Source organism: Colias eurytheme, chromosome 15 (genome assembly GCF_061535395.1).
Source record: "Colias eurytheme isolate Ceu_HAF_F1 chromosome 15, ilColEury1 Martin Lab GWU primary, whole genome shotgun sequence".
NCBI lineage: Eukaryota > Metazoa > Arthropoda > Insecta > Lepidoptera > Pieridae > Colias > Colias eurytheme.
Genome location: NC_142994.1, coordinates 10,798,539 through 10,858,712, shown reverse-complemented (window position 1 = coordinate 10,858,712; position 60,174 = coordinate 10,798,539). Strand labels below are relative to the sequence as shown.

The following is a 60,174-nucleotide window of genomic DNA, read 5'->3' as shown; positions in this document are numbered from 1 at the left end:
ATAGATAATTAACACCCAGACATAGAGGAAACATTCATCACACAATATTAATATTTGCCCTGGGTGGGAATCGAACCCACGACCTCCGGGTTGGAAGGCACCCTGCCTTACTACCAACTAAGCCAACCGGTCAGTCAAATTATATATTATATTCCCTATAAGACGATAATTAAATAAATATACCTACAGTAATAACATAATTATACTTACTTTACTTACTTAAATTAAATATCCGAATCCGTGGCTTCGACTGGTAAAAGCAAGGGTTAAAGCAAATTTCCAAGAGCATAAATTAATATTCTGTTTTATGTTTTAATTTCAGAAAACTGAATGATGCTTTCAGTTGTCACTGTGCTAAAGGTAATTTATTGTGCTCAAAAACAGGAACATAATATTCGTTGTCGTTTATAGACTTATTATTTTTATAACTGCTTTTTATATTCTTCTACCACAATATTTTTTGATAGGTTTGAAGTCTAATTTTTAAAACATTCATTCAATTTTATCTACCAAATCTTTTTCTAGGGTATGCATTTAGTACCTAAGTGTTATTATTTATATTCCACTTTCGTTTGGAAATAGTTGAATAATGCGATATTATTAAACAATACCGGAGCAAGATTCTCTCCAGGGCATTTCCTGGAGAGAATCTTGCTCCGGTATTGTTTAATTCAAGACCAAACTCTCCTTGAAATCAAGGAGAGTTTGGTCTTGAAGATTAATCCAGGACTACTAGCTCAAGGTGCGGTCTGGTCTAGAATTTCTGAAATAGTTTTAATTAAACACAAGTTGGTAAAAGTACTGTTTCCTTGGAAATCGATTGCATGCACTCAACCATTTCGTTAAGATTTCTTAATATAATGTATGTGTGTGTGTGTGTGTGAAGTCCCGTGTCCCGAAATGGGGCTTAATGCATACATCTGTTTCATTGATCGATTTTCTTTAGGGACAAGTAGGTCAGATAAGTCTTCTTAAGTTCTTAAGGTCGGTAAGATCAGTCTTGTGTGTCTTACCATACAGACATATTTTTTAAAGAAGTGTATAATATCGTTCTCTTGATAAACATTATACAATATGCAACAAGAAATATTTTTCGTCATTAAGTTAGTAATTGGGAAATAAAGGAATAGCAATTTTTACACAGAAGAGTTGTAATAATTCTGCGAAAAAATTGTTTTAATTTTTTCTACTTCTATAGTCGATAATAAATCATATTACTATCTGCTTTCATTTTAATCTATCATCCTAATAGTTTCCAATAAATTCGATAGCACTATGCTATCGAGACAAAATACGTAGAATTTCACACAAAGCAGAGACTAGCGTGAAAACGCTTTTTCTACGAATGAAGAAATTAAAATTTAATGCCCTTCCATGAAATCTCGTTCAATTACTTACTCAATAATTTATGTTTTATAGTTTATACTCTCAGAAAGTTAGATAGTCTCGAGAGATGAATCGGATTTGATTAACACTTCGACCATCGGAACATCTTGAAGGTGAAAGGAATTGTTTTATGAAGGACTAGTTACCCTGTTTTCAGAAGGACTAGTTACCCTTGTGTGCGTGCACACGTGTCAGAAGTGAAACTTCTTTGACAAGATTCAAAGATACCAAAATCGTCGCCTTACTCCATGACGTGACGGTATTGCCATGACGTGATTTTACTCTCAACGCGTCTAAAGAAGTTTCACTTTTCTGTTCATGCGTAGCAGCAGTATTGTTCGTAGCGTGTCGTTATATTACAGTTTAGAACCTTACTCAATAAATGGACTATCCAATTCATTCATAATTTTTAATCCGAACCAATAGGACAAGAGAATAAGCTCTTTCTAACAAACAATGTATCAAATTCTATACCGCACATTTTTTATTTTCAATGTGTACCACATTTCACCCAAATTTTACACCGATCAACCTTCATCAAAATCGCAAAACAAAAAATCTGAGAAGCCCTTAATGTTTGACAATGCTATATCTATAAATTCACTAAATACAGACATTGTCACGTGTAAGCAGATCACGCGAAGTCTAAATTAGATTAAGCATTGACCAAGGAATCCCTTCAGTTTGCTAGTGGCCTGTGTTGAGTGAACATACCAACGATGATTGATGGTAAGGCTTCTGATACTTCCTTGTTATATTTAGAATGCGTTTAAAATAAGTCACAGTGATAATTATTAATTGGATTAACGATAACATGAGCTATATATTCATAACAAGAAAGGGTTTCTCCGCTTGCTGATCTCCCTCCCTAGTAGATACTATTACGGTTTACATCAAACGAGCAAATGCTAATTCGAAGCCAACTATGTCAGATGATTTTAGTGAAAACAGGCGTAGAGCATTCTTTCGTTGTTCTTAGTGCGTTCGAAAATACTGAACAACACTGAATACGAGTTTTCGTTTATACTAAAACATCATGAAATAATGCTCTTGCTATAAAGAGCTAGAGCTCTAGTTCTATGTTTTAAGGTCTATATGCACCATTAGACGTAGATTTTCATTCCCCATTTGTTATTTTAACTAGCGGATAAGGTAAAAAAGAAACTGTAAAGCATATTTTAAATGTCACTTGACATTTCATTTTAAAGTAATTTAATTATATCCTTAATTGATTGAATCGAAATGTAAAGGTTTGAGGCAGCTGGTGAAATCCGAAAGATACACGTTTACTTTACCTTTGGAATTTCATCAACACAATTATTGTAATTATAGGTCATAGAATTTGGAACAAAGATTAATTTGTAACATACGCTTACAGAAGCAAATATAAACGAGCTTATCTGTTCTTATGAGAGAATAATGAAGTAGTCATTAATTACTATCTATTGTCCAGTGATGATGTTAAACATTAAAAAATGTTACAAGTAGGCAAGAGATCATAGCCAAAACTATAAATAACAAGACCACGTCGTGATTCGTAACCCAAAACTCTAATCTATTCAAACAGGTAATAGATTTCGCGTTTCAGAAATCCAATCCATTCCAAAACGGTATATTTCCGAATGCTTAAACGGTGCTTGTGTTCAAGATGTTTAATTATATAATCTTCATCTGTCTTGGAAGTGACAGGGATATCCGATTTACCAACGCGTCGAGTTTCATTTTAGAGCTATCATTGATATCAAAATTATTCAAATCAAAATATGTAACACAAAAATACATATTCAACGGTTAAAAATTCAGGATTATAACTTCCATTTCCTAAAAACAAAAACGAAATACATTTTCAGAAATTACATTTTTATAATAAAATTTCATTTAATTTGATTTATACAGTAAAAATCCTTTGTAAAAAAACCTCTGAGGTAAATATTTCACTACCCATGAATATTTCCTGTTTGCTGTAAGAGCACTTATCCAAATTATTTGCAATGTAGGTATCTTATAAATAAATAACATTTTAAAGTAATTTACCTACTTTATCTAATATCTAATATAGCTAATATATATTATAAAGGCGACAGTTTGTAAGGATGTATGGATGTATGGATGTTTGTTACTCTTTCACGTAAAAACTACTGAACCGATTACAATGAAATTTAGCACACATATAGAGGGTAACTTGGATTAACACATAGGATAGGTTTTATCCCGGAAATCCTACGGGAACGGGAACTATGCGGGTTTTCCTTTGAAAACGCGGGTGAAGCCGCGGGCGGAAATCTAGTATATTATAAAGGCGAAAGTTTGTAAGGATGTATGGATGTATGGATGTTTGTTACTCTTTCACGTAAAAACTACTGAACCGATTACAATGAAATTTAGCACACATATAGAGGGTAAGTTGGATTAACACATGGGATAGTTTTTATCCCGGAAATCCCACGGGAACGGGAACTATGCGGGTTTTCCTTTGCAAACGCGGGCGGAAATCTAGTTGAAAATAAAGTGAAATTCCTATATATCACTGAAGGGAACTTAACCGACAAAAAATTTCGACTTAGTAATATAACTACGATTGTAATGAAATCCTATATTTTTGTCAACCTCTAGCTGGTTTACTAAATTTTACGTATTTACTGATGAAATGAAATTTATAAAATTATTTTTTAAACAAAAATTACCTTACCCTTAAAACCTTATTTCTGAAACTGACATTGAATCATATCACGTCTAGTGCGTCTATTACTCAAATGTAGGCACACAGGATAAATCAAATTAACGTGAAGTTATGTAAAAAAAACATTATAATATACCGAATATCAAGTAAAATAGATCTCTAATTTGACAAATCTTCAACGAAGGGTACAATGTGTGTATTTGTGAAATATGTATTATTAATAGTAATTAATATATTTTATATTGTTATAGCACTGATATATAACTAAGTATGTATTACTTATTCATATTCTTATTATTTATTTTATGCCATCGCGTTCTCGTTCAACATTCCGTGCCAACAGGGTTGCCTGGAAGAGATTGCTTTTAAGCAATAAGGCCGCCTTTTTGTATGTATACAGTGCCTTTATGTTTCTTTTTTTAATTATTGTATTTTGTTTTTCCATGCTTGGTGTATATGTACAATAAAGTATCAAATAAATAAATAAATAAGTATCAAATACAATATACATGTAAATAGTTAGGGGATAATTTGTTGAGCTAATAACGGGTGATTTTTTAAGAGGTTAGGATTTGATTTTCAAAAAAAACACAAAAAATTTGAAAAATTCGTTGTAATCTATAATGGAATCGATAGAACGATCAATATAATTTAATGTTTGAAGATGATTTCATGCAAATGCTGGCCGTGGCTCCGGTTTAGATGGCCCATTCGCAAGGCCCAATTTCGGCACACTCTCTACAACATATCGGCCGGTATATCACGAATAAATGCTTCAATATTGGCTCCCAGTGCGTTAATCGTTGCTGGTTTATCCCTGTAGGCATAAGAAATAGTCCAAAGGCGTTAGATCACACGATCTAGGTGGCCAATCGACGGGCCCAAAACATGAGATAAACTGTTCGCCGAAGACGGCTCTCAATTGGGCTATTGTTTCGCGTGCCGTGTGTCATGTGGCACCGTCTTTTTGAAACCACATGTGAGGCATGTCCAATTCTTCCATTTTGGGCAAAAAAAAATCGCCAATCGAAGAAGTGCATCGCGCACTTCTTAACCGACTTCACACTCTCTTAACCGAGCATGCATTTTGATAGTAAAATTCAATAATTTGCAAGCGTTGTTCGTTCGTAAGTCGATTCATGCTTAAATTATAGACCAAACTGAACAAGTTTGATAAAGACACAAGACACGATTCACGCGTGATCTATCAAAAACAGTATTGCCAAAAAGAAACCAGCAAAAAAATCACCCTATAGTTTATATTATGTCTGTCACCGGTCACGTATAGTGAAATGTTTCTTAAAATTGTAATATATTTTTCATAAAATAGGAAATTATCTCATTTATATTAATATTCTATTTCGATATTATTACATGAATGAATCGTTTCTGAAATTGTAATAATCGTTGTATTCAATTCATAAAAATACAATAAAATATGAGTGATTCGTTAGTAACATGGTTTTACTGAAAATTTCATAGACACATAATTGTATCAATTCGTTGTTACCATAATAAAAGATTATGAAGGAATTACCAAAATTTTATCCGCACTAAAAATATTTCTATTGGAACGCCGTTCGGAGAATTAAATCTTATGAAAATATTAGGTACCAATTTATAATCAATCTTCAGTCAAATTAATGGAAGCTCATTGATATCATTTTGTCTTAAATCCCAAAAGGAAAAATTCGTGAACCCTTTCAAATTTTATTTCACTGTTTAATAAAAAAAATATCTCAATCTCTATTGAAAGACATTGAACTTCAGATTAACCGATATTATACGTTACGTTTATTTACTTATTTTAATAGTGTTTAAAATTCTAAAACCTTTTAAGGGCCGATTTTTCAATCCATGGTTAAAACTTATTCGCCGAATAAAGTATTACACGATAATAGACGGGCAAAGAATACATTTTTGAAATGGTAGTTTAATACGTTATTCGACGAATAAGTATTTAACCAAGGATGGAAAAATCAGCCCTAAATGAACTCTTAGAAACAAGAGGTGTTATGCTGATGCTTTTGAATATAATATAGCCTTATTAAGATAATGTACATTATGAAGAAAGGCCAAACTAAACGTTAGAGTAAGGTTGTTTGAAACATGAACCATAATATCTAATTAGTACTGTGCTAGTTTGAATTTACGGTAACGGTATAAATTTAGTGTTTAATATAATTTACGAACATCTTCAATTAATAAAGAGTCTGTTTACTGTATCTCACAACCAATACTTTTTATTAGAAGTACTGTTTTTCAGGAGCCTGTCTTCTTATTAAAAGTCTACATAACATTTTATAAAGTAAATCAAATTTGCATAGTAATTTTCTGTACAAAAAGTAATGATATCCCATCAAAACCACAAATGTAAAAATGGGAGCCAAGCTCAATCGCTGACCCAACTGACATTATATAATTGTTTAAGATTTAATACTAACAGTGCATTTTCATTAAGGACAGGAGGAAGAAAAATAACAATTTTTGTGATTGATAAAACATCTACACATGAATAATTAAAAATATCATGTAAACATTAAAACCTGAGCGTATTATAGTTTCTCAATAGGGGATTAGTAGAGCTGATTATTATTATAACAAGTAAACTAACATACATTACAACTGGGTTTTCCCATACTTTATTTCTTTTTATTATATTTAAAACTAGCTGCACTCCGCGGTTTCACCCGCGTGGCTCCGCTCCTGTTAGTCTGAGCGTGATGATATATAACTTATGATATATTCCTCGATGAATAGGCTATCTAACACCGAAAGAATTTTTCAAATCGGACCATTAGTTCCTGAGATTAGCGCGTTCAAACAAACAAACTCTTTAGCTTTATAATATTAGTATAGATGACGTGGCTTTAAATCTACTTCCAGCATCAGAACCCGGCGCGGCGAAGACCGGCGCGTACAAATACGAAGATGGTACCAAGTATGTGGGTGACTGGAACTCCAAGGGCCAGAAGCATGGAATGGGCCACCTCATCCTGCCTGATGGGACGAGGTATGACGGGTCTTTGATGAGCGGCCTCTGCTCTGGCCTTGGAGTTATGACGTTCCCTGATGGTGCCAAGTGAGTTCCTATTTGTGGTTTAAATAGTGCCAGTAAGTAAAAGTATGTTTTTTTTGTGTCCTAAATAATAATAGTTAGTGGTAATTAGGGCATGCAGAACCGGATCCGGTTCCAAGTTTTTGAAACCCGGTTCCAAATCGAGCTCAGAACCGGGTAGAACCGGGTTACCCGGTTCTTTTATAATACTTCGGAAAAAATACGAAATTAATCAAAAGTAACTGTAAAAGTTCCTGATAGGCCTTTATTTTACGCGGCTTGTGTCTTATTTTATTAAATTAATAAAGAAACAAAATTTCAATACTTCTCTTTATTTATCAGTCTTATAAAAGTACCTTGGCCCTTAGTCAAACGTCAGTATCGCCGAGGAATAGAAATTGCTAACGCTAATTATTGACATAAGCTCATGATATTTTGGTAATGGTTCGGTCACACTACCAACGACGATGACGACCACGACCAAAATTCAAATCTTGCCAAAATTTATTCAAAATAAAATATTTAAATCTCCCGTCATTACGGTACTCGGAAAAATTTTTTTTTTTGCGATTTTCGCCGAGACGGTAAGTTTATCATACAATCACCTGGAACCAAAATTGTACATCATAAAATTATCTATAAAAAAGGTTAAATACATTTTTTTCTAGGAGCTACCGTTTCTACGAAAAACCTATTTTTTTATCCATTGATCTCGAAAAAATTTTTTTAATTGTGTTTTGCACAATTTATTTAATTTCGACTGGATGAAAATTTTGTTCGTGGTCGTCGTCGTCGTTGGTAGTGTGACCGAATCCTTAGGCAAAACATCATACGCTTATGTCAATTTGTATCGATAGCGTATTCTATTCCTTAGCGTTTTGACGGTTGTCTCGGCGCTCTTGTTATCATAATATCACATAAAAACATGAAAAGTACCCAGCTGTAGGTTTTGAGTCCCATGCGATGCGAATGTCGAAATTTTCGAAAATTTTCAGCATTTACGGCTGTATCTTTTGATGCGTTGGCTTGTGAGTTCGACTTTTTCACATAAAAGGGACCGAAGACTTGAGTATTCGATATAAATTTCAGCTTGATACCAAAAACAAAAACATGACTGGACCATTAAATATGAATCAGTTAAATTAACAGCTTTTCAAATTCACGAGAAATCTAATAAAAATATTTCTGTAGCCTAATTTTTGTCATTTTCGAAGCCTAATTTTTTTTGGTAATACATACAACTAAGGTTAGACAACCAATCGGAGCCACGTTTGAGGCGTGGCACGAACATTCGCGATGCACGTGAGTCTGACGTTGCCAGATACAATAAATTTGTTAAAATGATGCAGCAAAATATAAATAATACTTTATATTTTAATATTTTGGTTGGAACCGGGAGAACCGGGTTTCATACTATTCAGACCCGGTTCTCAAGATCATCAAAAAACCCGGGTTTACCCGGGTTTTTCGGAACCGGGTAAACCCGGGTGCATGCCCTAGTGGTAATATAGTATGTTTGGGTGTGATTTGATAATATGCAAATTAGTATGTACGCGTAATGGTTCATGGTTGCAATAGGAAAGTTTTTAAACCGATTCATCAGAAGTAAGTTACATAAATTCTTGTGACAAAGACTGTTTTCCTATTTTATTGATCGTAATTAAATTTCATTAAATTATTATGGAAAATCTATTTAATATTTTCACCATAGTTATGATAATAAATACTCACCAAATAAGTTTTAAAAATACACCCACTGTATTGTTATAAATATGTTTTATCAAATAATAGAATCTTGACAAAAATATTATTTGTCTACTAACTGAGATGACGTGCAGAATACAATACAGCGAGAAAGTTATCCTTTAAATTGTATGATATACAACATACAAGAGAATTTTCCCGGCTCTACCCAGATCTTTAATAGAAATAAAAGATTACGTCAGCGAAGAAAAATGCTTTTAGCTTTTTCTATTGATGTGAGTTATCAAATACTATTTCCTTGTGTTTGGTTTTATTATACATTTAGAAATAAAACTTATAAACGGATTTTAAACGCGATTTATTCATTGTTTGACCAAACATATCGTTTTACGGCGAAATTTCTATCAGTGAAGTTGTTTTTCAGTTAAGTTCAAGACATAAATAAAAAATATGGCAGTGAGAGTTGATTGATATTAAAAAAAAATAATAAACAACATTATCTAACAATTACTATTGTCTAGACTCATATGTATATGTGACTCATACTAATAATGTAATGTTACCTTGTCTCACCAGATGGGATGAAGATACGACTGGCCTGATTAACTAGCTTTTGGCCTAGACAGTCCAAACTACATTACTTGTAACTTGTTTGTGGATATTTGAAATGTTTTCTAGTAAATTCTAGACCTGATAAATAAAAATGTCTATTTTGTTTTGTATTTCGTTTTCATTGTGAAATAATATACGTAAATTGGTCGTGAGACGTATTCTTTCGCAACTTTATATAGGTAGTTGTAGAAATTGTGACTAGAATAGAAATAAGAAGTTCTTATTTTTACCTTTTTATCCTTTATTTTAGCCTTTTCAAAGAGAAAATTTGTTGGCTGTTATGTTATGTGATCAAGATGATCCAACATAGTCTTTTTGGCATAAACCCTTATGTAAAATAGAAAGAGTAGATTAGATTATTGCATCACTAAAACAAAAGAGGTAGGTTTTAAATTAAGCCCCTAATAAAATTCGATTATTTTGCATCTTTTAAGCTAAAAATTACCTGTAATTATAGAGCAAGCAAGATAAACAGATTCTAAATAATTAGAAACATGGCCATTATGCCCTTTGGAACATTAATTACAAAATACCTGGACGAATAATTAAATCAGATATTTAGGTTTAGACTCTTAGCAACAATTTACAGCAAATTGCTACCTATGGGATAAGCGTGGAAAATTGTAGAACATTTTTTTTATGATAAATGTAAATGATGTATTAGTATCTCCACAATTGCGTAATTATTTCAAATAGAGATTTAGAATAATTAATTTAAGAATAACTAGCTTTCCGCCCGCGGCTTCGCCCGCATTCCGCATTCAAAGATAAACCCGCATAGTTCCCGTTCCCGTGGGATTTCCAGGATAAAACCTATCCTATGTGTTAATCCAAGTTACCCTCTATATGTGTGCTAAAATTCATTGTAATCGGTTGAGTAGTTTTTGCGTGAAAGAGTAACAAACATCCATACAAACTTTCACATATTTTATAATATTAATAGGAATTATTAGGAATTAAATTAATATTATTATAATTGTTTAATTATGGAAGATTTGTTTTAAAATATTTATCGAAAAATATTTTTTCTCATATTACTCTTGTTAAAGAAGATTACTTCCTTCCTTTTTAAACTTGTTGTTTTATAACCAATTTCAGATGAAGCAATCAATCATAATTTGTATGTTATAAAATATTTTTTTAAAAATTAATTATGAATCTGGTACTTGGAGCTTGCAGTAATATGTGTGTTGTATCGTATGTATTGTATGCAGTTTGTAGTGTGCATTAGCGAAGTATAGCTTTTTCCGTAGTCAGTATACAGCAGCTATAAATTCATGATATATTTTTTAATAAGCATATTAAAAGGCAGTTCATAATATTTATAAGGTGTTTAATAAGGTATCGGCAAAGCACATTAAAGGGTAATAAATAATATTCGGGTCGTCAAGCACGGCCGCCTTTTGATTTGAGTAAACGTCGCAATAATTCACGGCTCATTGGTGATTTTTACGTTAAAATGCCACCTTGAAAGTCTTTGCGTTTTATTTGGTATTTAAATACTGCCTGATTAAGAGTATCTATACTAATATTATAAATCTGAAATGTTTGTTAGTTTATGTGAAAAATTGTTTCAGCGTTAGACAGCCAATTTATCGGGGAAAGCTGTTATCTATTATTATAGCTATATTATATTATACCATTAAGATAAGACCAACAGGAGCGGGGCAATGCGTGTAAAACTGTGGGGCACAGCTAGTGTTATATTTTATTATATTTATGTAAAAAAACTTAATATTATTAATTTAAATTAATTTTTTTGTTGTACAAAAAATGTTAAGTGTAAATTTAGGATAAAGCATGACAAAAATATTTCATTTGTAACGAGTTTTTAAATCTTTCCATAATCCATTAGTTTGTTTAGTACTTAGCGCCAAAAAATACATTATTCAATCGTTTGCCTGTTTCACATTGATAAATAACTTCCAGACGGTTGGATTTCGAAGAAAAACTCCAATCTTCACACAGCATTTTATGAAATTTACTCCAACTTATCTGTAGCAATATTGGCGGGAAGCATGAGTAATATTATGCTTAAATATTAAATATTTTTCTCACTCAATTTAGCTTAGCAAAATTGTGTTTCCAATTTTGTGCTAATAAATTTGATCAGGCGCAGATATTTTATGTTGAATATTGCGATTATTTACTATGGCAATACGATTTATTCTCTTCGAAAGTTTGATTCAGTATAATCAGAATTAAAATAGGTACTTAGTTAGATGCATCCCTTTGAATATTTTCATAAAAACTTAAAATAACACCTAAAGATTGATTATGAAGTGTCGAGCACTTACCATTTTCTGAAAACCATTTGACGTTATTAAAATTTCAGTTAGAAGCACGTCATTTAACTTTAGGCTTCATGTTTAAGCTAAGTAGAGATGACACGTGAACATAGATGAATATTTAAATCTTAGGTACCTACCAATTATCCATTATGGTTTTCTAAATCACTGAGCATTTATATTCAATTAATAATACGTTAGTATTTTCTTATTTGAATTTTATGTTAATATCATATCTAAATGCAGACATTAAAGTTGATCTAATGAATAAATAAAATATGCGTTTAAATTCAGTTAAAACTCTTTGATTTCTCGAAAGTATCATGATAGTAAGTATTACATGAATTGCAGTATAAATAAGACGAATAAATAGCATCAATTGTATACTTACATAATATTATTATATACAAATGATCCTTCAAGAAACTATATCAATAGAGTGATAAAAGACTACATGTATTTCTCGTGCTCAGTACAAATAGCACTTTATTCCAAGGTATTCCACTTTATTCCATGTGAATGTAAGGTTCTTATTCTAGGTATGAAGGAGAATTCATGCAAGGCTGGTTCCACGGCCACGGAGTGTTCTGGAGAGCTGATGGTATGAAGTTCGAGGGGGAATTTCGTGGTGGACGTGTTTGGGGACTTGGTAATTGTGATTTTTATCTGTAGCTGTAAAGGTTTTTTAGATTATAAGACAAATATATTTATTTATATAAACATTAACACCAACATACATCCATTATAATTAATGCCTATAAACAGACATACACAAATTAATAATTAACATAATATTATTATACAGGTGCAATAATCACGTATAGGCTAACACCACTTGCCTATAAAACAAAATTCCTTTGGCAAAAAAATAAAAATTCAAACTCCAATCAAACTGTTGTTATTCGAAAGAGCTTATTCGCCGCTTATGAGTAAAATATGTAAAGACTTCAAGCATGCACATATTATCCACAGATACGAATTGTGACTACTTTATTTCTTTAATGCAACTTATGAAAGTATCACCAAATAAAAAATATACCCTATTTAAATAAGCGATTTTAAGAACATAATTTGCGACAATCATATAATGCGTATAACCATTACTTAAATCTTAGAGCATTAAAACAATAATATAATATAACTAGCGGTCCGCCCCGGCTTCGCTCGTGGTACATATGAAAAATAGATGTTGGCCGATTCTCAGACTTACCCGATATGCACAGAAAAATTCATGAGAATCGGTCCACCCGTTTCGGAGGAGTATGCAGACTAACATTGTGACACGAGAATTTTATATATAAGATAAGATAATATTAATATATGCAATTAACTTTCGACATTCATGCTTCTAAAAGCTACCAAATAACAATAACTCAAAATACATGTACTGGATAATATTACCGGGATATCTAACCCTGGAATTCCAGTGGGATAGTACATTTTTATCTCGCGTGAAACTGCAATTTTGTTTAAAAGTTTCTCTTTGAACAATGATTTCAATAGCGTCTAGTTCGGGACAAGAGATTTTAAATAAAATTGATGATGTTTTAGCAATATAAACAGTATATACGGAAAAAGTAGTACCTAAATAGTATTTATAACATCTTATATGTAAAAATATATTGCAACTAAAGAGTACATTGTTTGAATTTCTAAATAACAGCCACATTAAAAAATTCTTTAAAGCTATTTTAACCTGAAACTTGAAGAAGATTAATTAACTTTTTAACATTCCGCAACAACCCTTAAAAACTGAAAAAGAAATGTAGGTAATGAAAAATAACGTGTGAAATATTATGATTCGATGTTGAATAAAATTGAATTTAAAATTACCTGAAGCCCGTGGCTTTACTCGCATGATAATAATATTCTGGTAGAGAGAGGTAGAGGTAGAGTAAGTAACCTTTTTGGGTGTTCCAGTCCATCTTTTTACTAAATTTCATGGAGAAAGGATCTATCCTCAAAGGAAAACATACATATGTTTTCCTTACTCTTTTTTATTCAAGTTTATTATATTAGTCGGTCAGAATTATCGGTAATAATTCAATAAACTAAAACTCTACATATTACAACTTTGATATAATATTACCTATTTAATATCTACGAGTTAGCTTCTGATAGTTTCTATTCCAAAATACATATTTAACTATTTTCAACATCCGAATTGATATAACTTTCCCTTGCAACTTTGAGTCGGTTCATTCAATGAAACTAGAGGTTTATATAAGTACTAGCTTTCCGCCCGCGACTTCGCCCGCGCAGTAAAAGGACCCGCTTAGCCCTTTACCCGTGGGATTTCCGGGGTAAAACCTCTAATACTGTTTCCCTTCTCAGGTATTCAACTATCTTAAGATCAAATTTTATGCAAATCGGTTCAGTGTTTCGAGGCGTGAAGAAAGGACAGATAGACGGACAGAGTAATTAAAGTTAATACGACGAATAACTACTTCGTTAATGAAGTATGTCGCGAAAATAATAATATTATACCTACCTATAAATGCATCCAAAAATCTTAAATTTTAAAAACAATTCCTCAAAATTAAAATATTTTAAAGTCCAATGTTACGACCTTAATTATTACGAAATAAAAATATCTTTAAGAAACGTGAACCGGGACAATCTCACTTTCTTGAAAAATATTTCCGTGAAAATTAAATCTAAAGAGAGACGAATAATAAGTTAAATTTTTAACCGCCTAAAATTTATATTAATATTATAAACAGAAAAAGAGACTTTAGACCTTTATATCGATTTAATTCAGTAACTCTTTGCCCTACTTTAAAAATAAACTATATGATAGCGATCTACACCTTTAATATTATGTTAAGTACATAATATTATGGTACATTTAATTTTTTATATCGCGGGTTAATCCGGGTGAAGCCAGGATAAGAGCCTAGTAAATAGTGTCGAATACATAATATATTATAATTCTTAGACTAAGGTTGTATCTTAGGGGGAAGTATGAGCCGTAATAGTCTGCTTATAAATATACGAAAAAAGATTCAAGTTTTGTGTATTTACATAATATGTTAATAATAGAAAAACTCAACTACTTAACCGAATTTTAAAGTTATTTCACCACTAGAAAGCTACTCTTGAGTGGCATACGCTAAATATTTCTTGGTTTTTCTTTGTTCAACACAGGGCCGAGGCAAAAAACTAGTAAAATAATAACCAATAGATTTTAAAGTTAATCGAAATTTTTTGAAACTTAACTATTATAGAAAGTACTTATAGCGTGTGTTACTTTTGTTTTTCTCTTTCTACTAGGTTATGGGGAATTTTTCTTTTTCAAATTAAATAAATAATAAATAATTGAATTAATTTTATACAGTCATATAAATGATCTTTCTTTCTTTCTTTCAAATATTTCTTTCTAATTTCAGACCAACATTTTGCGTGTTTTTTGAAGAGCTAAGTTTAGACAAGGAATATGGATCAAATACATTTAATTCAAATACAAATTTGTCTAGTGAATCTTGTATTGACATAAAATCGACACCAGAATCAATCTAGAATATTGATATTTAGGTTATCAATAGACTTGTTGTTAGTATAGGGCTTCTCAGGTCACTGAAGGTTTAATGGGATTACATGAAGTAAAAACATTTAACCTGTATAACCTTGATAGAATATTCTTTGAGTGAATAGTATTGGTTTCTATCAATTTCTATGAAAACACAAAAAGGCAAAAATATACTTGATGATTAAAGACCAAAAAGATTAATTGCGCGAAAATATATCTAGCTTTAAAGCGCGTCACACACGGTGAAGATACTAGACCCCTGTAGAACCGCCATCCTGTTACAAATGACGCGAAATTTTGTGGGTCATTTGTAACAGGATGGCGGTTCTACAGGGGTCTTAGTACGCAATGACAAAAAGAAAAATGATGGTCCGAACGCTGATACCGGATGCGTTAAGATACTGTAATATAAAATATAACAGTATCTTAAGGTAAAATATTATAGTATCTTCACCGTGTGTGACGCGCTTAAACGTGTTGTGTTTACAGTAAAATATCTAAATCTCGTAATTCGTGTTATGGCTCTACTAAAAACACTCTAGGACGCGTTGTGGCAATAAAGAAAGACCATGATGCATTCTGAACATTAATTTATTTCCAACTAGCTTTCCGCCCGCGGCTTCGCATCCGTAGTCAAATAAAATCTCGCATAAATCCCATTCTCGTAGTATTTCCGGGATAAAACCTATCCTATGTCCTATCCTATCTCAGGTCTCCATTTATCTCTGTACCAAATTTCATCCAAATCGGTCAGGGGTTGAGGCGTGAAAAATATAGACAGACAGAAAGAGTTACTTTCTCGTTTAAATAATTAAGTTGAGATAACATGATAGAAATAATGATGTTACCATGGTAACATCTCCAGTAGTTAGTAGGTACTCATTAAAGAAAATGAGTTAATATGTTATTATGATTATAGCTTCATAAATAAAGATATTATCTGGTCTACACATACTATGAGCAATAATTTCGTTGAAATTGGGTTACGTATTTAAATAATTGGTCTATGGACTTTCTAACAACCGTATTATGCAATAATAAACTATATGAAAACAAAAAAAAGTACGTACATGTTATTTTTTAGCTAGAGTGTTTAGGTGTATCTCCGAAAAAAAGATGACAAATATGATTATGATCGTATATTGGAACTAGGCACTATACAAGAGTTCAACAAGTAATCCTCCTTAATTGGCAAATGCGAATGATGAGATGTGAAATTCTTCGGCATAACTAATTGTTTATTAATTATTTTCAAATCTTCCTTATTTTTTCTAGGTCTCGTCACATTCTGCGACGGCAGCAATGGTTTCCCAAGAAACGAGGGCTTCTTCCAAGACTGCAAGATGATCAGACGCAAGCGATGTCCAGAAGTTGTACAGCGCGCGCAAAAAGTTGCTTATATGGCCCGAGCCCAGTGCCAGCAAGTTTAATACCTTATGTTATTGGAATAGAGCTTATTTTTAAACAACACTCTATTATTTCTAAGATCTGAACTTGTCTTAAAGATGTTCAGGCGCAAGAGATGGCCTGAAGTTTTGTAACGACATCAAAAAGTGGCTTATATAGCCCGAGCTCAGTGCCAGCAAGTTTAATACCTTATGTTATTGGAATAGAGATTATTTTTAAATATCACTGTGTTATTTCTAAGATCTGAGATTGTCTTGGGGGCAATGGAGGAGGATAGGTACAATTGGATTTTCCTTTAAAAGCAAAACAATAGGTAAATCTTTTTACTAAAGAAATGTATGTTCAAGGGTACGTTATTGTTATTCAAATCTGTGATCCCAAATGTTATATTTCATATAAAAACACGCAGATCTACTATTATCTTTATACTAAAATAAAAAAATGTTTACTTAAAAACTGCGCCAATTCATCACAGAATAAGTTAAGATAATGTGTAATCTAAGTTTAATTAAAAAACTATTAAATGGTTTTTGTCGTAAATATTTATTACACCCTTTTTATAATATCTTTTAAGACGTGGAAATTAAACCCGCATACTCTGGCACAATAGAAATTCTCTTTTTTACAGACAAAGAAGTTGTAAACAGTATGCTTATTTCTTATTTTACTTTCAGTGAATTTAAAATTTAAACTTAACTACCTGACCCGGAAAACTTTGTTCTGCTGTACTCTTAACATTTATTCCTATTGTAATTTGTATGAAAAATAGATGTTGTTCGACCCTCAGACCGATCCGATAAGCACTCAAAGTTTCATCAAAATCGGTCCAGCCATTTCGAAAGAGCTTGGTAACAAATACTGCGCCATGACACACTTTTGTATCAGATATAGATAATATTATGTCCTTACATCCTTAACAGTTCACTTTGAAATTTACAATAAGGTATTTTTATTTGAAGCTCACTGTTTTGGAGAATGGCAAACTCCCATAGGACTTTGGGCCTGATCGTTACACTGATGATTTATGTGGGGTTAAATAGATAAAAATATACAGATTCTATATATATAACAATTAAAGATCTGTTCTATGGGATAGAAGAGATATTGAGCATGTAACGTCACTAAAATTGAGGTTAGGTTTGCTCGAGTTCAATGAATAGCTTTGTTTCTTTCTAAGTAGAGGTAAGTTTATATTCTATAATATACATTATTTAGATAAAGAGTGTAACAGAAGAACAGTTAGGTAATAGAGATATTGGATCGAACTTTTATTCTTTTAGATTACCTACCAAAACATCGTAGGTACTTATATATAAAATAAAACACGTTTTTTCATAAATCGTTTATTCATCATTATCATCATAAACAATTAACACATCATCCAGAAACTGTGCTGGCGGCATTAAATCTGGTTGATACCTTGCCCAGCTAAGGTACCATATTATGCACATAACGTGACAGCAGCAACCTACAGTTCTTCTTCCTACTAAACAATTACAATAATAAACTGTTATTGCTTCCCTTCCTATGAGAGCCCTCACCCAGCAAGTATGACATAGATATGTTGCTCTATTTCCAATCTGTAAAGAAATACTTTGTTAGAACACCTTTTATTTTTACTTTGAGATTTAAAAAGAAGATTATTGGCAACTTTTTACTTAAAATATTATCAAAACACTCAATAACTTAAATGACGAGGTAATATCCACTCTAATATCACTGGCCACTGCTCTCATTCTTTGATCGCGTTGAGAATCAGTTCTTAGTAAATGAAACCGTGTGCGCAATACAGAACGTCCACAATAAATGCATACACGTTGATGACCAAGAGTTACAGTGTCTTCTTCATGATTTTCAATCCTCAAAGAATCATTTGCAAGTTTCCAGCATGCATCACATATGTGATCAGAGTGAGTGATCTACAAATAAAGAATTAATATTACAATTGGACAAAAGAAAGTGAATAGTGTGAGTTCGATCCAACTTGAGAGATAGGATAGTTTAAACATGTAGGTACCACGGGCGAAGCCGGGGTGGACCGCTAGTATATATGTATATAAAACAATGTGTGTTTACGTTTTTGTTTGATTTCAATAGCTAGTACTAAATACCTTAGACAATACTAATCCACTAACCGTTAGAGGAGCAGCACACCCTTGTATAATTGATATTATTGCGTTATCTTGTAACAAATGCATACGTATAGCATTGTTACGATTAGCATTAATACCACAGTTGATGCAGTTCATATTAATTGTAAATGAAAAATCGGATGCAAAGTCGGTGTCCAGGTAGGGTAGCAGTAGTGAGTCGTAAAGGCAGGTAATCAAAGTCCGGTGTGCAAGCGTTGGTTGGTAGTAATAACAGAGATCGTCAGTGTCCGTAATACGTAGCGAAAGTCGATAAAGATGAAGAAAATAAGTTAACCACGAAACGAAAAACCTCAATCAAATGTCAAAAGTCAAACGACAAACATGACATTGTAATTAAAATTGAAGCGGCCAGCTACATTTCAGAAATATTCTTACAAGGTGCGGCCGCCATGAGTAAAAATGTGTAGAATTACCTAAATAAATAGCGTGCTAAAAAGTTAAAAATAAAATATGTATCGCAGTTAACTTATATTTCTGATATATAAAGCATTTGAATTTTATATAAAACTAAAAATGAAAATAAATATTCATTCGTTTTAATCGATATATCGACTATTTTACTCCTGACAGCACTGACAATCTCTGCTTGATAAGACCGGTAGTCATAGAAATCTAAATAACAATGCCGAGTGAACACATTATCTTTTTTTTCAAACATTTGTTTTCCCATAGAATCAGAAGTCAATATTTTACCAAGAATTATTAAAAATAACATAATGAATTTTAAATATATTATGATTTCTGTAAGGCCCTAATTTTGTTAGGCCCAGTTTCGCCATTCTCCTTTAATCGTAGGATTAACTTCAAATGAATTAAGTTTAACTTATTAGCAGCTCTATAATTTCTAAAACTAAATTGTGTAATAATTTCTCAATACCTAAATGAAAAGCAGCAATACACACACTAAGATAATAAAACCAATATTAAACTCAACAACTATTTATTACATACATTACAATGGTATGATTGTACTGAGAGAGCTCTTACAACTACATTATCGACTATTTGAATAAATTACGTAGATAAATATAATTAAACGTTAGTTATTCTTTAATTTCCTAGCTGCAATAGTTTCTTCGTCGTCGAGGCACTGTCCGTATCTGACTTCCATACATTTGCTTCCCTGGAAGAAGAAAGAAAATACAGTTAGTAAAAATGAGTTTTGTTTTATGGAGTTAGATAGAGGTAGGTTTCCGTTCTCCCGAATATTAATACTGATTTCAAAATCAATTTTTTAATTGTTTTGTTTTATGTGAATAATACATATTTGCATGTTTTCGCGTAAATACAACAACCCGACAATAATGTATCTCTGATTTTAGTTATTTTAACAACAAAATTGAGTTTTTCAACAATTTTATGCCACTGCCCATAAAACACATACATTCCTAACGCACCCGCCTAAAAACCGCCATTTTAAAACAGTTTTCAAAACGATTTGAAAGTACCAAAGCTATCTAACACGTACCATTTAACAATCAAACGCTTACATAAAACTTGCGTAAGAGTGAAAGTGAAGCGTTGCATCATAGTTTTCACACTGTTCATCTGTAGAGAGATTTCTTCTGACATTCATTTTCAATACTTTTTTTTTGGTTATTTATTCGGCACACTTTTAAAGGTTAAGTGGGTGAGTTTTTGTTTTTGGTGACTGCTTTTACATGGTTGTGAAATTATTTTATGTTTATTTGAGTAATCGCTTGTTTAGTACTTGGAGAAGTAATTGAATAAAGAATGTCTCTATAAAATTATGTCAATAGACTAGACTATGCATGATGAAAATGTGAATGAATTAATCGTAATTTTGCATTGATTGTTATTTACATTGATCTAATTATTATTACATTTTAATAAGCGGATGAGTTTATTCTATAATATTAATAATTTAATGTAATATGAGAAGTGTATAGTTAATTTGTAGAACAAATTCTTTTTACGATGAACAACGGCTTGTGTACTTAGTTCAGAAATGTATTAAAGATAAAAATGAAGAACATTCAATAATTACGTACTTAAATAAAATGGTTATTGTTTCTATAATGATAGCAATAAATAATGTTAACACAATCTACATTTAACACACATTATAATATACGATATTATATTATACAAATCACGATTTTACAATATCACATACCTTAGCCATATACGCCTTCATGTAGAAGTTTCCAAAGAGGACAATGAAGGAGATCATGTAGATGATCAGGACGTAGTGCATCCAGAGGGGGAACTCGCAGCCGGTCCTGATGCCGTTGATGCCCAGGATCAGGGCACAGGTGAACTGGATCTGAAAGGTTGTAACCTTAGTTAGAATAAGAATCGATGGTGAAATCTTTTGAGACTGCTTCGTATTTATATTTGGTAAAAGCAATGCTTTAGACTTCGTAGAGTTTGGTTGATTTAAGATTTTAAACATTATTTTTAACAAAATATATTACCGCCTTCAAATTAATAGGACTTAACCAAATTTAAAAATCACCACCAGCAGGGTGGAGGTATTAGCTTTGTAATATAAAAGTTTTCTCAAATCAAAGCCAGTCTGAAGTTAAATAAATATATACAGTCGAATGGAAAACCTTCTCCTTTTAGCGGTAAAAAAAGGTATTTTTATCCTATATCTAAATCTACCTAAGCATTGTTGATACTGCACTTGCCCATGTACATGAAATATTGCTTATATTTCATGTGCATTGGCACAAGTGCTTTCCGTATTCCATAACTCATAAACCAATGGAACACTTCCATTAGAACCTGAGAGTTAGATATCATATTAAATGAAGACAGCTTAATGTTCTCAGCGAAGTATAGGACATAGTAATTCAAAAATCCACTAAAGTCTTCTGATTTCTCGTCAGTACCTAATGAAATGCTTAAATATCTAATAACACTTTTTTACGTTTTTAATTTGAGACATGTATAGTCCGATAAAACGTAACAAACGTTAAAAATGCATGCCTTTATAATCAGAATTGCATACAAAATGAATCGGAAAGCTTCTCTTTCCCCTTTGCGATATTTTGCTAATTGGACTCGATTCAACTGTACATTCTGGCTGACTTAATTACCATTGTCCGTTACTGCTAATTTATTCTGTTACTTGTGAATCTTTAAGAATACCTACTACGAGTTTATAATACAACAATTAAAATGAATCTCATGAATTATTATGTATACTTACATTAAATTGTTATGGTATAAGTACATCATACATATTTTAAACAACTAAAATATTTAAATCAAATGCATATTCTCTATTTGTTATGTAGATAAATAAATAACTAAGTATTTTCATAACTCATAATTATTTATTTACTATTCATATATTATTGTTGTAGATTTAAAATGAAAGAGATCCTATTTGGTAATTTTAAATTTATTATTTTATCATTGAATCCTATTAACACGTCCCGATACTCTATAGGTAAGTTTAATAATAAAACTGAGGGACACTAAGGCGGCTCTAGAAAGAGTCGTACATCCGTATACAAGCACTATAATCTTCTTATACAGTAGAACCTCGATAAGTTAAAGTCCAAGGGAAACACAAAATATTTTAAGTTATAGAGGTTTTAAGTTATCAAGGGTCTATCCATTTTTCACTGCTTCTATAGCTTTTAATTTATCAGCGTAGGTGAGGGTTATTAGTTTTCTTTTTGGACTAATATTAAGCCAGTTTTATCACACAGTAAGTAAAGTGATGTTTCCAGGACAACGATCAAAAACTTATGATGCAAGTAAGTCGTTGTCATAAAGCTAACCGCCGCAAAGCTTTGACGAATTTCGATAAAGCAAACAATAGGTAATGTAGGGTAATGTATTGTTTACGTTAACAATACATAGTAAACACGTGCAAGCAATAAATACCGAAACCTTTTGTTTTGACACTCTTTCAAAATGACTCATTGACAAAAAAAATTATGTAATAGAGGTTGTGGAAACATTTTTTTAAGTTATTGAGGGCCAATACAGAGATTATTTATTTAAGTTATAGAGGTTGCGTATTTTAAGTTAAAGAGGTTTTGGGCTCTGATGGGAAGGGAACATATTATTTTGTGAAGTTACAGAGGTTTTTATGTTATCGAGGTTTAAGTTATCGAGGTTCAACTGTATATATAAAAATGAATCGCAAAATGTGTTGGTAAGCGCATAACTCGAGAACGGCTGAACCGATTTCGATAATTCTTTTTTTATTATATTCCTTGAAGTACGAGGATGGTTCTTATGTAGAGCAAACGTAAACATGTACCATGGGCGAAGCCGGGGCGGACCGCTAGTTAATTATAAAGATAATTCCATTGATCTTTTGTTATAATTACAAACAAATATACTCACCAATTGCAAGATTGTCAAGTACTTCTTCCACCACAAGTACTGGCTGACTGTCGGGCCGAAGACGGATAGTCCATAGTAAGTATACATGAGCACGTGTATACCGCTGTTTACCATCGCTGGTAGGAATGCTGAAAACAAATGAATATATTAGTAATTAAAAGTGAAGTCCCGTGTCCCCTAGTGGGGTAAGAGGCAGATGAATTACGCATACATCTGTTTGACTGATCGATTTTTCTTTAGGGGCAAGTAGGTGATCAGCCTTCTGTGTCCTGCCAGACCGAGACATTTTTCTTTCTTCGTCTCCACCAGGAATCAAAGACGCGACCCCTCGGTTCTAGGCTCACGTGTCAACCACTGTACCAAGGAGGCGGTAGGATATAAGAGTAAACAAAATATAAAAACAAGTAGAAGAAAAATGTACTTATAAATAAAAATAAATTATAAAAAAAGATTCACTGAAGACTGCAAAAGTATTTCAAAGCCAACAAAACAAAATAAAACTAATATTATTGCTGAATTTCTTTTTATTATCTTTATTTCTATTTCATGCAAGGATATTTGTATCAATCTTGCATAATCAGAAAATGGAATAAACATTATTTGATATATCCAATAAAAGCACACGAGAATGTGCATGACATTGCAAAAGCCAAACAGAATAAACCCAGCACTTTGTTGATCAAAAGCCAAGACGCGGAGGTAAATACTAAATAGGTATACGTCTCAGATCAAACATTATAAAGGCTACAAGACGTATATGTAAGAGAATTTACTTAGCGTTTGTACCACGGGGATATATACGTAAATATAAGGTTTCCCGCGTTCCCGGTGGGATATGGGCCAGATGCATTTCACGTCTGTTACACTGATCGATTTTCTTTAGATTCTAAAGTTTAGGAGATCGACTTTTGTGAGACATCTTGAATTTTTAGATTTATGCGGTTAGAATAAAGGTCAAAAATAAAAATGTTGTGTGGTTTTATGAAACCACGGTAAAAGTGAAACTTTCCGAACACTGCTTTATACGTACTTGCCAACCGACCGTCACGCGACATGCGCTACACAGACCAAAAAGTTTGAGACGATGTAATAAAAGTTTCACTTTAATAAAACAGTTACAATGCCATAAGTTTTTGGTGCTACCGTAATAATTCGCCTTAGTATATTTGATTAGTCGCTACTGAGAGTCCTGATAGAAACTAGGAATCTAAAAGCTTCTGTTGAATAGAATGGTCACAGAAAATAAACCCACGTACTCGTAATGTAAGTCATTCAATGCTACGAGTGTAATATGCAACTGACACTAACAAAGCGAATCTCAAGCGGATTTCATAGCAACGACGATAAAGTGGTCGCAGAAAAATGTGAAAATCAGAAAGTGAATTTAATAATTGTTTAAATGTTAATAAAAGTTAGGATGCAACTTTTTGTATGTTTAAAATTTTAGACGTATACTAGCGGTCCTCCCCGGCTTCGCCCGTGGTACATATGAAAAATAGATGTTGGCCGATTCTCAGACTTACCCGATATGCACAGAAAATTACATGAGAATCGGTCCACCCGTTTCGGAGGAGTATGCAGACTAACATTGTGACACGAGAATTTTATATATAAGATAAGATATTGTCGTAATTTTTAGCTTTACATAAACTTCCTAGCAATTAAGAGGAATGTAAAAATCAAAATGAAATGATAGGATACGTAGGTTGTATAATGTATATGTATACGCCTATGTAGAGATGATAAGAAAAAAATAATATTTATTATTTATTTGTCAATAGATAATATTGGATTAAAATGCTTACAATTTCTTATGAAGGTTAAAAAAATCAGTTTTTTTTTCATAGTATACTTACTTGATCCACTAGGCACCCATTTGATTCCGATCCACCAGAAAGAGAACATAGTGGAGTGATGATATACGTGCAAGAAGGTCAGCTGCTCATCTTTCTTCCGTAGAATGAAGAAGAATGTGTCGCAGAATTCTAGAAGCTTCGAGAAGTAATACCACCACACTGCGTCCGCTATCTGTAAAGAGTTTGGAGTTATAGTATTCTGCTTATATATTTTGTTCCTACAATTTTAAGAAAAAAAATGATTAGACACTTTGATGATGCTTTTTTATCGTGTAACATTTAAGGGAAAATAAATTGTAATTTGCATGACGCTTATAATATTTATATCCATTAAAAAATGATATTGATTTGACAACAAGTTTCCAAGTAAGTCAAAGTTTTTAATTCAAACTGAATTAATTTTGTCTACATTCTTTTTTTGTTAAAATTTTCTTTATACAGTTTCAAATAAATATTATAAGAGACGGATTAAACATACAATCTCAATAATTTAACAAGTTTAAATAATTATATACCTTGACGTATTAAATGGAAAAGTTTAATTAAACAAAATGGTTAACAAGCTAACAATGTCTTAACAATAGCTTAACAAAACTAAATTAAGTTAATAATTAAAAGTTTTACGTCTAGTAAATGCAATTAGGGGATTCTTTATACGGTTGCTGTGTTATTAGTTCTAAACTCAATTAATTTATTGTAATTAGTTTATTAAATTATGCTGTAACTTTTTTTAGTTAATTGTTATACGCTAGCTCGAGTAATTTTTTCTTGTTGTTTAAGGTGTTTTTCGGACAAAATTTCATCTTATATCAAAATAAAAGAAGTTTAACATGAATTTTCTTTGTCATAGTTCTGTGAAAGTAACTTCAAAAACAAATTAGCAGTTACGAAGATCAGTCTCAACGTTGTCTCAACAAATAGACTAATTATTTTTACAACAAGCATTTATAATAGATCAAGAGCCCACGACGGCCAGACTTTCCTTTCTTTCGGAAAGTTGAAAGTTTCTCTGTATATGTCTCCTATACAGATAAGAACGACCAGCGACTATCAAGTTTGGGTTGTGGTTACTTTGGCAGGAAACAGGTAGTGAAGGTGTATAAAATAGTACCTAACTTTCATTATAGTTTAAAAGCTAAATTTTATATATGTTACTTGGGGACCTATAAAAAGACATTACCTTAAGAGCCAGACAGTTTTCATGGTTCTTACATCTAGCCAGACACATTTAAAAAATAACTAACATATCATCAAATTCACATAACTACCTAAAAACGTAACAAATATGAAATAACCCACTAAAACATTAGTTAACTATAATTATTAAAAAAATAAAAGTATAATATATAAGTAATAAAGTTATTACTTATCTTTTACGGGGGTTTATGTTGATGAAATTTCACGTATCTCGATGACACAATAAAAAAGTCATCGGGATACGTGAAATTCCATCACATAAGTCTAAGTAAAAGATAAGTAATAACTTTATTACTTATATATTATACTTTTATTTTTTTAATAATTATAGTTAACTAATGTTTTTAGTGGGTTATTTCATATTTGTTACGCTTTTAGGTAGTTATGTGAATTTGATGATATGTTAGTTATTTTTTAAATGTGTCTGGCTAGATGTAAGAACCATGAAAACTGTCTGGCTCTTAAGGTAATGTCTTTTTATAGGTCCCCAAGTAACATATATAAAATTTAGCTTTTAAACTATAATGAAAGTTAGGTACTATTTTATACACCTTCACTACCTGTTTCCTGCCAAAGTAACCACAACCCAAACTTGATAGTCGCTGGTCGTTCTTATCTGTATAGGAGACATATACAGAGAAACTTTCAACTTTCCGAAAGAAAGGAAAGTCTGGCCGTCGTGGGCTCTTATATTATAATAATTTACGTGTTTTATAGCATTTAGAAAATAATATTCTGATATTCAACACACCATTTTATTCATTTCTGTGGTGTTTGATGTAAACGGTACTTTGATGTCTGGAAGCCTAGGCAGCCTTAAACATTCCTTTGCTCTTCATTGCTATAGATTTTAGGTTAACATAATATTGAATAACCTTCTTACCATTTTCCAAAATATTATTTAGTTTCTCAAATGTATAATACTCGTGTAAAATCAAATACAAGAAAATACTAAAATTATTATTTACAATAAACGAAAAACGACAAAATTTAGAAGCAAATTGTATTTTGTAAATTGAAATATTAGATCGATTATTTATACAAAATTGTCATATTACGACCAAAGTCTGTAGTCAGAATCTTACGTAATATTACCAGTATAGGAAATGAGATTCAACACTGCAATGGTAACATGCTCACAATTTGCAGTATCATGCATGATAATGTTTCTGAACTTTATGGATCCGCTAGAATTGTCGTGTACATAAATTAGAGAATTTCAGTGTGATTTCAATTGGTTCTATGAAATATTTAATGGTACTACTCTCATAATTATTTTTATTACTTACAGGAAATATTTTATTTACATAAAATAATGCTTGTACTTGCAAAACTTAGATTAAACAGATAACAAAAATCATCACAGTTGCTCTTGATCTAGATATCTACATTCACCAATCTATACATAATATATTATAAAGCTGAAGAAAAAGCTTTATTTGTTTGTTTGCTTGAAAGCGCTAATCTCAGGAGCTACTGGTCCGATTTGATAAATTCTTTCAGTGTTAGGTAGCCCATTTATTTGCGGTAGGCTATACTTACTTTCTAATATCACGCTTAGATCAATAGGATCGTAGCAATGCGGGAAAACCACGGGGCTCAGCTTTAATACACGTAATGTATAATATTAAATACCTCAAAATGAAAACTTACTTGCAACTCATCCGGGTCATACTTCTGCCTACACGGTTCGCATATATAGCTATATCGCAACCGAAACGACGCCGTTAACAACCGTACAGCTATATACGCGTTCAGTGCAGCCATTGCCAAGTTATACGGCACTAACAGCCAGGTTAGTTTGAACGGCCGTCTGTTCTTCATGAGCTTAGGCCCGATCCACACTATGAAGAGGTAGAGGAGGGTGTACACGAATGTGGGTAGTGGTGAGTCGACTAGAGGCCAGCCTTCTGTTCGTTTGTCTGGAACAAGGAATTTATTTATTAAGCTATTGCAGCATAGCTTCTATCGCGAGCCTTGAGCGCGGGGACCGAATCCAGAAATTCCGTAACGAAAAAACCTCACGCTCCCCACTCCGACGGGCGCGGAGGTGTGGCTTGAAGGCATAGCATGCAATAGCTTTACCGCGGCAGTCCCCGAGTGCCACACGTCTTTTTTTATTTGCACGGTATTACAAACAGATAAAGACCAATAAATATTGCACGATTGGGATAAAGGAAGGAGTGACGATACGATATGTATTTTTTTTAGTTAATCCGATAGCTAACAATTATTGTTATAAAGACAATATGTATTTTCATTTTTCACTGCTGTAAGAATTTCCGCTTGGATAGGATAACCTAATAATAAGTGAAGAATTTAAAAACTTACAATAAGTCTTCCCAGTGTAAACCTAATATTTATTACAATTATCATTTTTTGAACGAACTTCTACATAAGATCTACAGCCATAGCAACCATCTGCACAAACGGAGAAAAATGGAAAAATATGCATTTCACCCGAATGGAAAATAGACTCACTATCTTATATTATTCTTAAAAAAAAACTTAAATCTATTTCAGTGACAAATTTCGTTCTCATTCAATAATATCCATCTTGATAAATTATCGCATTTACGTAGTAGATTAAAAAAAAAGATCTTTATCTAAGTAAATTGTAATTTAACACTAATAAAGTGTTAATAATATGCACTGATGAATCGATAAAAGCCTATAAAAGCATATCTTCTTATATATAAAAATGAATCGCAAAATGTGTTGGTAAGCGCATAACTCGAGAACGGCTGAACCGATTTCGATAATTCTTTTTTTATTATATTCCTTGAAGTACGAGGATGGTTCTTATGTAGAGTAAACGTAAACATGTACCACGGGCGAAGCCGGGGCGGACCGCTAGTTGCTTATATACCTAACGTTTATCTAACTACACAGGTTAAATAAAAAACTTTCGTTTTTTAAACTAGCTTTTTGTAGGTTAAGTGCGAAGGAATACATTAGACTACTCGTTATTCTCAATAATGAATAAAAATGCAGTTATTCAAATTATATGAATCTAAATAGTAACAGATGCAGGTATTATGCAATCATTTATTTAAATTACACTAATTATAAATTATTTATAATGAAATTTAAGAAAAAGCTCGTTTGTTCTGTTTAAATGAAATTAGTTAACCAGAGTGAATTTAGAAAGAAATTCTAGCAATAATTCATTTAAGTTTAAGCAGTTCTTATTGTGGAAAACTAAAGACTCTATTTGTGAAAGAAACTTTTCACTATTTCCTTACGAGATCCATCGCGATAAAAAAACTACAAATATTGAGTTATAATGAAATTGATTATTTATTATAACTAATTATGTACCTACCTATAAATTACGACTATTACGTAATAGAAATTAATAGAAGCTTCCATAATTTGTTTTGTAGTTAACTCTAGAACGTATTTTGAATCTATATTGAACTTGAAAACAAGTTCAACCATTTCAGGATGTTTATTTGCAAATAAATAAGTAGAGGTAACTTGTGCATCGAGTTATATTTATCGTCACACGTGTTCACGTGGATTTTGCTACGTAATCTTAAAAGTTTAATATTATTGGATAACTTCTAATGTCCCATACGTAAAGCGAATCGATTAGTTTGCTATTTGAAGTTGAACGTGGTCTGTATGATACGTACGTTAAATATTTCTTTTGATAAAGATTCTCCATAACTATGGGAGTAGGAAAAAGTTAAAAGAATGAATGATGAAGATTTTGGAAACAATAATGTGCCAAAATGCCGAGTGTATTTTTGGGAGATTGACTGAATTTTGATAGATAGACATAGATGAATAGAAGTCAAATTAAATACATGATATTCCAGAGACATTTTTTTCGTTATCATAAAGTTCCTTCATATGATATTAAGAACCATTTTAATACCCAAACTTCAGTTATAACTGAGTTTTTGTCGCTCAGTAGAAAATTTAGAGACTGTTCTCTAGCTGTAGCTTTTGTCACAAAAACTTTTTCAAATATTTGCTCCGCCCGTATGCGACGTATTTACGAAATAGCTTCGAGAAATACTTTCCTGAATTCCTTGTTCACTTCGCAATTGTATTACCTACATTCTAAGCCTTTTAGATTTTTATATATGGGACATACAAGACAATGTATCTACTATTGAACTTTTATTTCGTTTTTAACCCACTTCAAAAAAAGGAGGAGGTACAGATTATTGTTCTCTATATTTTGTTCGAGCTATATTTTAGGCAATAGATGTCTAGTTTTTATCTAATTTAACAATTATTTTGCTGTTAGAGGTCAATAAAAAGGCATGGAAAATAAATCAACAGTTCTAATATTCTATTCAATTAGCTCAGCTATATTATTGCTTGCTAGCTGAACTTAAAAACGACATAACCGTTTAAAAATCTTTCTCCAATACAAAGTTTTAAAATTTTATCTCGAGTAAATCCTGGAGGATGGAGTCAGGACGAGTAGTCAGTTATTTATACATAGATAGAAAATTTAGCAAGGGAAGTTTAAGATGAAAAATAAAATATCTACGTAAATTTATAAGTTATAACTTTTAACATAATATAAATTTAAAAAGTAATCTTACCTGATAATGATAAAGTCCATAAATAATAGTCGTATGTGTCTTTTAAAACACTCTGCGTTGAATTAACTAACGTCGCCATTTCTAGCTTTTACGATACCTGGAAAATACAAAAATAATTACATGAAATAAGCATATATACATGGGACAAGGGTAAGAAATAACATGAGATAAATTCTCATATTGATACATAATAATTTATGAAATTTAGTGACAAGTAATTGACAGATGACCGTCAAACTATTTTTTAATACATTCGCTCAAGCATTCGCTATATACTTACATAGGATACAATTGTTTTAGAAAAAAATACCAACTTCGCTTCGTGGTAAAATGCTGCTAAAGAAGCTTATGCTACCACATAATATACTATATCTCGACACATTTTTCGTGATTTTTAATGCATGATGTTGGTTACTGATAACTTATTAGATATTACATATTTATTATCCAACCATATTAACCATATTAGTATCCTATTCGTTTGCCGGTACAGCTAGTCAATACTAATATTATAAAGCTGAAGAGTTTGTTTGTTTGTGTGAACGCGCTAATCTCATGAACTACTAATATACCCTTATCTAAAAGATATTTAAATGAGACTCTTTTACAACAAATTTAATATTAAAATGCAGTTTTAAATTTAAATTTACATTAAAAACTGATTAAAGTGACGCATTAACTTTAACTTTTTTATCGTAACCTTTGAGTGATACTTTTACTTTCTTTTGAACGTAAAATTGATACCATACATCTTGTAATCTTATAATGTGTTGTACCTCAGGGTATAGCATAGGAGCGATATTTTTATATTTTAACATATTTATTACATTTAGAAGATTTATAATTTACAAGTACAGTTAATTACTAAGTTACTATGTTCTGATTAATTATCAAATTCAAATCCTCCCTTCCACATTTATTTTCTTATATTAAATAGATTTTGTTTTCTTACTCTAAAATGCGTAAGCTTTATTTTGAGAACTATTTTTTTTTTACTTTTAAACTACTTACAATACAATTTATTCAATTACCTGCTTAATATTTCAAACACTTTAGACAAATATTTTATAAACGCATTATGAGTTTTCCTTAAACACAATGATAATAAAAAGTTCCCCAGCTCTTTGACTACGCATCTTACCGGATATGCAAAGGTTACGGTACTTTGTCGGTCAATGGGTTGTCGGTCAACTTATAACTTGAACTTGCATAACCAACTTTCCTTGAATATTTTGACAATCATTACTTGAAATTATGTGAAATGTTTGCTTAACATGAGTACGGGTATATTTAAGCATAATTATTGAGATGCAGATCTTGGCAATTTTTTTAGAAAAGCGTGTGAATGATAATGCTATTTAGATAAGTGTGAAAATTCTTTACAATCTCAAATATCATAAATAACCATATAAAATATACAAATAATATAAAGAACCGTATGTTTGAAACAAATTACGTTAAAAATTATACTATACTCGCATCCTGGCAAACTCTGTTTCGCCACCAGAGATACCTTTTCTTTGCTATAAACCTCACGGAGCCCGAGATCTTTCCAACGAATGCAAAACCGTGGAAATCGGTTCGTGATTTCTGGAGTTATAGCGTCAGGAAGGAAAACCCGACTTATTTTTATTATACTACAGACTACTATATTATTCAGAGATTTGATTAATCATCGCTCTCTAAATTCTTGCGAATTTCAATTGAATATTTACTTATACAGGTTAAACATACAAATTCAATATAAATTCTAGTTTTTTGTTGGCTAAAGTGGGTACTATACTATACAAATAAAAAACTCAAGCTTACAATTAAGTTGAAACCTTTTTGTTAAATAAGACATTTTTATACATAACTCAAAATTATGTTAGCATTTTAAACGTAATTATAAATATTGATTTTTAATTAATCAGTTATTTCTGTGGTTATTTCTTACCAATTAAAACAATTTGTCATATAATTTTGTAAGTCGTATTTTACGGTCTTGCACTATGCATATAAACACAACTCAGCATTTCAAACTAAAATGACATTAAGGGTTCAGTTAAGGGCCTCTTAAATGAGTAGAAAGTGTACCAAATGTAACGTAGACCAGAGATTTCTCCTTGTTGCAAAGTTCTTGTAAGTGATTGCTTCGTCATCTTAGAAATTGACATTCAGACGATTGCATTTCTCTCTCTAGCTTTGTAAAGCCCTTTGTTTGCGGAGTAAATATGACATGGTATTCAGGAAATGTAGCAAATGAAAGGATATTTCAAATTACTGTAGATAAGATAGATTGGTAGTATTAGAAAGGGTGATGTGAGTAGTGAAATTTTATAGTTTGTGTCGTGAGTCGTTTTGTTTTGTGGTTATTATAATTGTTGTATTTATTAGGTATAGTCATAAAATACGAATTGAAGGAATTGTATTTGCCATGTATTTGCTGTATAAAATATGATTTTTGTAATGAATGCATTGACACAGAATACGGCAGAGAACGCTAGTATTGACTTGAAATATTCATTTTTCAGTTATAAAGTTAAGAAATAATTAATAACTACACTTGCCGTTCATTACAATTAGATATTACGATTGTAATTAATGTACTTAATGAAGTTAACTTTATAAGTAAAAACGAGTTTTTAGCATGGAATTAGAAGTTGTTGACTGTAATTGTTCTATTACTTAGTAATACAGCTATTGAACACAACAAATCTATTCATGTTTAGAATGTATATCAGATTTAATTATATCTTACAATAAACTTTCTAGATCGCTCTAGGGTACAATTATTACATTCTTGTTAGCTTGTAATTATTAAATAGGAGGTTCTTGTTAAGTATAACACGTGTAAGTCCTATTAATATTATAAATGCGAAAGTTTGTGAGGATGTGTACGTGTTTGTTTGTTACTCTTTCACCCTACTACTGAACCGATTACAATAAAATAGCACACATATAGAACGTAACTTTGATTAACACATAGGATAGGTTTTATCCCGGAATTTCTACGGGAACGGGAACTATGCGGGCTTTTCTTTGAAAGTACGGGCGAAGCCGCGGGCGGAAAGCTAGTATTTGATATAATTGTATTTCAAATTTTCTGAGGAATGCTAAAGGATTCTAATGTTTGAGACCTATGTCGTGCAATGGAAAGCAAAGTTTTGCCTCGTAAGCACTTGACCATCAACGACACTTCAAAACATAGTAATACATAATTCAAAACACATAAAATAAATAAATTAATCATGAAAATGTTCCTTGTTTTAATCATGAATTTGTAATCATAGTAATTATATATCGCTCTAAAGATATTTAAGCTTCGAGCACAAAAATAATTTTAAACCACTTTAATTCAAATTTCCATAAGAATAACGATCCGACCTAAATAAGATATGAAAAATCCGCCGAAAGTGTACCGTTGACTTTGTAAACTCTATTTGTTTCGCAAGAGAGTCACGTACAATTTTTTTCCAATTAATCCCAAATGTATTCGGTAAATAGAAAAGGAATTTTCAAGATTCTAAATAAAAATGTAGTTTGTTGTGAGGAATGAGAATGAAGAAAGATAAACATATTAACATAAAATATACCTTATTTCATGTTTTTGTAGAACTTTGTCACATCGCGAGTTGCTTGAATAGTTAATTGTACATATAAAGTACAGAGTAATAACTACTCGTCACTGGTCTTACAAGAATAAAAAAAATGTGTGCGTGTACTAGTGTACACACGTAAGAAGTGCAACTTCTTTATGACCTTATTTTTCAAAAAATAATTTACTATATGCAACTTTACAGAAATACGTCGAATCACGCGTGGTAGGGATAAGAAAAAGATGGCGCGTAACGGAAAAATGTCACGCGTAACGAAAAAATGTTACACTCAATTTTTTTGCAACCCCGATAAAGAAGTTTCACTTCAAAAAAATACGTGTGGCACTTGAGGACTGCCGCGGTAAAGCTATTGCATAGCATCGCATCGCTGTGCCGGTTGGAGTGGGGGGTGTTAGGTTTTTTCGTTACGGAATTTTTACATTCGGTCGCCGCGCTCAAAGTCTTAGATAAAAGCTATGCAATAGTTTAAAAATATTATAATTCGCAGATTGCTTGATCCGGAATCAAATCATAATAAACCAGAACTTTTGTGTTCCTTTTTTATTTTATTTATTTTTTGTATTGTCACGTTAATGTTTTTTTGTTTTCTTCGAATAAACTTTCTATAAAAGTCTGTAATATTCTTGAGTCATTACAATCATCACTTTTGCGGGTGAAAGGAGACAGATTTTAAACAGTGCTTTAAATTCACTTTACACTATAATATATAGTATGTTAGTATTAAGTAATTAGATGGGAAATAACTTATACTTTATCCAAAACTAATATTCATATGAATTTTAAAGGAATAAAGATTGCTGATAGTTGTAAATGTACATGAATCGTATAAATTGGATATTTTTTGACGTACTTGCTACTCTATCTACCCACGTGATTCCAGAAAAAACGGATTACCTATAATATATCTATACAGTGTGTCCGGACATGACATACCGATATTTGAAGGGGCTATTCTCCAGGTATTTTTATCGACAATTCAACCCCTCTACAGTCCCCTACCTCACCCCCCTCAAGATGGTTTTCGAATTTTTTAAAGTATGTTTCATCACTCTTATCAATTAAATTTGTTTAGTGGTCCCTAGAATAACTTGTTATTGTTCAAATAAAACCAAATTTAGTATTTTGTGGCACTCACTTTCGAAGTTATTACAATTTTCATAAATTCACTATCTGAATTGATAGGTTTACCATTTTGAGGGGGGTGAGGTAGGGGACTGTAGAGGGGTTGAATTGTCGATAAAAATACCTGGAGAATAGCCCCTTCAAATATCGGTATGTCATGTCCGGACACACTGTATATATTATAAAACTCAAAGGTGACTGATATAGTGATCTATCAACGCACAGCCCAAACCACTGGACGTATTGGGCTGAAATTTGGCATGTTAGGACGTAGGCATCCGCTAAGAAAGGATTTCCCGAATTTCTTGCGGGAACGGGGAAAAACGAGGATGCACGTACAAAGTCGTGGGCGGAAGCTTAGTTCTTATATAAATGCAAAGTAGGTATAAAATAATTGAAAAATAAATTTCATTCATCTATACTTCAAGTGAAAGTATCGAGAGTTATCTGTAAATAACCGTCGGTGTAAAGTTACTTCCTACTAAATGGTTACGGTCACTAAACTATGCCGTAATAGTAATTGGTTCCGTTGCATTTTTAATTGTTATAATTAAGGCTTAAGCAGGTAAACTGTCGTTTGAATGAAAGTAAAAGTCTTGATCTAAATAATTCATTAAGAAATTATCAATAAAGACTAGCGCTTTAGCGAAAGACATTATAAATTGCTATGAAAATCGTTAGATAAATAACTTTAAAACGCTTTTATATATTTAACTAGCGGTCCGCCCCGGCTTCGCCCGTGGTACATATTTACGTTTTCTCTACATAAGAACAATCCTCGTACTTCAAGGAATATAATAAAAAAAGAATTATCGTTATCGGTTCACCCGTTCACGCGTGATGTCGTGACCAAGGAAAACGGGTTTCATTTTTTTATTTTTGTATATATATAGATATACGTAGATAGTAGTGATAATAGTATCGATATCATTCTTTTTTATATTTAGGAAGTAATCTTTGCTGGATTAAGGTAGGCAACCGATAATGGTTACATTATTTCATATGAAAATCATTATAATTATTATGGTTTATCTGCTCATTTTAAAATGATTGAATTATACAAGAAACTACCTTCTTTCTATGACTATATTCACTTCTCAACTAAAAATTTAAAACTACCCAAATATGTTCCCGTACATTAAATGGATAATTCTTTAACTAACAACATGATAGCTATTTTCATAAATCTTAATCTTAATACTATTATAAAGGCGAAAGTTTGTAAGGATGTATGGATGTATGGATGTATGGATGTATGGATGTTTGTTACTCTTTCACGTAAAAACTACTGAACCGATTACAATGAAATTTAGCACACATATAGAGGGTAACTTGGATTAACACATAGGATAGGTTTTATCCCGAAAATCCCACGGGAACGGGAACTATGCGGATTTTCCTTTGAAAACGCGGGCGAAGCCGCGGGCGGAAATCTAGTATCTTCTAAATTGCATTTTATCTGTTATTGAAAAAGTTTCTGAAGCCTGCTATTAAACTTTGATTTTATCTCTATTACCTTGGACTTTGGGGCTGTCTCGTATTGGGAAGTTTAGGGGTTAAGTTTTCTTTCAATGGGGAAAAGCTGTTTAGTCGTTTTCGTTCTTTACAGTATTAAAAGTAGGTAGCTATAAGTAAGAACAATAAATATAGTTATTTGTGTTTAATATTTTAATACAGTTTAAATTTGATCTTGTATAGTTTCCATACAATATTTATGTAAAATGGGGAGATTCAAAATAATTATATTCTAGTGATGAGCTTTAATTTACATAGATATTATATTGATTTAATATATTTTGTAAATCAACGTCTAAATCTTCATTTTTGCATTATAATTAAAAATATTCCTAGTGCAATGTGCAGTTCCTATACTTTTTACCCTGAGTTACATAAAATATTTTATAAGACAATTTACACCTTTAAATTTTTCCATCCACAAAAATTATTTAACAATTAACCACATACAAACATTAAATTAAATTTAATAATATTTAATAATTAAACTTACCTAAAATAAATAATAAATAAAGCACAACACACACAAAACACTCGCGATCTATGTCGACCCGCGGTCTCAAGGTATAGCGGTCAACTGCGCAAGCGCACCACAAACTAACGTCAAGACGAGCTTTAGGGGAGATACGCGGTTATGTTATGTAAGCCTTATGTAAGGCTGTAGGTCGAATATAATGTTGTATACATATGTATGAAGTTAGAAGTTCCTAGATGACAATTTATTGCATACTAGCGGTCGCTTCCCCCGTGGTACATATTTCGCAATAATTGTGAATTTCGCAATGATGTAGCCTATGTTCTTTCTCAGGGTCTAAAGATTGCCTGTGCCAAATTTCATCAAAATCAGTTGAGAGGTTTAAGCGGGAAAGCGTACAGACAGACAGACAGGGTTACTTTCGCATTTATAATATTAGTAGGGATTTTTATTGCAAAGAGAGTGATTTAGGAAAAAAGGCTAAACCAGTATTGTGTTGGTATGAAATGTATGCTTATGCTAATGTTTTACGGTTGCATGGATTTGCTAGAGGCTTCGATCATAGATAACATTAGAGGATAACTTTATTGGTTTGAAACAAATTGTAAATTTACTTGGTTTATCACTGTCTAAAAATAATAAACTATAGTGAAGCCGTTAGCGAAAAGGAACATCACATGGGTACATGACATAGTAATATCGTGGTAATATAATGTACAAAGACCTTAGAAAAGGCTATCCCTTTCTAAGGTCTTTGTACATTATTCAACGGAAATGTATGTTAATGCATTTAGGTATGTCAATTTATGGTATCTAGAGATTCGTTATTCACAAAAGGATTATTCAGTGTGCACTAGTATTTTATAGTTCATATTATAAAAGCGAACATTTGTATAGAAATGTAAAGATGTTATTTTCTGTAATACAAAACCGATTTACCCTGGCATAATGATGTGTGATCATCATTTTGTTATAGGTAGATTCATCAGGTGTTATAATAACACACCATTTCTTAAATCTGCTGAAAATTTTGATCAAATAACGAGTAATCTGAATTAAGGTGATGAATTAATTTTTCTAACATTTACGGCCCTTTTTAAACCTTCGTAATTTTTATATTATTAAAGTTGTTGTGATGAAAATTCTTGACAAGAAAGTTCAATAGTAACACAATACGTCTACCGTTTTAGAAACATGATTCCATGATATTTTCTCGATAGAAAAAAAATACAAAGTTCTCATTGTTATTTTTTTTTAATCTCTGGCATCTTCAAAATAACAAACGTAAAGTTACGACTTTTTGGATATTAACTATAAAATATACAACCTATACGTCTACCGATTTAGAATTTTGAAATATGCGATGGTTTTGAAATAAACAAGAAATACTTGAAATTAGCGCGCGACCAGCCAATATAGCGAGAGCCGCCCTGTATCTTCCTACCCCGATCGCTGCACGAGTCATTCCCGCTACGGCCGTCACACGGGGAACTTGTGTCGCTCGCGCAATCGTAACAAAGGGTGACAACACGATAAGACAAAATGAGACAAATGGGGACAATAAATAAAATAAGAAGAAGAAACATAAAGGTTGGAGGAAAAAGAATGCTTACAATTGGAACAAATTAATGAAGTAAGTTGGTTTTATTTTAAATTTGATGATAATTGTATTATAGACGATGTTTGATATGTACCCCTGTTTTAAGTACATAACGAATGTGTAAGGTTTTTTCATTTATAGCATAGATAATCTTTTCTGAAATCCGGAATCCAGAAGGAAAATAAACCCACTGATTGTTCACAATGTGAACCCACTCCTTCGTAAGTACCTTTATTCAGTCAAAAATGTATGTTATCAACGCTCTACTGGTTTTATCGCATGATTCCATTTTTAGCAAAAAGCAACAAAGTGCAAAGAAATAAAAAATCATGGTGAACTTAGTGGAAGTATGGTGGACGTAATATGGAACAGGAGCTCATTGGAGTAGTATTATATTTAAAAAAAATACGAAAAAATTTCAAGAATTACATTTCTTAGTAGGTGGTAGATAAGTATGTTGTATAAAGAATTTGATGTTGATATTTATTTCATTTATACTTACTACACCTGTGCGGGAAATTGCTTAGTACTAAAACAGGTTTATATTCATATTTACATAGTAATGTGAGTTTTCATTTCGAAACATTTTGTGTAAGTATATTAAATTGAGTTCCTTGGTGATCTGGAAACACAATTGGGCCCGGAAGATGGCGCTGCAGTCACTCCTCCTAATCACATGAACCGATTTGGATGAATATTTGTGTGCACATTTCATTGTTGTGGGATGATTGGTTGATTCGTTTTCACATTAGCTAATATTATGTATTTTTGTTGTTAGAAAGTAAACTTAATTTAATGTTTATAATACATTATTATTGGTATAAATAAGCCAGTGTTCGTCTCACATTGCTGTACCTGCCTACCTACCCTACCAGGGCCTAACTTTGTTCTGGCTATTTTATTTTGATTATTTGTAATGAATAATTACAATTATAATAGAGTGCAAAAAATAAATACATGCGTCAATATATTTTGTGTTTTTTTTTAAACAATTTTTTTATTTAAAAAATATCATTCCGACCGCGGCTTTGCCCGCGTGGAATTAGGTTATATCGTGAATCCTGTTTTATCCCACAGAAGTGTTCAGTTCGGATAAAAAGTATCCTATGTGTAAATCCAGGCAATTAGCTATATTTTATCAAAATTGGTAATGTAGTCTTGACGTGATTAAGTAACAACTAACAAAAAAATATACAAATTAACATCCAAAGTTTTCCAAAGTTTTTGTAATAAAGTAAACATTACGAAATAATAATAATTAATAATTATTAATAATGTCTAAGTAGTTGTTAAAAAGAAGATTATTTGTTTATAAGCAAGAAAATAAAACCAATGAATCAACAATTAAATAAATGTATAACAATATTATAACTGTATGACGACTCCATACATGTTTGTCCCGAGTCGGCCAGCGGCAGCGCGGCGAGTTTGCAAGAATGACTTCGCGCACACCCGCGTTCGCGATAGCGAGCTATTAGACTCCGCCCGCCAGGCAGTGGATTTTTTTTGTGTATCCTCTTAAGGGAACGTCGACATTTTTACACGTTTAAAATAAAAGTTATTTTGCATCAAACCAAAAATAATTTTATTTGTAACCTAGTTTTCGTTTAAATATTCATATGGTCTGTGTTATGCCTATAAAATTTAAATAATATCAAACTAAAAAAGAAGTTATTTGCATTTTATGATAGTAATCAGTGGTTCAGTTCAGTTCAAGGTTTATTTTTCTTTTTGAGGGTCGAGAGTTCAGTGCCTTTTCTGATTTAATAGATCAATTTATTTGTGAACCTTTATATTCTTTAGAACAGAGGCGCTATAATGTAATGTTCGAGTATTTTGAATACTTACGTGTTTTTTCATAAGCCAAAAGCCTGTATAAAATCTTTAGAAGCACCACGTTTATAGTTCACCATTTCAGGCACATTATGTAAAATAACCCAGTGTTTTTGACGAAATTTCAGTAATATTACGTTATACCATACTCTATAACAATATTAAAACCTCAACTTCCTAATGCCTCCGCGCTATTGTAGAGTTTTAATTTGGAGAAAAAAAAATTGAATTTAGTTCTCAATTTCATCCTTTTTGAATCAAACATTTAATTTATACAAGTTTACTTTGAGTCATATAATATTATTATATGAAAATAATAATAGTGGTAGTAAGCTTATGTTCTTAGATTATCTATATAAGAAATAAAGTATTTTAAAGATTACTATTGCTTAAACGACAGTAATGTATTTTCTTCAAAATATTAAACATCTACTTATTTTCATTATTTAAACTGTGTTGTTAAGTTGACACTTAACGTCAAGCATCTACTTAGACACTTGAAAGTTTACGCCATGTTTAAATATTTAAAGATATTTTACAAGCTAGCTTAGATTTTCTAAAGAATTATTTTAATGTTAACCTCAAGTCATCCAATCTAACATTGTTATTCCAAAACATTATATAGTTAACAGATATCAATTTTGCTTATACCTGTAAATAATTTCAGAAATTTTTAAATATCACAGATATTTAAAAAAATCCTACATAATTCCTACAATTGTTTTTAGATTTCTAAATATAACAATTATTAAACTCTTTATTCGCAAAAAATTACAAATAATATTCCATAATTTCTTTTTTATATCTTTGCATTCAAATTATAACAGAACATATTTAAATTTACTAAAAAAGGGATAATTACGGAATCCACAAAAAAGTACAGCATCCGTAAACCGAACATTCTTCAATTACGTCTCAGATTTTGTAACTACATATTTGAAAGATGAAAGCAAGCCTTTCACCAGTGCAAATAATAGAACCAACAGCTTTAATCGAAAATAGACTTATACCTTAACTGCTAAAGTTGAATATTGCATAACAGGTTAAGTGTTGTGTTTAATTTGTACATTTACTTAGGGACGTTCTAAGAAAGGTCATAATTGCTGAAGTTGTTTTGTTATTATGTATTTAGGTTCGCGGTTTTTAGGGATAAATTGTTTTAATGACTTGAAATTTTTTTGGGGTTAATTAAGATTAATTTAGATACCTTTTGGTTAGGCAGGAATAACATAAGTGAGAAAATACTAGCATCTAAGGGCATAATTGTATGAAGTGGTGAATTTGCGTTGACAGGGGCCTTCCATATAATATTCGTAGATAATATGAATGAATAATACTGACATTAATAAAATTATTTACACTACAACAAGAATATGTTTTGTCAAGAATTAAAAAAAAAAACACGAATCTTTAAGTAATAAATCAATTTAAAAAAAGTCGCGAAATTCATAATCCGCTCTCTCAAAACTCTCTCTATTTGACATTTTTTTTATAAAGTAATATTCGACTGCGAAAGTAGAATTCTCAAAGCTCGCGTTTAGCTCCATGAGGATACTAAATAGCCATTTTATTAGTGACTATAAAGACGCTTAAAAACCTATTAACTATTAAGGTATTATCTTATTTAATAATATTTATCTTTTTAAATATCGCATTCATAAATTGATTAAATTTTGCAACTATTAATAATTGTCAAGTGTTTGACTTTATTTTAAAACACGATTCAGTTTTCATTATAATTTATATTTCTTGTTATTTTAGCAAAACTCTATGTGTAAGTTTTTTTAGTATTCATAATGAATAAATATAATTAATCTTCCATACTTTTTGTTTTATTGTACTTCAACTATGAAATTCACATTTCCACAAATTCTTCAATTTTTATTCGACTGAAATAGGATAGTAAATAGAGGAAGGTCCTTTGTGAGTACAGTTCATTTTTGGATAGGACGAAGGCGTAGGCGTTATTTTAAATGTATTCTTCATCTCCATTTACACACGTGTACACAATATTATGTTTTCTTATTTCCTTCCAGACAGTGACGGCACAAAGTTTTATCGTTTCAAAAAAGCTGTCTATATGTATATACATTTGTCTAGCAAATATCCGTGGAACAATATTTGTCACATAAATTTCCTGGAATCAAAGTAGGGTAGAGACAAATGGGTCAATATATGTTACACCTAAGATAACAATTGACCCATTGGTCTATGATATCTACGATCTGTGTTTTTTGGGTTTCCTCTCTTGTTCTTTATGGTATTAAATGCCAAATGAGCGGTCATATCTTCTGCAGTTATATGACATAACTTGAGGAATTACTACGCTTAGCTTATCAATACATAGTATAAAACATAAAGTGATTCGAGAGAAAGGTTTTATAGTATATAATTTATTAGGATTTAGACAAAGCGGGCGAAGCCGCGGGCGGAAAGCTAGTGCTTTATAGTTCGCAGGCAACTTTATTTATCTAGCTTCTCATATTATGTGGTATAAGAAAAGCCACGGACTAAAGCTAGTACTACCTATGTGTACAATTAGTTCTATTACTAACAACCAAGTTCTACTCCATAGTTTTAGTATATTATAGTTACGAATTGGATGCAAAAATAACCTTATATGTACCTATCCACATACATAAGTAACACAGTTTACAAGACATACACAATGAGTAGGATGTTTAATAATTAGCGAGGGGATTGCGAAATTATCCGCAGAGGATACATCTGGTCAGAGTAAATACACAAAACTATATGTTCCAACTTCGTAGCTATTTATACTCCGTTTTTCCTGTACAAAGCGACTCAAGTTAAATATTGACTTCCTTAACTACAGTTTCTGTTAACTATTGGGGAATTGCTCCTACGCTATATTTGAAACTTAGAAATGTACTCTAGAGGTTTATCTATAAATATAAAACTCAAAGGTGACTGATATAGTGATCTATCAACGCACAGCCCAAACCACTGTACGTATCGGGCTGAAATTTGGCATGCAGGTAGATGTTAGGACGTAGGCATCCGCTAAGAAAGGATTTCCCGAAATTCTTGCGGGAACAAAGTCGTGGGCGGAAGCTAGTATGGTTATAATAGTCTATAGGAACTTGGCTGTGTAGTTCTAATAAAATAGTCATTCAAATTTGACTGCAAAATTACACGCAGAAAATTTTGAATGATTAAAATATTACATTACATTAAATATTACATAACAAATATAAAACTTTAGAAGAATAAACGCGACTTTAAACATTTCATGTTCTATCTTATTTTGTACATACATACGTTGCATTATATTGTAATATACAATTTTATTACACAACTATCGAGTCACCTGAAACAATTATATGAACAACTTAATACAAATAACAACAATTATTACATCACAACAGCTTTTATTATACGGCATCAAACGGATTTTATGCATTACCTTATCACTAACAGGACATAATTTAGGTCTCAATACGATGACACAAGATCACTTTACACATAAATACCAATAGCTTTCCAGTAAAATTGTTTTCGAGAAATCTTAATTCACATTGTTTCTGAAGTCGAGGCTTTCTCTCAACTGGCCTCAATCGCCCGTCCTTTTAATTTGGCAGGCCTATAATTTAGCACAGATTTATTTATAGCATTATTATTCTGACGAGTAATTAAGATTTTTAACACGTTTTTCTAAATATCCAATCAGAAATGATGTACAAAGTTCGATGAGGTACTATTTAACTTGCGCTATCTCGTCGAGGTTCTAATTATTTTTATATCTTGTTATAATAAAGTTTCAAAGTTCTCTTGGAACTAAATATACTTTAGAGATAGAGGATTTTAAATTTTTATATCTAGGATCTGTAATCGTACCCATATTTAGTGAAGTACACTAGTGAAACAATATTTTTGCCTGATTCAAATAAGTGTTGCTCTTCGCTTCCAAAATATTACTTTTCAAATATGGATTAATTTTACGTTGAAGTTATATTGTATAAATTGTATCACTAGTGACCTGCCCTGGTTTTGTATTATCCATGTTATATAGTATGTTTCGCGGTGAATCGGTATCAGCTCGTTTCCTTGAGTCGTACAATCAAATAGCAGATTCGACAAGATACCTGCGACGTTAATGCATAACATGTATGTAAGCCTTACTCTTGGATGACAATATCTATTGCTTAAGTAATAACACAGAACAGTTATAAGATGATAGCTAACCATAATATAATAGAGAGACGGACAGAGCGAAGCGATTTTATTAAACTAACACTTTTATTTATTTTTTATTCATTATCTTCACTTGTATGTTTGGACTTTGTAACCTATTTCTTTAGACTACATTTATTTGATCCACTTTAAACGAACAAATGTAGTTCAGACCACCAACACTATAGGTACACGTCAAGGATCGGTGATAATGCAATGATTTTTATTCAAGCGTGTTTTTAGCCATGAGTTTAGGCCTTTTGTCATTTTGTTTTAACAATATTCATCATAAATTATGTTATTATAACGGAAGCCTCATTACCTCCATGCGACATAACACAGACAGTGGGTCAGTCAAACGCATTATATTAACTTTTTGTCTCCATTCAATTTTCCAGCGAACTAGCTGGCCAGTCACGCCCTCCACAAAGCGGTCTGATAGTTTCGTAACTTTAAATTAGAAATCATACAATAATTCATCTCAAACGTCACTTTGCCTTTCACTGTTTAGTCAATGCTGCACTTGCGTCCAACACTTATTTATGATTGTGACAAAAATACGACACCTTTATTGGTTTTATAAGAGGATATAGCTAATAATATTTATTTATGTGCAGACATAATACGTAATCTTCTTCATGTTATGTAATCGCTTGTTTTATAAGAAGACGAATTAAAACAGTGATCCATATCACATCGATAATGACTTTCACTAATTGATTCTTTATGGTTGAGTAGGAATTTGTGATGTGTCAATTTTTGTTTATTTATTTCAATAAGCTTGATTAACTTTCATATTCAATAAGCGTGTTGATTCCTTAAATTGTAGTAGGTAATTGTTGTGGTAGTTGCAAGATGAGTTTAAACTCATATTGCAAAAAATGCAGGAAATTGGTTAAAGGCCAATTTCAATCTTATACTGAACAAAAACTTAGAAGAAAGGTTGCTAGTGTGACTTATAATATATATTAATTAAGAGAGTTTAACACATTCCTTAAAATAAAGAGATGTTTGTTGTGGGATATAAAGTTTGATTTTTCTTTAAAAAGCAGCATCAATTAAGTACTGGAGTACTTGAAAACAATATTTGAATAAATACCATGTTTTGAATCTTGTATTTATTAATCACAAAGCAGAACAAGGACCCTAAATCTTTGTTCTAAGCCCTAAATCAATGTTATATCCCCTTTCTACAGGTCACGAGTCTTTACTTTTTTCAGTTTGTTCTAGAACATAAAAGGCTTCGTTAATGAAACTTTATAGCGGTCCAGCGGAGTGTTTACAGTTTTTATTATCATTGTATGCCGTTACGTGAGGAGTCAATCAACTTACATAAGGTCTTGAGATGAGTAAATTTTTTAATGGAAGAAAGTTTTGATTTTGGGGTAGCGTAGTGTAAGATAAATGTCCGTTTGTTTGTTTGTTACTCCATCACGCAACGCAAATACTGATGAACCTATTTTCTTGAAATTTGGCACACGTATAGAGGGTAACTTGAATTGATACAAAGCATAGTTATTGCACGGAAATGCATTTTTTATTGCATGATATACTTACATAATATTATGCAATAAAAAAATGTAATATAAGAATTGAACACTCAGATGAAAAAATAATAAAGTTTAAGTGTTTGCGATGTCTTTACATCTCATTAAACAATGAGGGAACTAAGTAGATAGTAAAGATTTTTCTTAATTCAAATATGATTACAGCATAGTTGCAAATTGGAAAAATGTGACTGTAAATACTAATGTGATTTAAAAAAAAACATACATGAAACCATTATTATAAATCATAATCATATTATTTGCTATTTAAAAATTAAAACTACGGAACCTTAACGCATAATATTATTACAGTGATAATTAATTTGCATCACTGTATCATCAATGCAAATGACCTAAATTCAAACAAGTTAAAATATACGAAAAATCCTCTTTCATATAATTTTATTTTTTTATAATATAAGATGGTGTTATCTTGAAAATATGGTAATGAAACATAATAATAAAGTGTTAATTGCAATCTCCTAAATGCAACATTTATTTGATTAATTGCTAGAGAGATTTAAAGATGTGTATTTTTGTAGAGAGATTAATTTTGAATGTTTTAAAATTTGTACGTAATTTTATATTTTATTTCTATAATATACAATTTCTGAAGATGTATGATATGTGTGAAGTATGATATTATTTTATATGTATATGTAAAGTATGATATTTTATATGTAAATATCGTATATTTTTTTGGATTTAAAACTTATTTTTGTGTAATTTTGGTACATTGTCACTGAGGTTCAAAACGAAATCCCGTATCCCGTTAGGCTTAATGAAATATGGGGCAGATTAGATAAATCAATTTTCTTCACAGACAAATAAGCCTTCTACAATCTGTCGAATCCAAGACTTATTTTTGTTATACAACTCCAGGAACTGAAACCAGAACCCTTCAGTTCTATATCAGACTAGCCGCTCCGCGCGGTTTCACCCCCGTGGCTCCTCTCCTGTTGGTCGTAGCGTGATGGTATATAGCCTTATAGCCTTCCTCGATAAATGAGCTATCTAACACCGAAAGAATTTTTCAAATCGGACCAGTAGTTCCCGAGATTAGCGCGTTCAAACAAACAAACAAACAAACAAACAAACTCTTCAGCTTTATAATATTAGTATAGATTACAAAGTTATTATGTACCTACTACTACGTAAGTTTATCACTTACCCATGAACTACTTCTTGCCAAGAAAGTGGACACCAAACAAGATCATCTAAATGTCTTTCATTTGCAGATTGTTTATAAACTTTAGGTTTTTTTGTATAAATTGCATTATGAGATATAACCATTAACCATCTATAAACAACCTTATTAAATTGCGATGAAAAGCTTAAAGTAAGACAAAGAGAAGTCTTAATAGTCTCTGAATAAAAATATGGGTTGGATGTAATGTTTTTATCAACTCTCAATTAATTTTAATCCTTAACATTCATTTAATTTATTTATACTTGAAAGGAAAATTAAAAATAACAAGGGCGTTTTACATTTTCATAGTACTACTTTAGTTTTAAAAGAATAAACAGACTATGTAAGCTGATGTAAATTAATAAGTCACGGTTAATTCCTGGAAGAAAACATTTGCTTTTTAAAGTACAAGTTACAGGCTTATGTATTTCCAGGAAAATACTGAGAATAAATAACACTCTACCTTTGTATTGTACTATAATGCGTTGTAAAAACTAAATTCTAAACTAGCTGTTCCCCGCGGTTTCACCCGACTTGCTTCGCTCCTGTTGGTCTTAGCGTGATGATATATAGCCAATTGCCTTCCTCGATAAATGAGCTATCTAACACCGAAATAATTTTTCAAATCGGACCAGCAGTTCCTGTGATTAGCGCGTTCTAACAAACAAACAAACTTTTCAGCTTTATAATATTAGTATTAGTATAGATAATTCATTTCATTACTATTAGATGTTTCGTTGAAATGAACAGGATTTGTTTTTATAATAATATGATTGGTATTAAAATATTATGAGCCCATGCAAACATTTGGTATAAAGTGTAGGTACGAAATATAGAGTCACTACACACAGTGAATAAATCACATTTATCAATAGAACACACTATTTTCACAAAAGTTATAATTGTAGGTAGTATTTTTCTGAATCAATTATTTATTTAATTTATTAATAGTTTATATTTTAGTAGTTTGGATTCAGGATAACTATACATATGGTCTAAGATCCGAATAGAAGTCGAAATGCAACGGCGTGATAATAGAATGAGACCAATTTTATAATAAACTAGCTTTCCGCCCGCGGCTTCGCCCGCGTTTTCAAAGAAAAACCCGTTCCCGTAGGATTTCCGGGATAAAACCTATCCTATGTCCTTTCTCGGGCATCAAAATATATCTATACCAAATTTCATGCAAATTGGTTCAGTAGTTCAGGCGTGATTGAGTAACAGACAGACAGACAGAGTTACTTTCGCATTTATAATATTAGTATGGATTTAGTGTATTAAAAATGGGTTGACTGGGAAAATCCTGGACAGGATATTTCTTATTAATTATTTAAAAAAAATTATTTTCATTTTTTATTAATTGCAGTTTCGAGATAATAAAACAATTTTGTAATAAAACAGCGCTGACATAATTTTTTTTTCATCATCCTATTAAGTGAAAGTAACTGGTACCGACATACCTGTTTATACCTGCCAACCTAGCCGTTTGTCCCGGTAAATACATATTAGAAAACGACTATGCCTGCACATTCTGTAGGTTTCATACTTTAAGTCTATTATATTTTTTTTTATTATGTTGATACTTACTGCAATTAATTAAAAAAAATGTTTTTTTTTTAATTCATTAAAAATGTCCTGTCCAGGATTTTTCCAGTCAACCCATTATTAATACACTAAATTTATTATAAAATTGGTCTCATTCTATTATCACGCCGTTGAATTTCGACTTCTATTCGGATCTTAGACCAATAGTAAATAACCGTATTACTTTTTAATGTAGGTACATAATATTATTATCTGTATCCAAGATGCATCACATAATACCTCCAGATGAGCACATCAATTATTATAACATCAAATGCATACAAAACGCGACATCGCCAAAAACCTCAAAAGTGAAACGCAGTCCACATTAAAATGTATTGCATAATCTAATATAATTCTGTAACAGAGTTTTCACTTATAATAACTACCGGCATGTATTAGAAAGGTGGCTTTGAGATGGGAGATACCGCGGTATGTTATTAGTTACGGAAATGTAATTAGATCTTATTAACCCATGTGGACACTTGAATGAAGTACATTGAGGATGAATATTGTTATAGTAATATTATTCTAATAATATTAAGCTATTGCATAGCATTTTAAACTAGCTTCCGCCCGCGGCTTCGCTTGCGTGCTGTTTTAATGAAAGGTACTGGTGCTTTCTCAGGGTCTAAAGATTGTCTGTGCCAAATTTCATCAAAATCGGTTGCAGACAAACAGACAGACAGAGTTACTTTCGCATTTATAGTATTAGTAGGGATTAAAATCTGAAAATGGAAGAAATAAAATACTTTGTTTCAGTAATTTATTTAATTTATTATATTTACAATCATTCTAACATAATAAACATCTTAAGTACATAATTACACAACTAACTAAATTGTTAATTACTTCTACTTTGTACGATTTATCATAACAACATACAAAAACTGTATTTAAAATATAAAATATAAGCGGTTTTAATTATTTTATTAATTTATCTTTGTTTCAGTCTATAATCTAATTATCTTGATCTTATTTACATAAACTGAAAGAGAATATAAATGGCGAAATTAATTAAACAAAAGATTTTCCTAGAATCTATATAAATAAATTGGTCTTTAGCTTCATAGATTACATACATTTTAATGGTTTAGTAGAAATAAAAAGTATCTTTTTCTCAATTATATTCTTTGTCAAATTAAATAATAATGAATTAATAAAAATAATGTAGACACTATAATGACCTCTGCCTTTTATAATTTGTCCGCATGTAGTAAAGAATATTATAATACTAGTTTTGGCCGCGGTTAATCTTACGTGTTCCATACACAGAAGTAACAATTTTCATGCTTACGTCATAGTAGAATTGAATCTTCTTCTTATATATAAAATTCTCGTGTCACAATGTTAGTCTGCATACTCCTCCGAAACGGGTGGACCGATTCTCATGAAATTTTCTGTGCATATCGGGTAAGTCTGAGAATCGGCCAACATCTATTTTTCATATGTACCACGGGCGAAGCCGGGGCGGACCGCTAGTATACGTATAATATCTGTTGGTTACTTACATGCGGCAAGAATACAAAATTAACACTTATAAAAGTAAAACTTATATATTTAATAACTCGTATACAACTATAATTCACCTAAAAATTTAAATTATATTATACTCTATATCTATTATTTTCTTGTCGTCATTTAAATAATATAAGATATATTAAAATATAATTTATAATAATGTCAGTTATTCTTATACAAGTCACTGGTTTATATTATGTATAGGTACGTGTTTCAAAACTTTTGTAAAACATTGTCGGTAAATACAAATACTTAAAAGCAAAAATATCATATACAGACTATCATCTCCAAATAATTGAGACGCGGGTACAGATAGTTTTTGTAACTGTAAAGCTACTGTTTTTATAAAATTGTGCTAATAATTATTTAAAAAAAGTCTAGTCATTGTTCTCTAGGTTACTCTTAAAAATATTATTAATTATTCGTTCCACTTTATAAATAATAAATAGTATAATGATGAAATATCTCTACTTTGCAATTCGAGCTATTAAAGTCGTTATCACATCTAAGAATACCTAGTATCAACATTCACATTTGTACTATAAAAATTCAATACATCAATGTACTATCGGTACTATTATGGTCCTCCACTTCAATTTCGCTATGAGAGAAATCTTCAATCATACCAAGTATGGACACATAAGCTCCGGATATCAAAGCAATGATAGATATCAAACAGATAATAATGTTCTTGTATAGGCGATAGTTGAATATTCCAAAGCCCTTTTCCCAGTGGTAAACTATATCGATGGTGGCCGGGATCAGAAGACCAAAAGTGGAAAAGAAAATGGCGCCGACGAAACTGATCACCAATTCGAGGTTGGGGAACGCTGCGGCGATGGTAACTGAAATTTTGATATTGAGGTTACATTATTTTTGGTGTGCGAATGTTTCTGATATCATAAATCAAGGGATGACGATAAGACGGTATTAAGAAAGAAATTGTACACACAACATATTTAATTTGGGAATAAAACGTGTAAGTTCCAGAATCATAACGGAGGGCAAAATGTAACATTTTTTACCGTGTTTTACTGTCCTAATGAAGAAAGGGTGCACTTCTTGTGTTTTTTACTCAAGCAGATTTGCTTACGATGGAATGAATATCATTATAACCGTTCAAATTTTATGAAATTTTACAAAAATATTACAATTTCCTTTTATTAAAATCATGCATAATAATAATATCGGTACCTATTTTCAAATTTAGATGTAAGAAGATTTAGTGGATATCTAAGGATGATCAATAAAAGATTTGAAAACTTACCCGTGCCAATAACAATAGTAGTCCTGATACCAACTTGGATTACATTCTCGTAGCTATTCGACTGTCTCCTCTGAAGTAATCTGCCAATAAACTCCATGGGTACGTAGAATTGTAGCGCGTATGAGAAGAATATTACGACTGCCATGATGATTTTAGTGGCTTGTGCGATCCTGTAAAAAACAAAATTATAATAAAGCAGGAATATGAAGCGACACTTATACTTCTAGAAGGACGAATTTAACAATATCTTTTTCCTTATTATTTTTTCCATTACAAACGTTACGAAACTAAAATTGTTTTTATTTTACTTAATATATACTTATATACCAAATAAATAAAAGCTTATACTCTATTAAAATATCATAGAACTCCTAACATATTTTTATTTAAAATTATAATTATTCTCAAAATAATAAACAAGGATAAAAATTATGATTCTAACTTTTAGGCATTTAATAATTTATTATTTTATTATAATCTTAAAAGGTTTTCTCTTAATTTGAAACACCTACTTAAAAAGTTGAAGCAAATATTATTGTACACAAGATCGTATAAAGTTTTCGTAGGAATACTTAATTTATCGATTTATAAATATAAATGATAGTTGTATACCCATTTCAAATTATACAGAAAATACCCCTAGCAACACATAAAACATTTAGCTGAATGTAACATAATGACCTGTTTCAAGAGGTTTATTACACAGAATACTAATCATATAATATTCTCATAATATTGTTGTTGGAGAGTTGAGTTCGGCATAACAGTTCCCCTAATCGTATTATATTTCCTTAGCTGTTTCCCGCATGAATTTAGTTAGAAAATCCACTCACTCTTATTGGCTAATAACTCTCCTTCGGATTATAAATAAATAAGTTTCAGTAGTTTTTAACTTCATAAAATAATTATTATAAAGCCAAATTGCTCGATCACTTACATGTCACCTTCAGGCAGGTTCAGAGTCACGCTGCCCTTAGCCAAATCTCCGAATTGCAGGTATCCAAAGAAACCTACAATCCCAAAGAGAGTGATGACGATCCCCATGGAGACGTTCCACACCCCTGGACAGCCAAGGAACCGCTGTGGGTTCTTCATTTCGTTCTCTACTGGCATTACGACTCCGATGCCTTCCATTGCGAATATTACGGTACTGAAAAGTAAACATGTCTTTACTCTAAGTTTGTGAATATGGCATTTATTCTTCGGAAGGCTTTCTATTATAGGTACTTAGATTTGTAGTTGTGAAAATAAAAAAAGTTTAAAGCAATGTGTACATGAAAGTGAATCAAGTCAAGCATAGATTTTATTAATCTTCTTTGATTGTATACTTTGGCTAAGTACCTATATACCAATTATTATCTTAATCAACCCTGATTAATAACTAATAATTACCTCATAAACAAGGGCCACTGATTCACATTAGCAACCATTTCACGCTCAGAAAGCGGTGGTAAGTCAACAAACACATAATACAATGTGATTCCGAATACCACAACTAACAACGCATTAGCCAACGCAGAAAACGGCACTAAATACTTCAAATTTCGTATTTGACAGAGCAGTGCCAAGGGAACCAGGGTGAGAACACAGTATGTCTGGATTGAAAGGATATATCCTGGATAGTAGTAGTCCAATACCTGTAAGAAGAAATAACGAAGTTTATCAAAATTGTGGGTTTTAAAATATGACATTTTTTTTGAATTCACAGATTATAATAAAATGTAATAACTATTCACAGCTGCATCTAATTTTAATGACTCAAAAAGTGTAAGTATAAAAAATCATCGAAAATAAAAATAATTATTATTTTTTCAATTTCTCAAAATATAATTTGTTAAAAAAATTACAATTTATTATGGCCAGCATTGAAATAGTCCCATTTATATTATTATCCATTTACAGAAACAGTTCGTATAAAATGTACAACAGTTCTTAATTACTTTTTAATTATCTTCATAAAGTCAACAGTGTTCATTTACCTCTTTAAAGGAAGATCCGATGAAAACAACGTAGACACACAAAACGCTGAGGTACGTCACGGCCATAGAGTAATCTATCAATGTTCTGAAAACGAGAAAAGTTAGATCATCAAAATTCTGAAGCCTCCTTGTGTTCTACGAAACTTTTGATACAAATCCGGCATTGTTGTTTAAATTTTAGTGTGCTTTTAAAAGTAATTTATTCTAAATGTCAGATTCATATTCGGACTTCGTAAATTTGACCATGTCTCTGAATACAGGAAAAGGCTAAAGTGGCTTCCTATCCGTTATCGCCGGGATACTCATCTGCTGCATCTTTTGTACTGTGTTCTGTTTAGCCCTAAGACTCCTTCTTACTTAAAAGATAACTTCGATTATTTAAGTTCTAGTCATTCCCTCTCTCTTCGCTCTTCCAACTTGTTATTGCTCAGCACCCCTTTCCATCATTCTAAATTTTTTAATAATTCTTTCACTGTCCGGGCTATTCAACTATGGAATGCATTACCAGAAAATATTAGACGTGCTCAAACGCTCTGCTCTTTTAAATTGTTGCTTAAAGACCACTTCTTTTCCTTACTATAGATTTGCTTTGCTTGCTGACGTCACCAACTATTGTTTTTATATATATATATTATATATATATATATATATCTTTTTTTTGCGTTTGTACTATAGTATGTGTATGTATATGTATTCTATTTATATAATAATATGTATGTATATGTTTAATACAAAGCATATGTATGTATTTATATGTATTTTATTTATTCGTACTATTATGTAGTAGTTTGTATTTATGTAGTAGGTATCTTTGATACTTACATAATTTTATTTATTTATTATTATTGTTTTTTTTTTTCTTCTTTTTGCACTATCCCATTAACTTCATACATTTCCTTTCCATCAGGTTGCCTGGTAGAGATTGCTGCTTAGCAATAAGGCCGCCTCTTGTACAAACTATGTCTTTCTTATGTATTAATGGTATTTTTGTCATATTTTAGTTTGTGCAATAAAGAGTTATAAATAAATAAATAAATAAATAAATGTGAAATCATTTATCTGTCTCTTTTTGTAATTCTTTCTATTAGCACTGCTGAATAAATCGTGTTTAAAATATGTTAAAGTCTTTAATTTCTAAAATATGTACCTAGAAAATACTACTGCTGTTCGATCCCACAAGTAAATAAAATTAAAGAATAGACGCAGGTTTGACATAATATTTTATAAAAGCAACTTGTTTGTTAGGTACGCTCCTTGTTATAAATTTCTTTTTTTGAAAATAGATTTTGGTAAAGCTTTTCCAAACAAGTAGGTAACGATTTCGCGAGAACTGCTATAACTGGTTATTCAATAGACTTTTCCCAAAAAAGCCATTTGTTTAAAGATTAATGGATAATTCGTTTAAGGTTAAAGAAAGTTTGACTTTTGAAAGCTTAACATAGTATCGTACCTATTAAAAGGTTTTAGATGCTCGATCAACCAAAAATAAAGTCAATGTTTTCTGTACACATTTTTGCTATTAAAAAAGGGAAGGCGTTAGAAATTCTTGATATGACGATGTAAAGGAAATTGATATTAGGAGAGTAAACAAAATATAAATTGAATCGCGTTTAAAATCCGTTAAAAAGTCTTTAATTTCTAAATATAAATTGAATTTAAATAATATCGTACTACCTGGTACATATATATATGCAGTATATAACAAAAATAAATTATAATTAGATATATATTTCTATCTACTTGTTCCATTTATAATAATTATATTCTTATAATTTTTCCAAATAAGTATTAATATACAAATTAAACAAAAATCCTTTCTCGCCTACACTATTATTAGTATAAAACAATAAAATTACGTCACAAAATTGCCCCAAGGCCGCAATCTCTTTGGTCCATATTCAAATGAAGCTCCACAAGTCTCCGCAAAACTCATTGAAGGCTTTTTAGCTTCTACGCAGACTTGTTGTGATATTCTTACCTGAAAATTTGAAATTATCACTACATATTATATACTAAGTACATAAATAGGATAATACAAAGCTATCTATCGCTATTTGTTCATATGTCCCTCTGCCCGTCGTATCGTGTCTTTTAAAACTACGCAACGATTTTGATGCGATTTTTAATAGATATAGTTTTACAAGATCAAATATAATAGTAAAAGTGAAAACAATTATGTATATAATTTTCTTATTCTTAAAGTGACAAACTAGTCTGGGCTATATTTTAATTTTCACAATTTTCACAATTATTAGAAGTCTCTTTATATAAATAGATGATACCTAATGATACTATAAAAAATATGCTTTACTTACCACCATCTGAACTGTATGAGTGCATACAAAACCAGCGAACAGCGTTCCTATGACACCGGCGAGTAATCCAGCGTTCTTGAAGGCAGCTGGCATGGCCAGCACTCCCGTACCGATGCATGCTTTTAGTATGTGAGCGATTGCGCCTACAGTCCTGTAGATTGAGATTTTAGGGAGTAGGCAAACATAAACCTTTCAGTTTATTGAGGATTCCCGTACGGTCATAATAAATTATGGTGTTGTTAATAAGGCGGACCACACAGATCGAGCTGCTTCACGCGGCAATTACTTTGCGAGGCTTCTCTCTAGTGTGGATTCGGATATAAGAAGACATTAATTATTTATAATATGTTAATTACTCCTAGTGCAATGTTGCGAAGAATTTTCAGTGAAAAGCAAGAGCTCTCATACCAAAAAATAATATTAAAAAAATGGGAGTAATAGTAACGTGATACTAATAATTATAAGCATATGAACGTCCAACGCTCCAAATAACATTTTGTCTTGAACAATTCAGAAATCTAACATGCAAGGATATAGGTTAAAATCATACTCTCCCTTTGATTTCGGTACAAAGGAAGTAATTAGTAATTCTATACACCTTTGTAATCCTGTGAATAAGTGGCAAGTGACCTGGTTATTGTATGTATCAGTAACAGGTCATATTGATGTATCAATAAGCCATTTATAAGTAACTGATACTATAATATACTCCTTATGTTTTACTACTCACGTTGTAGGATGTTCCACTTGTCTATGTTCGAAGGGATTGTAGGCTTTCTCGTTGATTACATCCTTAGAAGCAATACTGAGTGACGATTGGAAGCCGGGATTGCTCGTTAATTCCGCTCTGAAATAATAATAATGTTTTCGTGTACCAACAATGTAAATATCAGAACCGCCCACAATGTTGCTTGTAAACATTGCGGAACGTGACAATCGTTACAAATTCTCTCATATTTTAACACTGATTTTCACTCCTAAAACTGGTTACTATAGCAGAAATTGTTCTATAGAATTTTCGCAGAAGTTGCACCAAATCTAGACAAAGTAATGACGAAACTTTTATTAAAAACAGCTACTTCTCGAAATCGTGGCGTTTGTAGGAATAGTTTATAGCAATTCAAACAAGTTCATTTTATGCTAACACTTTAAATATCCGCTGAGTGAGAAGATTCAATACGACAGAGATTTCTATACGTGTTTCTCAAAGCACGGGGATATTTTAAAGCCTGCCTCTTGGATGCTGTGACTGATTGCTATTGCAATTGAATAATTAAAAATCCACAGACCAAGCAGCTTTCATTCTTTCCCGGCTACTCGTGCTGTGGGGTGAAATTTTTCCCTTATTCTTCTCTTAACTAAAGACGGTAATAAACGGATAGGCAATAAGATTGCGTTTTTGTCTATAAAATATTGGTAAATCGAGCGCAATCAGAGCCAGTATCAATAAACATCTCATAGCATTTCAACAGCGTGTTTTTACAATTACTACAAACTGTATACCTAAAATAATGGACAATACAAATTGGCAATTTGTTTGTTGAACCGTGAAGGAATATTTGTTGATTGACAAAAACATTTTACGGGTGATTGCATCGAATCCCATGGATGAGCGAAGTTGAAATATGAAGGTCACATTACCGTAGGTTATAACAATACAAGGTCATTGTGTTATCAATGATACATTATATTTATTTATCTCATGGCCGATGGAGGATACTTAACTGTTTGTCCTGGCTCTGCTTGTAACGGGATAAAAATGAATTAAAAAATAGCCGTGCTCGTGAAATTTCGTATTTGGAAATCAATCCACTAAAGAGAGCTTGCATTTTTTGGTTGTTGAAATCAGTATGAATAATATATGTAGTTATACCAACAACACAATGAGGTAACCTAGTAGATAGTGTAGCCTAATTAGCTGCGAAACAGTATTTAATAATAATACTATTAGCCTCACGGTAAGTTTCTATGAAATTATCACACCTAAATTACCTCAAAGGAAGCCTTCGAGAAGGATACAGTATTCTCGTCACGAAAACAAAACTTCAAAAGGATGGAACAAGGGTTGCATATTTGTGTGAACGCTTCGTAATAACTTTTAGAACAGGAAGGAAACAATTAATATTAGTAAAAATATAATATACTTACAACATAATATTTGTGATTTATTCCTTCGTTTATTTATATATAGTAGATATTGTTATTTACTTACATGCAAAATAACAATTATCTAAGTAATTAACAATTAGGGTGTTTTGTGTTTAATGAATGTGTTTGTGAATTTTAATATTTTAATTTCATTTATTTTATTACTGGCAACATTTTTTCCCCGATAACAGAATAGCAATTCGTTTACTACTTTGCCGTTCGCATTGTTCAATTTACTGTGGATTAGATTAAAATTTTACATTAACATTATTGATAAATTTAACGTAGGAATATAAAAGAGCGCGACAAAGCGGTCTTCTCACTTAACACATATCTCCTCCAGGCAACTAAGAAAAAAGTTAAGAAGTACATTCATAGTAAAGTATATAGAAAGAGATAACCAAATGCATTTAGTCCAATGCTGTTCGTATTAAATGCTGTTATAAATGACGTAGCATTTGCCTTTGATAAGCTAATTATTGACCAATGCATTTATAATTGAGATTGCTTTTCGATGACACTAGCACGTGATGCAGAAATATACACGTTTCTATATAAAAGACTCATAATATTATATATCTTTAGTTAGTCCGCTATCACAATAGAATTACACAGCGTATACATTGCATAGCATTGTTTGATATTATCAAGAATTAGTAACGCAATTTCAAACCGCTGAGATTACTGCCAGTTTGTTTGTAAAAATCTTCATTCTTCTATTGTAACTTTATTTACTATGCTAAATGTATATTTTGCTATATATAATGCTATTTAATACCCGATTCTTCGCTTGCGTTTCTTGATAAAACGAGATATTCCTGAAAGAGAATCATAATTATTTCCCTAGTTAATGGTTAATAGTTCCCTAGTTATAAGAGGTTATAGTAAACAGAAAAAACTACATTAAATTGACACATATCATCAGTATTCCTATTAAACGTTTTATAAAATAATGGCCCCAGTGTTTAGGAACCAACTTATGAATGACGTGCCTGTTAATTCGATACAAAGATACAGGTGCTAGGTATGCTAAAAATACGCAATAATTTTTTCTTTTTCAAATTCCATTCGCAATTTTCACGGCTGAGCAGTAAACATATCACTACCATAATATTATCTATACTAATATTATAAAGAGGAAAGGTTTGTAATTATGTATGTATGTATGTATGGTTTTCACGCATAAACTACTGGACCGATTTCAAAAATTCTTTCACCATTAGAAAGCTGCATCTTCACTGAGCAACATAGGCTATAAAACATGTAGGTACCACGGCCACGGGCGAAGCCGGGGCGGACCGCTAGTCACAAATAAATTGATTGTATGACGATTTTCCTCCAATTTTTAGAGGAAAGTATCATTTCCTTGTCGCGTGATTCGGAAATTAGTTATCTCATGGACTTCCTTGAGGATAATAATATATACCTTTGGACTTATGAAAGTGCATTGCCTATAAATATTAAATTGTATTAATTTTTGTAAGGTATAAAATTTCACTAGTATAAGTTATCGTTAAGT

At 31.4% G+C, this 60,174-nt stretch overlaps 3 protein-coding genes across 3 annotated transcripts in view; 1 reads left to right on the top strand and 2 right to left on the bottom strand.

Annotated features, from left to right (window-relative positions):
* The first annotated feature begins 2,078 nt into the window (after window positions 1–2,078).
* Window positions 2,079–17,150, top strand: rtp (MORN repeat-containing protein retinophilin). The gene is made up of 4 exons (XM_090110393.1): window positions 2,079–2,115; window positions 6,953–7,148; window positions 12,268–12,377; window positions 16,533–17,150. Exons 1-4 carry the CDS (start codon window positions 2,106–2,108, stop codon window positions 16,685–16,687), a joined length of 471 nt encoding a protein of 156 aa, XP_089966519.1. The 5' UTR covers window positions 2,079–2,105; the 3' UTR covers window positions 16,688–17,150.
* Window positions 17,151–19,740: 2,590 nt separating this feature from the next.
* Window positions 19,741–37,626, bottom strand: LOC149902566 (very long chain fatty acid elongase 4-like). Its single transcript, XM_090110320.1, has 7 exons — window positions 37,497–37,626; window positions 30,768–30,864; window positions 27,856–28,124; window positions 25,006–25,177; window positions 23,150–23,277; window positions 20,955–21,104; window positions 19,741–19,940 (listed from the first exon to the last, which is right to left on the bottom strand). Exons 2-7 carry the CDS (start codon window positions 30,844–30,846, stop codon window positions 19,857–19,859), a joined length of 882 nt encoding a protein of 293 aa, XP_089966446.1. The 5' UTR covers window positions 30,847–30,864; window positions 37,497–37,626; the 3' UTR covers window positions 19,741–19,856.
* A 13,782-nt stretch (window positions 37,627–51,408) lies between these two features.
* Window positions 51,409–60,174, bottom strand: part of LOC149902565 (proton-coupled amino acid transporter-like protein acs) — an 11,971-nt gene continuing 3,205 nt past the window's right edge. Inside the window, exons 2-9 of the mRNA XM_090110498.1 lie at window positions 57,238–57,354; window positions 56,508–56,658; window positions 56,049–56,170; window positions 54,193–54,277; window positions 53,606–53,850; window positions 53,151–53,363; window positions 52,214–52,383; window positions 51,409–51,791 (exon numbers count right to left, since the gene is read on the bottom strand). Coding sequence (XP_089966624.1) covers window positions 51,496–51,791; window positions 52,214–52,383; window positions 53,151–53,363; window positions 53,606–53,850; window positions 54,193–54,277; window positions 56,049–56,170; window positions 56,508–56,658; window positions 57,238–57,354 — 1,399 coding nt within the window. The 3' untranslated portion in view covers window positions 51,409–51,495. The remainder of the gene's footprint in view (window positions 51,792–52,213; window positions 52,384–53,150; window positions 53,364–53,605; window positions 53,851–54,192; window positions 54,278–56,048; window positions 56,171–56,507; window positions 56,659–57,237; window positions 57,355–60,174) is intronic.

Excerpts from the sequence above, each read along its gene's own strand:
- LOC149902566 (XM_090110320.1), bottom strand. The coding sequence starts at position 30,846 with ATGGCGACGTTAGTTAATTCAACGCAGAGTGTTTTAAAAGACACATAC. Across the intron at positions 28,125-30,767 it reads ATGGACTTTATCATTATCAG|ACAAACGAACAGAAGGCTGG; the intron begins GTAAGATTACTT and ends TCCTTGTTCCAG. Across the intron at positions 23,278-25,005 it reads ATGGGTGCCTAGTGGATCAA|CATTCCTACCAGCGATGGTA; the intron begins GTAAGTATACTA and ends ATTTGTTTTCAG.
- rtp (XM_090110393.1), top strand. Across the intron at positions 7,149-12,267 it reads ACGTTCCCTGATGGTGCCAA|GTATGAAGGAGAATTCATGC; the intron begins GTGAGTTCCTAT and ends TTCTTATTCTAG. Across the intron at positions 12,378-16,532 it reads TGGACGTGTTTGGGGACTTG|GTCTCGTCACATTCTGCGAC; the intron begins GTAATTGTGATT and ends TATTTTTTCTAG.